Source organism: Papaver somniferum, chromosome 1 (genome assembly GCF_003573695.1).
Source record: "Papaver somniferum cultivar HN1 chromosome 1, ASM357369v1, whole genome shotgun sequence".
Taxonomy (NCBI): domain Eukaryota; kingdom Viridiplantae; phylum Streptophyta; class Magnoliopsida; order Ranunculales; family Papaveraceae; genus Papaver; species Papaver somniferum.
In genome coordinates this window covers 102,623,672-102,695,760 of record NC_039358.1, presented here as the reverse complement: position 1 = coordinate 102,695,760, position 72,089 = coordinate 102,623,672, and the positions used below count along the sequence as shown (strand labels likewise).

At 38.4% G+C, this 72,089-nt stretch overlaps 3 protein-coding genes across 3 annotated transcripts; 1 reads left to right on the top strand and 2 right to left on the bottom strand.

Annotated features, from left to right (window-relative positions):
- Positions 1-36,060: 36,060 nt before the first annotated feature.
- LOC113348262 (3-hydroxyisobutyryl-CoA hydrolase-like protein 5) lies at positions 36,061-42,536 on the bottom strand. Its single transcript, XM_026591976.1, has 16 exons — positions 42,521-42,536; positions 42,169-42,173; positions 42,004-42,090; positions 41,831-41,899; positions 41,645-41,708; positions 41,474-41,543; positions 41,282-41,369; positions 40,990-41,074; positions 40,813-40,898; positions 40,294-40,415; positions 40,086-40,146; positions 38,990-39,088; positions 38,571-38,672; positions 38,401-38,442; positions 38,208-38,314; positions 36,061-37,762 (listed from the first exon to the last, which is right to left on the bottom strand). The coding sequence occupies exons 1-16, from the start codon at positions 42,534-42,536 to the stop codon at positions 37,696-37,698; spliced, it is 1,170 nt and encodes a 389-aa protein (XP_026447761.1). The 3' UTR covers positions 36,061-37,695.
- A 3,560-nt stretch (positions 42,537-46,096) lies between these two features.
- On the top strand, positions 46,097-46,741 carry LOC113348254. The gene has a single exon (XM_026591964.1). It carries the CDS (start codon positions 46,097-46,099, stop codon positions 46,739-46,741), a length of 645 nt encoding a protein of 214 aa, XP_026447749.1.
- A 2,222-nt stretch (positions 46,742-48,963) lies between these two features.
- On the bottom strand, positions 48,964-49,761 carry LOC113348244 (uncharacterized mitochondrial protein AtMg00810-like). Its single transcript, XM_026591953.1, has 3 exons — positions 49,698-49,761; positions 49,297-49,580; positions 48,964-49,122 (listed from the first exon to the last, which is right to left on the bottom strand). The coding sequence occupies exons 1-3, from the start codon at positions 49,759-49,761 to the stop codon at positions 48,964-48,966; spliced, it is 507 nt and encodes a 168-aa protein (XP_026447738.1).
- Between the last annotated feature and the right edge of the window lie 22,328 nt (positions 49,762-72,089).

Sequence of the window (72,089 nt, the reverse complement as noted above, 5' to 3'; positions counted from 1 at the left end):
CGTTTGTTGATGGCATTCCGAAGGTTGGCGGGTGCGCGGGTTGATGTGTTCCGGATTCATCCACCCTTTCTTTTGGTTGGTGAAATTGATTCGTAGCAAGAGTTTTGCTGGCTTCCGCAGCCTTTGGGGCTGCCGCTGCCGTACTATACTTTGTTGTCGCTGCTCTGAGGGCCGCGGCTGCAACGGAGTTTGCGTTCATAGGCGAAGTGATCTCCGCAGTATCCTGCCTCTGACTAGTCATTTTGGCTTTGTCTCCTTTCTGCTTGCTCCGAGTGATGACCGGGGTTGTCCTTGGTGCTTCCTTTGACGAGGCTTTGGATTTTCCTGCTTCCTGCATCTTTTCCATCGTGGGTCCGTTTGTCGTTTTCTTTCTGCACAAGGGAATTTCAAACAGCGAGAAACAGAAATGTCCGTGCGGATCGGGTTAGTTTGCTAAATACCTTACTCCAAGACAGGGAAAAACTGGCCGAGGGCCACGTGAAAGGATCCCTTTGAAAATGCACGTAGATCTTTTTGAAAATTTTCGAAAACCCACCGGAAAGACAGGTCCGTATGAGATCTAAAAAAAATGTAAATCCATGGATCCAAGCACTAAATCTTTTAACCAGCTTAAATTGCTTTGAATATGGTAAAGTTTAACAAAAGGTAAATACTGCTAGAGCTAATAAAGCAGAGCAATCATGTGCTAGTTTAAGATGAAATCACAGGATAAGATAAATCTTTTACCGGGACGAAATACCTGTTTCTAGCGACAAATTGGTAGAGTTTCCGCAGCCTCACCAGCAGCCAAATGCGTAATAAATGCGGCCTCACCAACAACCAAATGTATAGTTTCCGCAGCCAAATGCGGAATAAATCCTATCAAAGGAGAACTCTTGAGAAATGGTGGGGAGAGTTTCCGCAGCCTCACCAGCAGGAGCAAACATGTCCGCGATGACACTGCCGTCAGCCACCGTGGTATTATTTCTCACTTCAACACCATCACAACCCGCACCAATCTCTTCCTCGACATTAGGAGGGGAAGTATCAGTGCTCTCTTCCCCATCATACATTTCCTCATCCTCGGCAAACTCTTCGTTCACCGAACTAGTAACTTCTTCATGAACCTCAGCCTCACCCGTCACAATGGTAGAAGACTGCTTGGGACAAATCTTCTTCTTTTTCGACACCTTGGCAGTAGTGACACTCTTCGGTGGAAGTATAGCACCAGAACCTTCCTCCTCATCCCCTTCAACGACGTCGAGAGCATAAGGAAAGTTCATGCCTTCGAAGTTTAAACGCCAGGAACAGAAATCTCCATAACGAGCAGGAGGAGATTTACGAGGCCTGCTACTCCCAGAAGGACGCCAACCGCGCGGACCAGGAATCCAACCATACGCCCAAGGACCAACAATTTCAATAACAGTGGCGTGACAATCATAATCATGGTCATGCTTGATCCTTTCGCGCGCGGGAAAAAGTTTCCGCTGACTCGACCCCTCGGTGCCCGGAACGTATTTCAGTTTGGCATCGCTCACCTCACTTAACAGACGAATTTTGCCCCGAGGAGCAGCAAGGTTCCGAAGGCTAACACTCCACGGTTTACGGTTCCTACTATTGACATAATCCCTAAAGGAGTTGTTGAAGTTTTCAGGAGTATACCACTCCCTCTCAGCGGGATTTGGAACGTAACATGTCATCGTCGTCTCCCCCTTACTCCGCAGATAACATTCCCACAGTGCGCGGAGATAATTCCCCGATAGTTGCGACACGGAACGACTGCGAGTATTGGTGAAAGAGCCTTCACGACCAGCCAGCACATCGTAATAAAAGGAATCACCAGACTTGTACAACGGCATCATAAGACCCGCCTCGAAGGCTCCAATCGTAGTCAGCAGGTGAAACTCATCAAACTGATACTTCGAGATGAGCTCGTAAGTAATATCATCCTCAGGGGCATATAAACGAACCTCGAAGGCTTGAAGCTCATGCTTTTCCTTGAAAACTTCAAGGTCAATATGCTTGAACGTAACTTTATTCTTGCTGACCGAAACGCTGCGTATCACCGGGGAAACCTCATCCTCTTCCGCGGGATCGGACGAACCAACAAAAGCTTCGGAAGCTCTTCTTTTCAAAGGAGGATTCTTAGACGATTCAGCTCTCGGCGCACCACCTTTGGAGTTCTTCCCTTTGAAAGAAAGTACTGGAGGCGGCGGCAGAGGGTGCTGCACGGGCACTATGGAACGAAGAGGGGGAATATCGAAGGTGCCACCGCGAGGACGTATCTGCGGACACCCCGAGTCATCACGATGGCAAGAAGCAGCACGACCGGCAGCGTTTCGATACCCGGAAGGACTCTTCGATGGATCCCCTTTCCTAAGAGGAGAGGCCCTCATCCCAGAAGAAGATGAAACTTTATTACCGCGGGGATCCATTTGAGACAATTTAGAGAAATCTCCCCCAGGTGGATATCTATCAGACTCTCTATGTGGAGGGGATCTCGATAGACTAGAAGCCGGAGCTTTATATGGAAGCCGCGGACGGTCAGACATGGTTGCGAAGAGGAACAACAAAAACAAGTTAAAAGCAAACACGAGGGCATCAACAAAGATCAAAAAACAACAAAATTACCAGTTCATTTCAACAAACCACAGAAATCCCAAAACTAGCATACATACATATACACCCTAAAACCCTAAGCTTAAAAGTTCAATCAATACAAGTGCAACAATGGCCTCCTCGACTTGAGAAGAAGAACAGGGGCAAACTAGCATACATACATCAAAAGGTGTTCTTCATCACAAACAAGGTACGACAACAACAGAAAATTTTGTTTCAGCACAATCAACACAACTTAAAACAACAGAGACAAAGAAAAGAAACCTTACCACCACAAATAAAATCCCAAAAGAAGACAACAAACCAGAAACAAAGAAGAAACGAGCGTGATTAATGCTAGGGCAGAGAGAATTTAATGGTTGAAGAACAAAGAATGAAGACTGACAGGGAGAATGAAATTAATTTTCAAGGAGAATGAAATTAATTTTTCTCCTCTCCTTAATATACTCGAAAGAAAGAGAAGGAAGTTAATGGAGGAATGGGAAACGTGCCCATTAAATGAGCAGTTAATGCACGAGTGAGAAACGTGCCCAAGTATCTAGGAGAAGTTATTAGGAGAGAGGAAGAATATGTAACGTCTGTTTTCTTCAATGCTTCCACTAAACACTCAAGCCCAAAGAAAAGGGGCAAATTGTGTGTACATATTTCACCATCAAACATGTGTATGTAGGAAGACACGTGGAGAGCATGCGGACCAAGCCATCAAAACATGATGACACACGCCCACAACCAAGAAGCCCATCACGTGGACGTCGGATCTTTGCTCGAACAAATCCAAGGGCAGAAGATAAGAGATGTATCAAAAACACGATGTACTGCGGAGCACCAAATAACTCCCGAAGAGTTACTTTATCTCATCCCCAAAAGAAGCCAAGATCAACGGTGAAGAAAAGGTCGACTGACATGGACGTGACAGGGGCAGAAGACACTTGTCTGACACGAGCATGCGCCTCAACCACCCGCATTAAATACTCTGATCAGTGTACGTGTCGATCAGCCCGTGGAACGAACGATGATGACTCTGCGTGATCAAGCAATGAACGAAGACCTCCGCGTGATGGACACAAAGCACAAGAAGATAAGGTTCCAACGGCCCTCAGAAATGGGTCCCACACTCTAGCCATATAAATACCCCCTGTCCACCAAGAGTGAGGGGATCGGAAAAACGAGGGAGAGAAGGATAGAGAGAAGGATTGTGAGTGTAAGTTTGTCCTTTACAATACACAGATCTATGTAAACTCCAAAGTCACTCGACTATCTCTGTAATCATCAAGTACATAGTGAAACAACCCCGTGGATGTAGGCCTTAGTGCTGAACCACGTAAATCCCAGTCTTATTTACATTCCAGCACTTTATATTCGCCGAATGTTCCATGAGTTTTACTTTTATACTTCTTTTTCTTTATCTTCCCCTGCGTAAACACCTCTCGCGATATTATTAGATGAGGCTATGATAAACCCGAAGGTTTTGAGCCAAGGAATCAATGCAATCGTATCATCAGTGCGAGTATGTACCTAGAGTGCAAATATTGTTAGTGAACATATAGAGGCCTTCGTGATTTACGTGTTCACACTGGAGAAAGTAAGGGAGGTCGGCCAGAGAGCCGTGAACTGGGACATAGAGGAAAAGAGGAGGCCGACGACAGGACGCAGAAGGGTTTGCGTTTGGGTTTGCATTCTTTCGTTTTCCAATTCCATTTCGATTAGCTAGTGAATCTCTAATATATATGTTTATGGTTTTTGAGAAAGCCATTTTTGGCTAAGCTCTTGTAACGAGGGTTTTTGTTAATTTTTTGATGGGTTATGCTTAGAAAAGCCAAATAAATCTCGTGAACCTATATTTAGTTTTGTGTAATTTTCTCACTAACGCAATTTGATGGTTGGTGGCTCTCTAAAAGAGTCACAAACTGATACCTGCAAGTGCACAGGGTCTGTTGTAGTGAGTGTGCAAGGTAGGGTCGAACCACAAAGACTAGGGTGTATAGTTGAAGTTTTTAAGCTAGTTATCTAAATTAACAAGGCAGTAACTAAAGCAATGAGGTAACAGTGACAGAGAACAAAGAAAGTGAAATTCAGTGGCAGTGAATAAGAAACATTGAAACAAAGATAAACAAACCAAGGCTGTGAGCCAAGGGCAGTGATAAAGAAACAAAGGCAGGTCCTCCAGCTATGTTCTTGTCCCTTGTTAGTTATCAGTCAGCTTCTAGGCTTTCTGAATAACTAGATGACAGTTGCGGTTCAAAGCCGGCTGTTCATCTAAGGGTTGGTCTAGAAAGGAGGCTAAAGGCACTAAGATAATTCTAAACCTTGTAGTAATTGGGGCTCTCATACTGCAACTACTCGCAGAGAAGCTTGCTTAGTGTTTTAACAACCTAAAAGGATGTTCAATCCTAGACAATTCAAGCACAACAAGATCAAAGCATGGATAGGATAAAAACAATTGAAATGTATAACATCATTTAAAGTAAAAACTAACCCTTGAGGCACTGGCTATTCCAGTCCTCTTGGGTGAAGCACTGGCTAGTCCAGGCATACTTTCTACAACACCCAAAGTCCCCTATTTATACATACAGTTGAAACCCCAAAATTTCCCCAATCAGCAAAATTAGGGTTTGTAAAAAATACAAATTAACCTCACCTAATTCTCTGAATTCACTCAGTAGCTCTCACCCATGCTTCCAATTCATACATACAATCATTGAAACATAAAATCCCCAAAAATCCAAAATTAGGGTTTTATCAAAAATTGAATTAGCCCTTACCTAATCTCTGAAAACTCTTGAGTACGTCGACCCATGCTTCCTTATGGTCTCCTGATGCTTCCCACACCTTCAATTGCCTTTCTAGCTCACTAATTTCATCAACCCCTAAAACTAGGGTTTCAGTGGGAAGAATAGGTTGAGGGGTTGATGTAATGAGTGGCTAGGGGATAGGAGAATGATGGGGTGTAGTTGTTGGCTGATATGAGAACTCGTGTTGGTGGTTGTGGTGGTTGATATGGAGTTGGTGGCGGAGGCGATGGTGGAGCAGGTGGTGGTGATGGCGACAGCGTCGTTGTGCAGAGAAGGGAGGAGAAGAAGATGGGTTCGATATTTTTGGAGTAGGGGGTGTTTGGTTGGGTTAATAGATTTGGGTTCTTGGGTGTTGAGCAGACTCATCAAGTCTTGATGTTTGGATGGTGAAAGGCGTAGGATGAAAAGATGAAAGAATGATCCAACGGCTCGATGGAAATGGATATGAAGCGACCTTTGGATCTGGGATACATCAAAACTGACGGTCTGAGATGGAGTTAGGTGCTATAGTGTTAGACAGGAACATCAAAACTCGATGGACTCTGATGGAGCGACCGTTGGATGATGGAATGGATTCAATCTGACGGTGAAGGAGAGAAACGGGTTTGGGTATTGATTTTAGGCTTAGAAAATGGGTTTGGGTTTAGGAAATGGCTTTTAGCTTAAACAATCTTGAGCCCACTTCTTCTTTAAGAACAATTTCTTCCTTTGTGAGCCCATTTTCATCCTTGAGTCTTCCATACCGCATTCTGCACTTCTTTTCCTCTAGAGTTTCCGCCGGCTTTCTCCGTGTCTTTGCACTTTTCGCTCCGCAACTCATCTAGTCTTTATTTATTGCCTAAAAATGCAAAATTAATTAATAAAAATATTTATTCTTGAAAACAAGGAAAATACAGAATATGGGATAAAATGTAGATTTAATGCACAAAAGATGAGTTAAATGCCAAGAAAAATATATAGAATCATGCACTTTTCGCACTCATCAAATACCTCCAAACCTGAATTTTACTTGTCCTCAAGTAAAACAAAACTAAGGAAATCCTACCTATACCATTGTCGCTGGTCTCTCGAATGCATTTAGCGTATGCACTAAGCCTTTTAAACCACTAAGTGTCCCTCGTGGACGAGTGAAGTCTCGTGAAGGTTTGCTTAGGACGTACCTACAAAGTTCTAGGACAAAATATAAGCTCATATTCCATGAAATGTGACATGTGCAAGACAGTAGAAGCTCACAGCAAAATGGAGATGTCAATATAGCTATCAAAGGCACAATCCTAGCACTGATAACAACTAAAGACACGTGATAAGACTGTAAAGTGTATCTACACATGTTTCTAGAATGACCTGAAGTTATGACTACTAATCACCAAGACATAGTTTTTAGGCTAAGAACCGAATTCTAAGCCAAGCTAGCTGTCCGGCTTTACGAGAATTGTGAATGTTCGCCCAATGAGTTGGTGATATTTCAGTATACCCGCGTTATACATCGATGGCTGCACCCTCCTTGCTTATTACAAGACTATTTACAGCAAAAAGATGACTCTTTACATGACTCTTATTTACATTGATTACTCTCTTTTATTTTTGGAACAAGAGAGAACTATTGTCTTTAACATGACAAAACATGGAATAAATAAATACTTGATTTTTTTTTTATTTTTTTATTTTTGATTTTTATTTTTGATTTTTTTGATATTTTTTTGATTTTTCTGAATTTTTCTGATTTTTTTTTTTGAAGAAATAACTTTGATCTTTACAACATAGTGACACTTTTGATACATGAACAAAAAGAAAAACATAATTACATGACTCTTAGCAAGAGGTGGCCCTTATCGAATGCATCCGGTCAAATTCTATGGTTGCTTTTCTTAACATATCCTCCAACTTCTATCCCAGCCAACCAAAGAACAAGCTAGTCAAGTCTCATTCAGTATTCTAAAGTGATTGGCAATCTAACTTCCTATCAAACACCTTGAAGATCGAGGCTATACATGTATTGGTAGATCGTGCGTGTGCAAGTTTCTTATCACATGTGAATTGTGCTAGAATTAGGGTGCCTAAATATCTAGACTAAGAATCCTTATGTTTACATACATGCACAAGAGTCAACATTTCAAGGTAAATGAGCTCCATTTTTATGTTTTTTTTTTAATTTTTTAATTTTTTTTTTCAATTTTTCAATTTTTTCAAAAAGAATTCAAAAAGAAGGAGTTCTTGTTTTCAATTATGGCATATTATCATGGTATCTACTCTATACCCCCAAACCTAAACTAAACATTGCCCTCAATGTTTCAAAAGATGTAAAGAATTATAATACAACATATGAAAAGGATTATGCTGAGTAGAGGAAAAGGAAAGAGAATACCCGATTTCGGCGAAAGCAATATTAGAACTCCGTTATTCAAGGCAAGAATCCAACATTTTTTTAGCCGAGATCATATTGGATTAGCACTATATATACAAAAGAAACAGAAGATTTAACTAAGAAACTATCTACTAGATTTTATACAAGAAAATTTGGTTTTTAATGGGATTGGACTTTTTGGGAAAAATTTGGTTTTGTCGGGAGACATTTGGTTTTGATGGGAAAAAGAAAAATTTTGGTTTTTAGGGAAACATTTGGAAAACTTTGGTTTTTATGGGAGAAAAACATTTGGTTTTTAATGGGATAAGGAGACCAAGCCCACTGTTGGGTTTTGCGAAGCCCAGCTACGTTTTTGAAAAACAGGCCCACTGCTGGTGAGTAAAGCTCACTGTTGGTTTTTGGAATTTTGAAATTTTGGCCCACTCAAACTTTGGTTCAGGCCCACAGTTCAGAAACAAGCCCAGGTAACAATTTGAAATTTGGGCTCTTAAATAGCCAAAGGTCGAGGCCCAACTGGGCTTTGAAAACGTTTTCTGTTTTTGGGTCAAGCCCACAGTGTAAATGTTTAGTTTTCAAATGGATGTTAAGCCCACAGTCCCAGAAATTTAGTTGGGCTTTGGCTAGCTACTAACTAAAATATGAGGCCCAACTGGGCTTTCAAAAGTTCAGTTTTCTTTAATTAAAACAACAGGCCCAAATCAATCTAAAACCACAAGCCCACAAGTAATTAATTACAAACCCAACAGAAAATATAAGCCCAAATGTTGGGTTTAATATTACAAGCCCACAAGAAAAATGGAAGCCCACAGTTTGGGTTCTCTTAATGGGTTTAGGCTTACCTGTGAAGCACAGCCCAGCTGTTCAGTTTGGTTGCAAAAGCCCAGTTGGGCTTTGGATCATCCTAAGCTTTGGCTTCAACACTCAAGGCCCAGTTGGGCTTGGTTCAATTTCCTCTCCTTCTGCAGCTTCATCCCAGTTGGGCTTGGTTCAAATCAGTTTACTTGACAAGCCCAGTTGGGATTTATCTTACACCAGCTGCAGCAGCTTCAGTAGCAGCAGGAGCACCAGTTCAGGTTCAAAATGGTGAATCCCAAATATGACAAAACAAGTAAGCAAGGGCTTTGCAACAGCAGGTAGCAGCTTCACCAGCAATCATGTCTCAGCAGCTTCACCAGTTCAGGGCTTTGCACCAGCAGCAGGGGCTTTAAGGAAGCACCAGGGGCAGATTCAGCTAGCTAGCTAGCAAGCAAGGGTTAGCCAGCAGCTACAATTCAGTGCAAGAGCCTGGTTCAAAGCAACAATTGCACAGCAGCAGCAAGCGCAGCAGAGCAGCAGGGACTCAGCAGCAGCAGCAGTACAGTTCAACAACAGCAACAGGCAGCAACAGGGGTAGTTCTGCAGCAACAGGCTGCAACAGCAGCCACAGCAGCAGTCTTGGCCTGGCACAAGCAGGAGCACCACAGCAGCACAAGCACAGCAGCTCAGCAGAGGCAGTGAACAGGGAAGAAAGCAAAGAATGCAGGATGATGCAAGAAATGAAAAAATGCTTAAACTAAGATGCTTATGATTACACTAATATGCAGATGCAGATGCTCTAAGTTACAGTTAGACTAAGTTACAGCTAAAGATACAAAATTACAGCTACACTAAAACAGCAACATTAAAGCTATACTAAGGTACACTACAGGTGGAAAACAGAAAGGCAAGAGCAATTTTTTTTTCTTTCAACTACACAGCACCAGTCCCCGGCAGCGGCGCCAAAAACTTGGTATCTCTCTAAAAGAGTCACAGAAATGATACCTGCAAGTGCACAGGGTCTGTTGTAGTGAGTGTGCAAGGCAGGGTCGAACCACAGAGACTAGGGTGTATAGTTGAAGTTTTTAAGCTAGTTATCTAAATTAACAAGGCAGTAACTAAAGCAATGAGGTAACAGTGACAGAAAGAAAGTGAAATTCAGTGGCAGTGAATAAGAAACATTGAAACAAAGATAAACAAACCAAGACTGTGAGCCAAGGGCAGTGATAAAGAAACAAAGGCAGGTCCTCCAGCTATGTCCTTGTCCCTTGTTAGTTATCAGTCAGCTTCTAGGCTTTCTGAATAACTAGATGACAGTTGCGGTTCAAAGCCGGCTGTTCATCTAAGGGTTGGTCTAGAAAGGAGGCTAAAGGCACTAAGATAATTCTAAACCTTGTAGTAATTGGGGCTCTCACACTGCAACTACTCGCAGAGAAGCTTGCTTAGTGTTTTAACAACCTAAAAGGATGTTCAATCCTAGACAATTCAAGCACAACAAGATCAAAGCATGGATAGGATAAAAACAATTGAAATGTATAACATCATTTAAAGTAAAAACTAACCCTTGAGGCACTGGCTATTCCAGTCCTCTTGGGTGAAGCACTGGCTAGTCCAGGCATACTTTCTACAACACCCAAAGTCCCCTATTTATACATACAGTTGAAACCCCAAAATTCCCCCAAATCAGCAAAATTAGGGTTTGTAAAAAATACAAATTAACCTCACCTAATTCTCTGAATTCACTCAGTAGCTCTCACCCATGCTTCCAATTCATACATACAATCATTGAAACATAAAATCCCCAAAAATCCAAAATTAGGGTTTTATCAAAAATTGATTTAGCCCTTACCTAATCTCTGAAAACTCTTGAGTACGTCGACCCATGCTTCCTTATGGTCTCCTGATGCTTCCCACACCTTCAATTGCCTTTCTAGCTCACTAATTTCATCAACCCCTAAAACTAGGGTTTCAGTGGGAAGAATAGGTTGAGGGGTTGATGTAATGAGTGGCTAGGGGATAGGAGAATGATGGGGTGTAGTTGTTGGCTGATATGAGAACTCTTGTTGGTGGTTGTGGTGGTTGATATGGAGTTGGTGGCGGAGGCGATGGTGGAGCAGGTGGTGGTGATGGCGACAGCGTCGCTGTGCAGAGAAGGGAGGAGAAGAAGATGGGTTCGATATTTTTGGAGTAGGGGGTGTTTGGTTGGGTTAATAGATTTGGGTTCTTGGGTGTTGAGCAGACTCATCAAGTCTTGATGTTTGGATGGTGAAAGGCGTAGGATGAAAAGATGAAAGAATGATCCAACGGCTCGATGGAAATGGATATGAAGCGACCTTTGGATCTGGGATACATCAAAACTGACGGTCTGAGATGGAGTTAGGTGCTATAGTGTTAGACAGGAACATCAAAATTCGATGGACTCTGATGGAGCGACCGTTGGATGATGGAATGGATTCAATCTGACGGTGAAGGAGAGAAACAGGTTTGGGTATTGATTTTAGGCTTAGAAAATGGGTTTGGGTTTAGGAAATGGGTTTGAGCTTAAACAATCTTGAGCCCACTTCTTCTTTAAGAACAATTTCTTCCTTTGTGAGCCCATTTTCATCCTTGAGTCTTCCATACCGCATTCTGCACTTCTTTTCCTCTAGAATTTCCGCCGGCTTTCTCTGTGTCTTTGCACTTTTCGCTCCACAACTCATCTAGTCTTTATTTATTACCTAAAAATGCAAAATTAATTAATAAAAATATTTATTCTTGAAAACAAGGAAAATACAGAATATGGGATAAAATGTAGATTTAATGCACAAAAGATGAGTTAAATGCCAAGAAAAATATATAGAATCATGCACTTTTTCGCACTCATCAATGGTGCATGCTTAGGTTTAATCTTTTGATGTGTCATGCTTAGGGTGTCCCAGTGATGTTTGCGACTCTAATATATATAATAGGTGATGTCAATAGAACGAACAATGAACACGTATTCATAATTATGTTTCATTTCAGTAGTTCAACATAAATAGTGGTGGATACAGATAAAATCCTGGTTACCGATTTTTCCATTGGATTCGTTTTATTAGTTTAATTTTATTATTTCATCCTTAATTCCAAAAATCCAAAAATATCATTTCTTATTTCTGATTAGAGATATTGATTATCAGTATTTCAACTGCTCCCCGTGGGTTCGACCCGTACTTGCCTCTGTCTACTAGCTAGACACCGTGCGGTTGCGGGTATTACATATAGGCATCTCCGGATCCTATCAATTTTTGGCGAGTCTGATACTGAGATTTTTGAATTCTTGGATAAAAATGAAGAAATTCACCAAGAAAATCTTCAACTAAAAATGAGGTTGGAGAAACTTGAATCATCACTTCAGGCGAAAAATCTTGAGATTGATTGTCTTAATGATGAATTCACCAGAACCCTGTCTCTAAAGGAAAAATAGATTAATACTCTTAAGCGTGACCTGCAAAGGTTGTCTGGAAGCTCTGACAAGATTTCAGCAATGTTATTTGGTTAGTAATCTTTTGGAAACACAAATGGTGTAGGATTCAAAAGAAAGACTATGAGCACAAACAACTCTTTTGTTCCGGCCGGTTCTGGAATAATGGACGTGAAAAGTTGTGATAAACAGGAGTCAATTCAGCAAAACAAAAATTCATCTTTGAATTGTTCGTTTTGTGGAAATGCGAATCATGTTCAAAGTAAGTGTTGGAAATTCAAGAAGAACAACACACGAATGACCAAACTTCATAATGACATGCAAAGGATGAATATGGCTTTGGGTAACTAACATGGAACTCCTGAAGACAAGAAGAAGTCTAAGAGAACCAGAGTTAGACAAGGTAAGAAGTTTGTTTATACAACAAACCTTGATATGTCACCATGTGACACAAGATGTGAGCATTCTGATCACTCCATCACTATCTAATTATAGTGATGTATACATCCTCATCATTAACTTGAGAATATGAGGATTGCATCAAGGTTTCTCAAGTCTTGTATAGCTGTTTTTAATTGAGTTTATATAAGTTAAGATTTGCAATTGGATATTTTCTTATCAAAAATATATAAAAGATCGTGAACAATGAAGACTTTTTCAAAGTTTTAGGGTTTACTTATCTGGTGCTTTATTTATATTAATTTGTGATCAAAATTCCCTTCACTATTTTTCTTTGAAAGATACAGTATCATAGCTCCCGTAACTAGGAGTATCACAAAAAGGGATGCAGTAGAAGCAATTAATGTGTATCTTTGTGAAGGAATCCATTCCCCAAAGAAGAAAATGGAGAAGTCTACAAATGATGAAAAAGGTTCCTCCTCTAACTGTTTTTTGTCTATTTGTCAAAATGATAATAACTTTAGGGCTATGGTGAAGGATTTCATCAGCAAAAGAAATGATTTAAAATCTCAAATCATGTTCTCTTTGGAAAAGATAGCTTGCTATGAACAAATGTTATCTCTGACAAAGAACACCTTGTGTGAACTGAAAAGAGAACTTAGTGAGTTAACTGATATTTCTGAAGATCTGGAGGAATTAAATGATCCCATAATCAATGGATTTTTCAATAATGAGAAGGAATTCTCAATAGATGCTCTAGAAATCTCTACAATGTCTAGGAAACTTCTTATGAGAATTTATTCTTGTATTTTAAGAAGGATAACTATGGTTTGGAATAACAAATATTGTGATTACACATAGCTATTGCCAATGATTTTCATCTTGCAATGTTTTAGATTTATTTATTTAAATATTCTAAGTTATTTGGAAGATAATTTTGTAGTATTAATCTTTATTGGTTTTATATATTGAAAAAAAAAATGGGATATGTGTGTTTACGTTCGTGAACTATGATTTTCCCATATATGTCAAAAGATAAGTATATTATGTCATTATGCAAATATTGATAAAAGATAGAATGAACTTTTGTATATTCCGCAGTATTGATCTTTCCTTGATCCACTTCTATGTGAAAGTACTGTATTGGTCCGTAAGTTTTCTTATGTTGAGTGTTTATGATTAAATTAATCATTAAGGTTCTCTTTTGGTTAATTTATTTGAGTTTAGAGGATACAAATTTATGTTTCATGTAATTTGTTAATGTCCAAAGAAATCCTTTTTTTCTCGTAAATTAAGGCCGCTCTTGTTGTTCTTTCGGGAATGGCCTTTTATAGGGGATGATAGGCACATTTTTGTGTCTTATATAATCTCAATTGTATATATTATTAGTGCTCGATTTTATATTTATTATGGCTTTTTATGTCCCTGTAGGTATTTTTGGAGAAATAAGCTTTTGCGGCGAAATTGGCTAAAAAAATGGTTTTTGCGCTCGTGGGAGAAAATTACAATACAGACTCTCACTTTGGATAAGGGGTAACCTAATTACTAAGGGGTGACCCATTTCCAGGCATCTACTAAAGGGAGACCAGCACAGGATAGGAGGAGGTCACTTTCTTCTCAAATTCGAATGAAATTTTGGCGGGAAAAATATCCAGCAAAGAACCAAACTTTGGGTTGGATTTCGAAGGTGTTTTAGAGAGATTCAATCGCGGAAATTTGTTGGGCTGGACGTGGTTGAGCATAACAGGCTTGGTATGTGCGCTCGAATCGATCAAATTGGGCTGGATAATCCAGAAAAAGGAAACATAGTTTGAGTTTTGCACGGAAACTTTGTGGAATTATTTTTAGGAATTTCAGGGAGACTAAAGGCGTGATATTGTTTCCTAAGGTGAGATTCTATCTAAGAAAGAGTTTCGGATGATTTGGAAGTCTTAGAAACGCGTAAGGAAGTTGGCAGCGAAGATTATTGTCGTGGCTTGCACGAAAAGAAAAAGAGAGAATTAATCGCTATTTTTAGATTTCTGAGCAGTATAAAAGGTGTGTTCGAGTCCCAGGGAAGGTTACGAAGTTATTGGACAGTTTGGGGAAGTTTAGAACACCACAGAGTCGAGAAATCGAAGTTGCAGGAAGTCGAGTTTTGCTGCTGCTGCTGAAGAACACGAAGAACATTAGACCCTTCAGAGCAGTCTTTTATTCAACAACATATATTTTATATCGTTCCTGTAACAGTCTGCAACAATTATTACTGTTAGTATTTCTCTGTAACAGTGCTTTCTGTGACAGTGCGTTTTGTAACAATTACAACTGTTACAAACACGCTGTTTTATTAGTTTTCTCTTATTTTTCACACTTTTGAGCTATGAACACCTATTTAGAGCACGTGAATAATATGAGGAGCTAAACCCCATTGTTGAGGCGACAGAGGAACCCATTTTTCTAATTATTATGTGGTAAATTCTATTTAATTTAATTTTTGTAATTCTTTTATGATTTTTTGCACTGAACTGAAATCGAATATATGATTCTGATTAAGTGGTTGTGTTCTCAATTGATGGGTCATTCTTAGGTTAAGTCTTTTGATGGTCCATGCTTTCGATTTACAACTATTTTTTTGAGAATCTACTTGTCTAGGCAAAAATATTAGAATCACTTTAAATGTAAAGAGTTGCATAAATATTGACTAGATTAAATCACATAAAAATTGGAGATTGGTGGAATCCTGGGTCTCAGTGCTTTTTATAATCTTGAATACAATTTCTTTTTAAATTTTCTATTTTAATTTGGGTCTAAAATCGAGTCTACACAATCCGAGTTGAACGAACTTTACTACCACTTAAAAACTACATCAGGGGAGAGTTATTAATTAAACTTGTGCTTAATTGCCAAATCTTTGTGGGGAGTACGGCTGTGGAATATTGTATGAGTTATCTTGTATCTTTATAAACTCCTTGATGAATACATTAAGTTTCGACTATGTGAAATCATGGAAACAAAGTTGATATGTTCACTTTTAGTCATGAATAATCTCTTTTAAGAATTTCATTATGCTCCCGCCAGTTTTCGTACCTTTGCCAATTTATATTGAAAAAAAGGTGGAGAATTATTTTGCAGTTCACACTACATACATATGGTTTATGGATCATTATGTAAGGGGGAGTGGTTTTCATTGTGAGATAAAGTATTGACTAAGGGGGAGAGATACATATCACCGTAGTATTATTGTCAAAGTTGTGATACAATTGAATTTTGATGTTGTGTAATAATACTATGACACTGTATAACTATAATTGAGAACATTTGTTTTCTTATTGTAATGGATACGAATGTTCAACAATTATGATGCTGAGTTGAACACATTCAGAATCACTGAAGTACTTGGAGAGACGAAGAATTCAAGGAATGTTGAGAACCAAGGAAATCAAGCATTTGGTTGACAAGCTTTAAAGTTTATTTATTTTGTAATCCATATGTATTGATAGTTTTGTCACTAAAATTGACAAAGGGGGAGATTGATAGAGCACTGCTCGGTCGAACTCGCAAGCGTTGATATCTCAAGCTTGTTTGTCAAGTTTAGGTGTCAAAACTATAAGTCTTGATTTCTAATATACTTATAGATATGTCTCGGATTACGATAGAATGTGTAATTGAGCTTTAGACTTCACGGCGTTCATTATATACATTTGATATTTCGAGCTGAGTTTAACTCGCTATATCTTTCTCGAAATATGTGTTGGAATTTTTGTTGCTTTAACTACGTTCATAATTATACTTGACGAGTTTAGTTGGAAACAATTTATTTGTTGGAAACTAGATGAAGAGTCAAAATATGATCATGTGAAAATCGCCTTGTAATATCTTATATGATTTGTATGAGACAATAATTTGATGTAGACTCGGAATGTTTCGTATTGATCAATCGCTCACTTGAAAATTACTTATAAGTTAATAGTTTGTGTGATACATCTATTGTCTTCTTCTAAGGATGTTTCAATGATTGAATGGGAGTTTATAACAATTAACCATTGTCTGGATATAGCACAGTATGTATACCCGTATGCAAAATGTTGTAAGAATGATTCAGGTCCGGGAACCAAGTATGCATACCCGTATGCGAACGGTTTTAACTGTTAAAATCTGGGAACCAAGTTTGTGTACCCGTTTGTAAATTATTTCACCTGAGTTCGGTCTGGAACGACAGTATGCGTACCCGTTTGCGAACTTTCTGAAAAGATCAAAGTTCGGAACTCTAGTTTGCGTACCCGTTGGCAAACTAAGTTGGTTTAAGTTCTAAAATTGGTTAAGTATGATTTCATGGTTAAGTATGATTTCATACTCATGAACAAATACATTTATAAATTAAGGAATGCAATCTTTGCAAACCATGGCTAAAGTGTTCATGAACTGATTCTTTTGAATCAATCCGATTTTGCTTCAATTGTGTCTTGTATACTTCTATGAGAATATAAACAATTGAAAAAATCTATGAGTAACACAATTAGATTCATTTTATTATCATTTGATCTAGATGTGCTAAGATGAATGTGGTTAATACAAAAATGTTCGTATGGCTAACTTCGATTAACTGTTCTTGAGCCAACTCAATATACACGTTTAGGTACGGTTACCTATATCTAAATCAAGGTATATTTCATTTGTGTGTAACAAGCTAAGACCATCTAATTGTGGAGAGATATTTCTTTGGTTTTAAGTAAACTTAGCTTGAATCTTAAATCAGGATTTCATCTAACGGTGAATATTTAGTGTTTTGTTTCAAAGTTATCAAACCCTGATTTAAGACTATATAAGGGAGAACTCTAGCAACAGGAAAACCTAATCCACACACCTCCTGTGTGATACTAGTTGCGACTAGAGTCGGTTATCCTTTAACCTAGGTTTTTCCTAAAACCATTATAGGTTAACGACTTGAAGAATTCATTGGGATTCTGAAGCCAGACCCAACTATTTTCTCTGTAGTTGTGTGTTCTGATATTACTTGTTCTATCGTATTGAGTACTATCTTCTCTAAGATTTGCTCGAGATTTATCTCCGATAGGCAAGATATACAAAGTAATCACAGAGATATTAGTCTCATTCTTTGTGATTCCACAATAACTTGTTCTACTACCATATAATTAAGTTATTGTGAGGTGATTGATATTTCTAGGTTGTTCTTCGGGAATATAAGACCGGATTATCATTTGGTTCATGTTCACCTTGATTTATCAAAAGACGGAACAAAAACTTTGTAGGTATTTCTCTGGGAGACAGATTTATCTATCATAATATACTTTTCTGTGGGAGACAGATTTGTTTATCAAGTCTTCGACTTTGGGTCGTAGCAACTCTTAGTTATGGGTGAGATCAGCTAAGGGAATCAAGTGCTTAGAGTCCTGGATTCAGAGGCGTAAGGAATGTGACTGTACCTTAATCAATGTGACATTGGTTAGGGATCAACTACATTCCAGTCCAAAGTTAACTTGTAGTAGGCTAGAGTCTGTGGCGGCTTAATATAATGTGGTGTTCAAATCTGGACTAGGTCCCGGGGTTTTTCTGCATTTGCGATTTCCTCGTTAACAACGCTTCTGGTGTATGTGTTATTTCTTTTCCGTATTATATTTGTTTATATAACTGAAATATCACAGGTTGTGCGTAGTTCAATCAATTGGTAAATCTGACCTTTAGTTGTTGATTGAAATTGATTGACACTTGGACATTGATTTTTGATACCGTTAAGTGATTTCTCATATCAATCGGGCTCACAGATTTCTATCTGTTCGATTGCAGATTTTATTGAGAAATTGAGATATAACTCTTGGATATATTTCCTTGATTGAGTCTGACTGTCTAGTTGATTCTCCTGGAATTATATTGGAGTTAGTCCATACAGATTGTCGAGGAAAATATTGGGTGTGGTTGTTAGAACCCCGCTTTTTCACCAATCAGTAAGTTTCAACATTTGTCGATTAACATACCTTTTTGGTGCTACGTATCTTCAACTTATCTTCCTCAGTTGTTAGCATAATAATGAAGAACCCTTGCTCATTGGCTGAAATTTACACTTGTTGATTCCGAGTTTCCATTGATCTTCAAATTTTTTTAACTTCAGGAAACTTAAGCCCCGTAAAATCCAATCTAGCAATAAAACTATGTTGGAATGGTTTACAAGCCTCCCAGAAAAAAATCATTAGGTATCAAAAGACCCGGATCACCTTCCTTGAGAGTTTGATTTGGTAATGTAGCGATATCAATGGAAGTAGGGTTTAGGGATATTCTTCCCTTAACCTTACCCTTAACCATGTTTGCAAAGGATGCAGATAAAACAAATGAGTTACTTGAACCCGGATCATGATTTTCTCCCCTTGTCGATCATCCAAAGATGATCAAAACAATAGAGAAAACGTGAAAAACTAAGAAACCCTAGAAAGCCCAAACAAAAATCGACATAGAAAATAGGAGAGGAAAGAAAGGTTGATGGTTGATTTGTTTTTATAGGAGTAGGCCCTGGATTGGCACATCTAGCAAATCTCCCAAATCAATTAAGATTGAAGTGGGACCTCAAGGTGAAGTCCAAATCGGGAAGAAAATACGCAATAAGAACCCTGATTGTACCAATATCTATATTCAAAGGTATTTTCCCATACACCCATTACTTTTAATTTGCGTTTGATTGAAAAACGTTGAGTAGAAATCATCGAATCAGGTTTCAAATGGAAGTTACAGTTGAATGTATTCTTATAAAAAATCGGTGGTTTCTTGGTCACGACTAGCTAAAGCTAAAGTTCCATTAAAGAGCATTTCTACGGGGTAGAACCTCCTCAGGGAATATAAGGTTTTCATGAGGCTGATCCTGAGCCGCCATCCAAGCACGAATACCCTCGTTTAAAAGAATATTTTTAGTGTAGAAAGTCTCAAATCCATGATCTTCCGCTATGCGTATTTCCTGGGAAACGAAGTCATATGCACGCAGGTTCAGAGCCAGACTACTCCAAGAGCACTCATCCATAACCAGTTAAGAGTAGTTTTAAGAAAACCTTAGGTTTCTAACCGAACTTTCTGAAACCTAGAACACGAAGAACACTGTGGTTATAACAAATTTTTTATCTTGTAACCGAACTTTGAGTTCGGTTGGTTCGCAAATTTTTTTGAAAATTGTTGCTAACCGAACATAACCCTAAAAAAATATATGTTGTGTTCGGTTGGTTCGCAATTTTTTTTTCTAACCAAACTCTTCTCTGAAAAACAAATGTTGAGTTCGGTTGTTTCACAATATAAATTTGCTAACCGAACTTCACTCTGGAAACACAAAAGGAGAATTTAGTTTAGTCGAGAGTTTTTTTATCCTAACCAAACTTTACTCTCAAAACTCTTATCTTGAGTTAGGTTTAGTCGAAAATTTATTTTGCAAACCGAAGCAGTTAAGCTAATATTTTGTTTTTTCTTAATTAGGGGCAAAGGGAAAAAAGCTAAGAAACCATTACCCGAGATTTGAGAACTCCCACGCTTGCGGAAAAGTACATTATGGTGCTGGTAAACGTGGTACCAGAAGTGCTAGTTTGGAGGTTTAAGGGGGGGGGGGTCGTTACTGGGAGTCGTCATCCACGATAACGTTAAAAGAGATAATGTTGATAATATAATCCAACAAGTCAATGAACAGGTGATGGAGAATATGAGTAGTCGTGTCAACGAAGAAGATAATCAAGGTGAAGAAGAGGAAGGACATAATAATATATAGTGAAGATAAAGATGAAGAAGCGGATGAAGAATATGAAGAACAAGATGAGTAAAAAGAAGATAAGGATGAATAAAATAAATAGGAAGAAGAGGAAGAAGAATCGAAGGAAAAAAGAGAGGAAGTAGTTCAAGTGAAAGTGAGAAAGACTCCTAAGAAGCCTTGTGCTATATATTCATACATTCCTCATAAAGAATATTTGTGTTAAATGATAGATGCATTTATGTGTCTAGTATATATTAATTGTATACATTGTTAGTGCTCGAATTTGTACTTATTTGGTTATTTTATTTATTTGTAGGTGGTTTTGGAAAAATAAGGCTTTGCGGCGAAATTGGCTAAAAATGTGGCATTTGGACCTCCGTTGATAGTGTACCGGAAGCGCCCCAGAAGTGTACCGGAAATACCCCGGAGGAACTCCAAAGAAGTGCGGAAAACATCCCGGAAGAATTGCTAAAGGCACCACTAAGTTGGATAAGGGGCACCCCATTTCAGGGCATGTGCTAAAGGGACTCTCGAACTGGATAAGGGGAGGTCTTCCTCATAGTTTCAAACTGAAAAAATGGGTGGAAAATGCATGCAAGAACTGGCAGATTTTGTGTTCGATCTTGGAGCTGTTTTAGAGCGATTCAATGGGTGTATTTGGTATGTATGGACTCTACAAGACATAAGGGGCCTGTTTAAATCGTCTAGACCCAGCCAATTGGGCTGGATAAGTCGGAAAAATCACACGAAGTCCAAACAGGGACATGTACTTTCTGTTGAAGTTTCAAAGATTTTTTGAGAGAGTTTTGGGAGAGTCTCACGCTGGATAGACTCTCTATAGTATTATTCAAGTCCTGGGAGAGTCTTGGGGAAATTTTATAGCTAACAAACGCGTACAGGGAGATGACAGGAGAGATATTCTCTCAACAACGCAGAGAAGAGAGAAAAAAGAAGAAGTCGGATTCACTCGAGATTTTTGGGGGTTTGATAGCTATATAAGTGTTGGTTCGAGTCATAAGAAGGGTTAGAAAGTTTTAGGAGAGAGTTAGGAGGAGTTTAGAGACGAGAAGAAGAAGTTACAGGAGGTATTGTTGCTGCTGCTGCTGCTCGAGGAGGAAGAAGAAGACGAAGAACAGACTCGCAGAGTCCGTCGTTCTTTGGCAGTCTTAAAAGCAGAACAAGTATCGTTCTTATACAGCAGTAAGGGCTTATCGTTTACATCAGTCTCAAAAACACTTACCCCTTTGTAACAGTGACGCTGTAACACTTATACAGCGTTGCTAATTCCTGTTTCATCTTATATACATCAATAAAAACACCTATTTTAGCCATGAATACATCTTGTGAGTGTGTTTTTGGGATGAGGAGCTAAACCCAATCCCAGGGGTGACAGAGGAAGCCATTCTCATAATAATTATGTGGTAATCTCTATTTTATTAATTTATGCAATATTTTTATATGATTAATTGCATTGGTAAAAATGATTTAAATGGTATTTATTAATCAATTGTGTTCTCCCTTGATAATGCATGCTTAGTTTTAGACTCTTGATGCATTATACTTGTGATTAACATTTGATTTTTTTTGGAAAATCTGCTTTTTGCAATATTTAGAATCAACCCAATTATTTAAATTGCATAGTAAAAAAGAATATTAGATCACATAAGTATTGTTGAATGGTGGAATCTTAACCCCTATTTCTCCATCAAATTTTACGTCAGTTTGCTATTTCCCTAAATTTTATTTAAATCTAGAAATTTTGTTACCTTCACAAGTCTGAAAAGAACCTTTTTACCACTATCTCTACAACCATTTGAAAATACATCAAATTTTTGGCGCCGCCGACGCGGACCTGTGTTTAGTTAGCATTTTTTTTAGATTTTTTTATTTATTTATTTGTTCTTCTTTACGTTTCTGTTTTTTTATCTTTTTCTTTCAGATTCTTGAAGTTGGAGCGAAAGAAATTTTTTCCAAAGTTTTTGGTGGACATTTAAAGACTTGGAGTAAAAGGAAAAGCAAAAGGAGCAAAAGAAGAAGAATTTTATTTATTTTTTTGATAAAAAGAGAAAAAAAAAAAGAGAGACATTTTTATTTTTGTAATTTTTATTTTTTCTAGACTTTCTTTTCTTTTGTATTTTTTTTATGGACTTTGGACATTAATTTTGGGACATTTTTATTTTTATTTTTAAACCCTACGGAAGGGTATCCTTAAATACAAACTGTTTGCAGGGAAGGACGGTGATTACAATATCACCTCGGCCCCTCGGGTTCGCACACGACATAGGAGTCGTGGCCCGAGTCGACAACAACGGTTCATCGCCCGTCTGGTACGGGAGGTAAGTCTAATCGAAACACTCGCGAATCCCCTGCAAGCGAGTTACTGTATTCCTTAAGGTGATAATTGTTTGAGGACGAACCGGACTGTTTTTATATTCCTAGTAAAGGGCAAGGCCTGGCCTAAACAAGATAAGGGTTCGGATTTCATCACCGCTCCCTTCTTGCCCGCCTTAGGAAAAAAAACCTAACGCGAACCCAAGCTTTAAAATCTGATTAGAAAGAGACCTATAGGGTATCGAGCTTAACAGGACAATCATTCGAAAAATATTGGTTACTCTTTTAAGCACACCTCGAAGTTCTTGACGGTTTCTGCGAGTTGAATGCGTGACTGCGCCGCATTGGATCGGTGAGGTTTTGGGTATCAAAGCTCCACTGAGCTTCCCTCGCCTCGATTCAACTTGCTTTAACTCGGATTGATTCCAGAGGGGTTTGCTTAAATTGTAACGAATTCCCTTTCGAAGGATTAGAAGCTAGTCTAGAAACAATCTAAGTGAGCCATCATGCTTGTTGTTTGCTAGAAATCTTTAGGTTTGCTGTGGTAAAGTCGAGTCAGCCTGCTGTGTGATTGCTAGAACCTTCTTGTTAGGATTTTTATTTCTTTTTGAATTTTTTTTAGTGTATGCCCGATTTTGTTAATAGGGCTTGGAAAAGAGATACTCTAGGTCGATTGATTAGCGAAAAACCTAGTAGTTCTTCTGATTTAAGCAGGGAGCTCGAAGACTCTTCTTTGGAGAGCCCTGTTTTTGGAAACTTCAGTTTTGAGAATTTATCTCTGAGTGACAAAAGTACCCCTAGTACTCCAGTTGTGCCAACGATGGCAACTTTGAAAGATTACATGTTCCCAACTAGGACCAACCGAGCTTCATGCATTAAATTGCCAGCCACTACGGCTAATTTCGAGATAAAACCTAGTATTCTTCAAATGATCCCTATATTCTTAGGAAAAGATGATGAGAACCCTTATTTTCATATTAGGGACTTTGAGGAAATCTGTGGGACAATTAGGATAAAGGACCTTACCGATGAAGTCTTGAAACTTAAGATGTTTCCCTTTTCTTTGAGAGACAAAGCCAAGACCTGGCTGAACAACCTACCGTCTGAATCCATAGAAACATGGCAGGAACTTATCGCTGCCTTCTATATGAAATTCTACCCTAAGCATAAAACTGCAGCTGTTAGGCAGAAAATTAGTGCTAGTGTGCAACAAGAGGGAGAGTCTCTTTATAGGTTTTTAGAGCGATTCAATGATCTCCTATCTCAGTGTCCTCACCATGGATTTGATAATATGAAACTCGTACAGATTATTTATGATGGTTTAGACTATTCGACCAAAGCCATGGTTGAGTCTATGTGCGCTGGTGAGTTCACTAGTAAAAATGTTGATGATGCTTTTACCTTCTTAGGAGCTATCGCTGAAAAATCCCAACAGTGGGAATCTTGTGTTGAACCCCCTAAAAGACTCTTGGTCAATAGAAGTAGCACCAATATGGTAGATACGAGTTTTGCGTCAGATGCTAAGTTTGCTGCTTTGTCCAGAAGGTTAGAAGCTTTGGAAATGGGTCAGTCTAAAAATAGGTCCCTTGTTGAACCTAATAGAGCCTCTCAAGTCTCTAGTTGTGGAATAGAGCCCGATAATTCATTATGGGAAGGTCAGGTTAGTGAAGAACAAGCCCATGCTGTCTATAACAATGCTAGGTATGAGAACCGTCAGAAGTTTGACCCATACTCAGAAACCTACAACCCTGGTTGGAGAAACCATCCTAATTTCTCTTGGTCTAAGGGCCAGAGTCAAGGCCAGTCTAGCAATTCTCAGCCTCCCCCAGGTTTTGGTTTTAAGAACTCTTCAGGTCAAACCCAGTTTCAGAACACTTCCGAGAAAAAGATCTCTACCTTAGAGGAAGCTATCACTATGTTAGTAAGTAACCATGACATGCTATCAAGGAACCACATGAGCTTTCAACAAGAAACTAGGCAGGAATTGAAGAATACTTCCCAGAGTCTTGCCAAGTTAGAACTTCAAGTAGGACAAATAGCTAAGTTTATAAGTGAGAGAAGATGGAAGGTTCCCTAGTCATACTGATCCTAACCCTAGAGGAGAGAAATCGTACAATCATGTGAATGCTGTCACGACCCTTAGGAGTGGAAAGAAAGTTGATAATAAGGTCGACATACCTGAAAGTGAACATGCTGTAGTTCACCCTTATGAGCCAGAAAATGAGGAGACTGATAGAGTCTCTAAAGAGACCAATGAGGGTCCTGTTGAGCCTGGTTTTGTCCCCAGAGCCCCATTTCCCCGGTTATTGGCACCAACAAAAAATGAATCAAACTTTAATGACATAATGGAGGTTTTTAAGAAAGTTACCATAAACCTTCCGTTACTAGAAGCAATTAGGCAACTACCATCTTATTCCAAGTTCCTTAAGGATCTTTGTACACGAAAACGTAAGCTTAATGTCCATAAGAAAGCCTTTTTAGCTGGTCAAGTAAGTTCAATTCTTCTGAACCAAACACTCCCTAAGTACAAGGACCCTGGATGCCCTACCATATCTTGTGCAATTGGTAATCACATGGTCGATAAGGCATTACTTGACTTAGGAGCTAGTGTTAACTTACTCCCGTATCATGTATACACCCAGCTAGGTCTTGGTAAGCTGAAACCGACCAACATGACACTACAATTAGCTGATAGGTCTGTCAAAGTCCCTCGTGGTGTCATAGAGGATGTTCTAATTGAGGTTGATAAGTTTGTTTATCCAGTTGATTTTGTTGTTCTAGACACCCAGCCAGTTCAGGACCCAAGTGCTCACGTCCCGGTGATTTTAGGTCGCCCATTCTTAGCCACATCTAATGCTATCATCAATTGTAGGACTGGACTCATGAACATATCCTTTGGTAATATGACCACTGAACTGAATGTTTTTAATGTTACTAGACAACCTTCCAATGATTTAGAAGAAGTGAATATGATTAGCACTTTAGTTCAAATTCAGGATAATTGGGATGACACTTTATTTAATGATTGTTTGGATGCATTTGATGAGACAATCTTACTAAGACAGATAGGTGAACCGACTGTAGAACTACAAGAAGCTCTTGAGCATTTCAAGGACTCCGAAGATTCAGAAATCCAAGCAATAATTAAAGGTTTGACTGAGAGTAGTGAAAACCCTATGTTTGGGGATAATAATGATTCTTGTGATAGTCAAGTATCCCCATTGGAAGTCCCTAACTTGGGACTCGAGCCTAGTGAGGTATTCCCTGAGTCTATTCAGACTCCACAACCCGATCTTCCTGATACTGTCCAGGAGAAAATCCATATGTTAGAGGCCCGTTTTTCGGATGAATCTTTTTGTCGAGACACTCATATGAAGCCCAATTGGGCACTCCAGATAAATCCATTTGTCTTGCGAGAAACTTTAGATCAGGTTGTGCTCTTTCTGCTCATTTTTCTGATCTTGACCATTTGTCTCCTATTATTGGCAGTTCTATTTGGTCTTATGGACCCACAATTGTTTCGAATATTGGTATACGACTTTGGAAGGTGACAATTCTTTTAGAGGTATTTGATGTCTAGCTAATGACTATAAATTTAGCATTTACTGGGAGGCTCCCGCGTTCATGTGATACGGTAATATCCTTCCTTATTTCTTTTCCCTCCAGTGGTAATAGTTTCTCCTTGTTCATGCTTTTAATTTAATCTTTAGAACATTGAGGACAATGTAAGATTTAAGTTTGGGGGTGGGTAAGAAACACTTTTTGTCACCTTTTTGCAATAAATAAACTCCAGAGCCTAGAAATTTATGCGTATTTAGGATCGCACTAACTAATCTAAGTGGATGGAAGCATTTTGGTTGTAGGAGTTGAGGAACCAATCTGATTAGATGGAAACATCTAGAAGAGTCTATTCATAAAAGCACAGAGCTCAGGTGTTAGAAATAACATGATAGTTTCACCATATCTCGTTGAGTCCTTTTCACTTCTATTTTTATTCTATTTTGTTTTTAAACAATGTTACTCTAAGTGATTAGGTGGGGCTCACGATTCAAGTTGTTACCAATGCTAGGGTGAATTAGAGTGATTGAGATACCAAAAAAAAAATGTTGAAAAAAAAATGTTGAAAAAAAAAAGTTGAAAAAAAGTTGAAAAAAAAAAGAAAAAAAGAAGAAATTGAGACCAGACTATTTGACCAAAAGGAATAAATTCAATAAAGTCGACCACTGGTACCCTTGTATATGCCAGTTGTGTTGACCTAGAGTTAGGTTATCAACCACTGGTACCCTTGTATATGCCAGTGTGTTGATATTAGTCAGACTAGTATCTCAATCCATTAGGATAGGTTCATTTTGGCGGAGGCCTTCAGACAGATATGGGAAACGCCGTTCACTTAGTAAACATCAAAACCATCTATGTTTTTCTATATCCATCTCTTAATCTTTCCATGTGATTAGTTTGACTCCGAATATGATGTCCATAGTGCAACTATCTGAGTAGAGCTCTGTCACTTTATATGAATTTTAGTATGCTTGAGTGCAAACTCGTGTACATCAATTGGAATTTCGCATCAGGGTACTTCTTCCTGTAGTCAATAAGTATGCCAACCAAGGAGATTCTTTAGTGCCTTCCAAGGTTCTGCGTAGATAGCTAAGCTCTGGAGTATTAAGGTTTTGTGGGTACACCTCTGGTAAACCCCCCGGAGACAACACTCCGCCACTAGGGCCACCTAGTGGTTTAACGGCTTACTGCACGTGCTAAGTGTAGTCATTTTATTTTAGATTAGATTTGCTCGAGGACTAGCAAATTATAAGTTTGGGGGTATTTGATAGACGCATTTATGTGTCTAATATATATTAATTGTATACATTGTTAGTGCTCAAATTTGTACTTATTTGGTTATTTTATTTATTTGTAGGTGGTTTTGGAAAAATAAGGCTTTGCGGCGAAATTGGCTAAAAATGTGGCATTTGGACCTCCGTTGATAGTGTACCGGAAGCGCCCCAGAAGTGTACCGGAAATACCCCGGAGGAACCCCAAAGAAGTGCGGAAAACATCCCTGAAGAATTGCTAAAGGCACCACTAAGTTGGATAAGGGGCACCCCATTTCAGGGCATGTGCTAAAGGGACTCTCGAACTGGATAAGGGGAGGTCATCTTCATAGTTTCAAACTGAAAAAATGGGGGGAAAATGCATGCAAGAACTGGAAGATTTTGTGTTCGATCTTGGAGCTGTTTTAGAGCGATTCAATGGGTGTATTTGGTATGTATGGACTCTACAAGACATAAGGGGCCTGTTTAAATCGTCTAGACCCAGCCAATTGGGCTGGATAAGTCGGAAAAATCACACGAAGTCCAAACAGGGACACGTACTTTCTGTTGAAGTTTCAAAGATTTTTTGAGAGAGTTTTGGGAGAGTCTCACGCTGGATAGACTCTCTATAGTATTATTCAAGTCCTGGGAGAGTCTTGGGGAAATTTTATAGCTAACAAACGCGTACAGGGAGATGACAGGAGAGATATTCTCTCAACAGCGCAGAGAAGAGAGAAAAAAGAAGAAGTCGGATTCACTCGAGATTTTTGGGGGTTTGATAGCTATATAAGTGTTGGTTCGAGTCATAAGAAGGGTTAGAAAGTTTTAGGAGAGAGTTAGGAGGAGTTTAGAGACGAGAAGAAGAAGTTACAGGAGGTATTGTTGCTGCTGCTGCTCGAGGAGGAAGAAGAAGACGAAGAACAGACTCGCAGAGTCCGTCGTTCTTTGACAGTCTTGAAAGCAGAAAAGTATCGTTCTTATACAGCAGTAAGGGCTTATCGTTTACATCAGTCTCAAAAACACTTACCCCTTTGTAACAGTGACGCTGTAACACTTATACAACGTTGCTAATTCCTGTTTCATCTTATATACATCAATAAAAACACCTATTTTAGCCATGAATACATCTTGTGAGTGTGTTTTTGGGATGAGGAGCTAAACCCAATCCCAGGGGTGACAGAGGAAGCCATTCTCACAATAATTATGTGCTAATCTCTATTTTATTAATTTATGAAATATTTTTATATGATTAATTGCATCGGTAAAAATGATTTAAATGGTATTTATTAATCAATTGTGTTTTCCCTTGATAATGCATGCTTAGTTTTTGACTCTTGATGCATTATACTTGTGATTAAAATTTGATTTTTTTTGGAAAATCTGCTTTTGGAAATATTTAGAATCAACCCAATTATTTAAATTGCATAGTAAAAAAAATATTAGATTACATAAGTATTGTTGAATGGTGGAATCTTAACCCCTATTTCTCCATCAAATTTTACGTCAGTTTGCTATTTCCCTAAATTTTATTTAAATCTAGAAATTTTGTTACCTTCACAAGTCTGAAAAGAACCTTTTTACCACTATCTCTACAACCATTTGAAAATACATCATTAAACCGCCAACGAACCCAATTTATGGTACTCCAAAGGATAAAGGGGTGGTATTGTTTGGCTACAAGAACTCATGGGCTGCCAAGATTGCTGCGAAAAAGGTAATGAATCTTAACTACCAAGTTTTTATTGGTGATTTTTTTTTGACATATATTTTCCTAAGTATTAATATATCAGATACGATGTTGTTTTTGTAGGATCATAATAATGCAGTTCGTTGTTTAAGACGTCAAAAGAACAAGATATGGGATTTAGCAAATGAGTGTGATGAGGTGCAGCTTAAAGTGTATGAATGTTTATTATGGAATGCGATAAAGTTTACACACTAGGAATTTGATAGTGCATTGTATGTGCATTTGACGAGAGATTTTATCAAGAGACGGATACCATGCATCTACCATATAGGGAGATGGCAATCATTCCTGATGATACGAAGAAAATCACGGGGCTACCAATTATGAGAAAATGTGTTCGAGAAGGATACAATCCCTCGATGAGTTATGCATCTCTTGAAGTATTTGTAAAGTGTCTAGGATGGGGACGGAAAACTGTGAGTTTAGACGCGTTGTTAAAGATTCTGAGAAAGTTCAAGAGTATAATGTGCGTGAGGCAGATAACTCATTTAAGAAGAAGTTGAAAACGTTCTGGTTGTTTTGCAGCAAGAATTTGAGGGACAAGAGACAAAGTTAGAACTAGAGAGTTGGTGATGACAGAGGAGAAGATTAAGCAGCATGTGATTGCTTATATGTTATATCAACTAGGAACCATTATCCTCCCGGACACTTCTGGGAACTTGGTAAATGCTCATTACCTGCAACTTTTGGAGGACTTGATGAGGTTAAGAATTACTCTTGGGGAACGACTGTTCTTGCATTCGTTCAGGAGGATCTTAGAAAAGCTTAGAGGCTTAAGGATTCTCAAATTCAAGGCTACCACATTCTCATTCAAGTAACCCGACACATTATCCTCCTAGTTGTTCAGAAATAATTTGAGGAAACAAAGTAAAGTTTGGCTGGCACTTAGTTTGGTTGGCACTTAGCTTGTTCGGCTATCCGAACTAAATGACTCTGACCCAAAAATATAGACACATAGAAATGTTTAGTTTAGGCATGAAATAATACAGGTAACCGAACTTTGTAGTTCGGTCTGGAAGTCCAGTTTGCGAGCAAACCGAGGGTTTTGTTTCATAGTCGAACTATAGTGTTTGGCTACTAATCATACTAATAACCTAACATTTTTTCATCCTTCTCACAGGTTTGGGTATCCGGCCACTTCCCTGGATTTAAATTGGATTATGCTAAGGATCCTTTGATTTATGGGCAGCTTACAGCAGGGAAATACCAATTTTTTGACTACATAAGAAGGAAAAAGAAATCAAGTTGTTGAAGTTGAGGGAGAGACTGGATAATGCGATAGTTAAAGATATGGTTTTTCATCCATACACTATTCCCGATGATGAAGATGAATAAGTCTAGGTTGAGTATTTCTCACTTGTCTCGGGTTAATATGCACCGTTGTTTCATCCTGGCGATTACTCAATGTATAATCCTCGAAGAGTATTAAGAGAACTTTTGTGTCTAATGGGTACCAGATGTGGAGGAATAAAAGTTCAAATTGGTAGTTTGGGGAACCAATAACACCGCAAAATATTTTGTCCCAAAGCATGAACCAACTCCATTAATAGCTCACTGGAACAACTATTCTGATTATCATATTTTGCCTACGAGTGTGTACAAGCGGATGACAATCCAAATGCCACTGACAAGAGATACATGGAATGGTATCAACATATTTCTCATCCTCTGGTAATAAATAGAGTACAACAAGCTCGTGCTGAGAAGGCGAAGGCAAGGGAGATAAAGGCTAAGAGAGTTCAGGAGTAGATGCCTACTTGTGGCGAAGTCGCCATGAAGTTATGGAATAACATGGTAAGATATTGTCTCCTATTTATGCTTTAAGTTGTTATAGAGTATTGAAAAAAATACTTATTTGTGGTTTCAATTGAAAATATGTGAAGGGAAATAAGAAATTGTTGAAGAAAATGATGGCCAAAATCCGCAGTGGAGATTCGATGTCCACTGAATAACAAACCGACCTCTACTACCAGTGGACTAAGGTTTTATTACGCAATGTTGTGAAATCAAGTCATCCCATGCCGGTGAAGAGGAGTCAACAACAAGGGGAAGGTTCAAGTCGGGTTGTTGAAGAACAAAGCGGTGGAGATGACAACCAAAGTGACGACGAAGAACCATAACAAGCTCTTCCTAAACACAAGAATAAAAGAGTTTATCGTAGTGGTCGACGTGAGTGAATGATTGAAACAATTACATTTTTTTTAGTAAACTTTTTAATTGCGGATTTTGTCAGTTTTGGTTTATGTTAGTATGCTTGAAAAAATTAGTTAAGGGGACTCCTAGTTTGATTTAATGTGTGTTTTAACAAATAAGTTAAGGAATTTGGTAATGTGGTTTGTTCTCACTATTTCATGTTTGTTTTGTGTTCAGAATAAGTCAAAAGTTCGACTACAGGGCCAAGTTATCGATCTAACCGAACTTAATCACACACCAAAATTTTGAGTTACAGAGAGTTGTCCGACTACCTGGTGAAAAACCATAGGTAACCGAATTCTATACTTGGAAATAATTTTTTATTTTCAATCAGTTCGGCTACTTGTCATTTATGACCATGGAACCGAACTTATTGCTTCAAAAATCCTGGTAAATTTACCAGGAGTTCGGCAACCTGTCATTATTCTCTAGGTAAACGAACTTGTTAGAGCACTGCTCGGTCGAACTCACAAGCGTTTCTATCTCAAGCTTGTTTGTCAAATTTAGTTGATCAAAACTATAGTCTTGATTTCTAGTCTACTTATATCTATGTCTCGTATTATGATAGAATGTGTAGTTGAGCTTTAGACTTCACGGCGTTCATCGATTGAAGACGAAGATCTACTGAGGAGAGCTTGGAGGAAATTCATCAACAAAAGGTATGTGGAGACTAAAACTTATCTATCACTCAGAAGTCTATTTTATTCTATCTTCTAATGAGACTAAGTCGTATAGCTATATAGACTTTCATATTATACACATTTGATATTTCGAGATGAGTTTATCTCGCTTATCTATTTCTCGAAATATGTGTTGGAAGCTTTTTGCTTTATCTACGTTCATCATATTCTTGACTAGTTTAGTTGGAAACAATTTATTTATTGGAAAATAAATATAAGTTAAAAGATGATCATGTGGAAATTGCCTTGAAACATCTTACATGATTTGTGTGAGACAATCATTTGATGTCAACTCGGAAATTTTCGTATTGATCATTTGATCACTTGAAAATTACTTGAAGCTAATAGTTTGTGTGAGACATCTATTGTCGTCTTCTAAGGATGTTTCAATGATTGAAATGGAAGTTTAGAACAAAAACCTTTGTCTGGATACAACACAGTATGCGTATCTAGTTAGCAAACTGTTTTGGTATGATTCAGGTCCGGGAACCTTGTTTGCATACTTAGTATGCAAAACGGTTTTAGCTGTTAAAGTCCGGGAACCTTGTTTGGATACTAGTATGCGAACTCTCACCTTTTCCACCTGCTAACCCATATATTCCATCAACTTTACCACTATTTTCTACCTGAGTTAGGTTTGGGACGACTTTTTGCATACCCGTGTGAAAACGGCTGGACAAGACCAAAGTCCGGAAGCTATAGTTTACGTACCTGTTTGCAAACTTAGTGGTTTAAGTTCTAAAATAGGTTAAGTATGTTTTTCATACTCATGAAAAAATACATTTTTGAATTAAGAAATGCAATCTTTGCAAACCGTGGCTTAATGTTCATAAATTGATTCTGACGAATCAATCCGATTTTGATTCAGTTGGTTCATATATATTTCTATCAAATAGTGAATAATAGAACAACTCTATTTGAAACACAATTAGATTCATTTGATTACGTTTCATGATTGATTGATCATCATAGTTGATCTAGAAGTGTTAGATGAATGTGGTTAAGACAAAAGTGCTCATATGGCTAGCTTCGGTTAACTGTTATTGAGCCAACTCAATATACACATTTAGGTATGGTTACCTATATCTAAATGAAGGTATATTTCATTTGTGTGTAACAAGCTAAGACCATCTAACGGTGGATAGATATTGCTTTGGTTTTAAGCAGACTTAGCTTGAATCATAAATCGGGTTTTCATCTAACAGTGAATATTGCTTTGTTACTAAGCTATCTTAGATTTGATCGAAAGCAAACCCTGATTTGAAAGAATATATAAGGGAGAACTCTAGCAACTGGAAAACCTAATCCCAGCACTTTCCTGTGTCCTAGTTGCGACTAGAGTCGATTCTCCTTTAACCTAGGTTTTTCCAAAACCATTATAGGTTAACGACTTGAATACTTCACTTGGGATTCGTGAAGCCAGACCCAACTATTTTCTTTGCAGTTGTGTGTTCTGATCTTACTTGTTCTATCATGTTGAGTATTACTCGATATTTATCTCTGATAGGTAAGATATAAAAAGTAATCATAAAGCTCTTCATCTCATTCTTTGTGATTCCACAATAACTTCTTCTACTACCATATAATTAAGTTGTTGTGAGGTGATTGATATTTCTAGGATGCTTTTCGGGAGTATAAGATCGGATCATTAATTGGTTTCTGTTCACCATGTTTTATCTAAAGACAGAACAAAAACTTTATAGGTACTTCGGTGGGAGACAAATTTATCTATCAGAATAGACTTATCTGTGGGAGACAGATTTGTTTATAAGTCTTCGACTTTGGGTCGTAACAACTCTTAGTTGTGGGTGTGATCAACTAAGGGAATCAAGGGTGCATAATCCTTCGTGGTCCTATAAGCGTATGGAACGCGACTGTATCTTAATCGATGTGAGACTTGGTTAGGGCTCAACTACATTCAAGTCCGAAGTTAACTTGTAGTAGGCTAGTGTCTGTAGCGGCTTAATACAATGTGGTGTTTAAATCTGGACTAGGTCTCGCGGTTTTTCTGCATTTGCGGTTTCCTCGTTAATAAAATTTCTAGTGTCAGTGTTATTTCTTTTCCGCATTATATTTGTTTATATAATTGAAATATCACAGGTTGTGCGTAGTTCAATCAATTGGTAAATCCGACCTTGATTGTTGGATAGGAATTGATTGGCACTTGGACATTAGTCTTTGGTACCGTCCAAGTTATTTCTTATATCAATCGGGCTCACATACTTCTATCTGTTCGACTGCAGATTGTATCGAGAAATTGAGATATAGATCTTTGATATCTTTCTTGGTTGAGCTCGCTTTATAAGATGGTGCTCCCGGAATTATATTGGAGTTAGTCCATATAGATTGCCGAACGAATTATTGAGCGTGGTTGTTATACCCCCACTTTTCAGAATTTATTGCTTCTAAAATATGGTAAAGGATACCAGGAGTTGAGTTCAACTACCTATCATTATTAACTAGGTAACCGAACATACCTGGGTCAAACTTAGGTAATTTTTGAATTTCATGTTATTCGGATACCTGGTTAAAAGGCATAGGTAACCGAACCATATATTAAAAACCAAATGAAAGTTCGGTTGGTACGCAAATAATAAATTCACAATCGAACCTTATGTATAAAACAATTCAGTTGACTAGCTAACTTTTAATCCGAGTCGAAATTCTTATGAGTTACACATTTTAATTCTTATAATCATTTTATTAAATTGAAAAGGCATACATCTACCATATAATAACTTTAAAGGAATAAATTTTACATAAATCATTACTACACTGGGCTTAAACACTTATTCATATTGTTTCAATGGATATGTACTTTCTTACAAGATGCAATAGCAATTCTCGTACCAAAATGTTTGGCATACTAGTTTCAAATTTTGGATATCCGCACACCATTGGGACGATAATAAATCAATTATAGTTCGCAATATTCAAAGAAAGAACTAAAAAATACTATTTTTGATGAACTATGTATGCTATCACCACCGTTTGCAGTGGTATATATAACGATCAAGTACGGCTTTCTTTTCATCTTTTAAAGCCTTGGATTCTCTAATACCTCGAATCTACACTTCATCATTTTTGCTTCCTTCTATGCATATTTCCGTCTAATGCCTCAAGAATCGTATATATACGGTTCCACCAAGCATTGGATGTTTGATCCATGTTAAGGTACATGTCTTTCCTATTGCGTGGTTAATATGGGTATACTACTCTCTATCGTAGTCGTTCATCGTTACCGTAATTCACGCCCTAACAATGGCGATAACTTCATCGTTAGTGAATGAAGGAGCAGATATTTAATAAGTATGAAGGGATGGGCGAAAGATTTTGAATGTTTGAAAGGGATGAGTCTCCATTTATAGTTTTTTTTAGAAAAATAGTCGTTAGGGACATTACTATTTGGTCAAAATTTGCAATAACTGCTCCAACGGTGGTAATAAATTTGAAAAAAATAGTCCTTTTGAGCCAAAAAATAATAATTATTGCATCACTTATCTATCTCTCAATTCATTTATTTTAATTATCTCAATGAATCGTAAATGGTGACAAAGATGATAAGTCATCCTTGTATCTCTAGTATGCGAAGCATATTAAGTGGTGAAATACCCATTTTTCTAAATTTAGCTATTTTCTCCATTTCTGAGGAGTGAGTTTGGGCGCCATGTGAGGTCCTTCAAGATGTTCTGGACGAGGATGGTTATGACGACCTTCCTCAAACTTGGATAGAACCCATCCCTTCAATTTTTTTGCTCTTGTTAAATACTAGTTGAACTGACAATTAGTTTTATTTGAGCAAGTTGTGCTCTTGTTAAATATTTTGCTCTGTTAATTATACACATGACCATTCTTCTTATGAAACATCGGAATTACCACTTTTCTCACAAACTATTTCAAAGCGAGTATTGTTTTATTTTCCATTTGAAACTAATACGCACATGTCTTTCTTTGCATGTTCTCTAGCCCAATTTTTTGCCTCCATAGGACCTACGAATGTCTACATTTCGAAGAAAATAAAAAGTTCAATTATAAATAAATTCACAAAAATATAAACATATATACTCAAAAAATATTCAACTACATAAATTGTTTTCAACCTACCAAGTCATTCGAGTATTAATGGGATGTATCTTCGTACAACATATCAACGGGAGAAGGTTGATCATCCACTGGTATGGGTTCACATCAAATCCACGAGAAATAGCACAAAATCAATTGCAGTCACAAACAAATAATACAAATAGGTTCGTCTATTACATAAATTTGTCGACCAAATCGAACACAGAGTTGGGCTGCAAAAGAAAAATTGTTAAAGCCACCGAACATTTAATGGCTATTGTTCGGCAAGAAATTGCTAGCTGAAGTTAACACTTTGGATTTTAACTAGCTTTAAACGTGAAGTTCGGCAGTATAGGTAACTTTGCGAACAAACCGAACTTTGATCACACTTGGGTTTTTACCAAATTTCAAATCTTAAAGTTCGGCTACAAACTTTGTGACTCGACTGAACCGAACATGACACCGTAAACTCTATTTTAAAAGTTCAGCTACATGTTCTGGAATCTATTTGTCGAACTAAGAAAACCTCCATTAAAGTTTAGTTCGGCTACCTGCGTCTTCGAAGAAATTAGACTTCCAAATATGTTCGGCTACCCGCTTTTCAGATAATGTAGCTTAATTCATTTGACCTAGCCGATATCTACTTAAATTTTTACATTTTTAGAAAAATTTTGACCAATTCAAACAACATTAACTAAGTTTGAAGCATACCTGAGTATCCAAATACTCTTCCTCCGATTGTGGCTCATAAAAACCATCATGAGTTTGGGGTAGAGTGCAATCACCATCTAATAAATAACTCATATCTGGATCGTTGTGAAGATTAACGAATATTCTAGGAGAGAAAGGAGAGGAAAATTCGGAGGAGCTATGATCATCACTTGAATCACTCAATTTATATTCATGAAACTCAAAATAATGTTTTTTCTCCGCCTTCTTCTTCAACCAGTTAACTTAACTTAATCGTTACACTAACTAATCATCGCACAAAATTAATCAAGAAGGGTATTTTTGGTATTAATATAAATAAATAAGAGGTGGCTTAGATTTACTTCAAAATATTTTACCCAAAATAAAACAATGGTCCCAAAAAATAACCACGGTCCCCAAAATTCGTTCTAAGAAAGAGTGAGGAGAGGGCCAAACACTTAATTTCCATTACTTCCAAATTCGTTTTCCTGTTTTTCTATGGCAAGATGATCATTTTCTTCTGCAATCATGTTGTTTACATGGGAGAGCGAAAATTCACAGCTGTTATAACTTGTTCCTTTTTCTATAACAAAGAGCCGGAGATGTTTATACACATCTTCAGTTGAGTCTTGAACAAATGAAAACAGAACAAAAAACGATTGAAACTCAAAGCTCGTCAGTTGAGTCTTAAACAAATGAAAACAGAATAAAAAACGATTGAAACTCAAAGCTCGTTAGTTGAGTCTTAAACAAATAAAAACAGAATAAAAAACGATTGAAACTCAAAGCTCGACGTATTTTGTATAAATCTACTTCATGATACCAACTGACTAGGAAACAACAAAAGAACTAGATACATACAGAGTACGGAAGCCATGTATAAAGCTTACAAGTAGATATTCAGTCACAGGAAAGACGTGGGAGGATAACAAACAACTGAAACAAAGGCGAGTCAAGATGAGCAATTCAGACATACCATTTTACTTTATTTCTCTCTTTTTCATAATATTTAGTAGGTAATTTTACACGTTTTAACCAAAACACGGAAATTTCATGGCCAAAGAAAACCTCACTACTGACTAAGGATTTCGAGCCAGTGTTGTGTTTGAGCTAGCATAGACTGAATTCTCATACTTGCCATCCCTTCTGTAAATCATTACCAACATAAGCTTCATTACAAAACCAAAAGAAAACAATATGGAATTTAACTAGACCAAAAAGAAAGCATCTCAGAATGCCGGGGAATAGAAGTCATTATAAACTTCAGACTCGCCTGGGTAATCGGGTTTACGGTTCAAAGTTCTTCAGAGCTATGAAAGAATCTGAAAATCTAGGTTATTCTCTAGAATCTATTAAATATCTGAAACATGTTTCTAGTCCTAAAACATTTCTAATGTAAGAAATTAACTGTGTAAAGGGATATATAGTAGACAGCAAATTCTTAGTTCTGATACATTATGTATCAGGAAATGACAGGACTGAAGGCGTCTCTTTGGGGTTCTTTTGTATGTCTTTTTTTCAGAACAAGAAATTCTATCAAGGGACAAACGAGATGCGGAGCTGAAAGACTGAAAACAAGAAATGGACTGACCTGCTTTCTGCTGCGGTGGGAATGAAAAGCTCCAAGTCTTCCTTGAAAGGCTGGAAAACCAGGTCTAACTTCTCACTGGTTACCTCCTCCAAAGAAGCTGGGTTCCACTGCCATAAAAAACTTGCGAAGTAAAAAATACAGGGGGGAGTGAAAAGTAAAAACATACGTGATGAAGAGAGAGAGAAAGGGGTACCATCGGGGAATTGTCTTTGTCAATTGTCAAGGCTCGAATACCCTTTTTCAAGACCAAAAACAGGAACAATGTGTTGAGTAACTCAGGCAAAAAGGAACACTTTATGCCAAAAACTCAAGTATTAATGCATACACTTATAGTCGAAAATAATATACTAGCTTATATTCTACCTCATAGAGGTCGCCAGATATTAATTTTCTTAGTATGTTAATTGTGAGCCTGAATTCCTTCTTCAGACACTCGGGTAGAGTTTGCTCCCTTCCTTCTCGAACCTGAAAGGAATAATATTGTTTCGAAGGGATGATCTACAAAAGAACTTATAATGAAAATAGAAATTTGACAATGATAGACAGGGACATAAGTGAAGGGAAAAAGAGAATTAACAAATTAATTGTGGTGAGACAAGGAAATTTAATGATTAAAAATGAACTGTAGACCAAAATCTGGATAATATATGGAAATTCTCCGTGATGAATAAGGTCATCCACTGTAACTAACTCTAGGCGACACTGTTCCAGTTTTTGCCATGCATAATCAGCCACAAATTGTGAGACAAAATGAAGTTTTGAAGTATAAGCTGCGAGTATACCGATCTTAATGTTATTTTTAATCCTGTTGGGGCCGATCTCTTCAAGCCCTTAAGCACTGCAGGAATCCATTCATTTTCTTCATTCTTTGCCTCAGATTCCTTAAAAAAAAAAAAAAAAAAAAAGTTTAAGAACACCACATGATTGAGGGGAACCCTGTTGCCCATCAATTAAATTATGGCACAAGTTCTTCCCCTTCTCATTGGCCAAGAGAATTATGCCCCAAATACACTTACTTCTGTGTTCACTACATCCACCACTTAGCTAATGAAAGTGTTAGTACATGTACAGTGTGTGTGCAAAGAATTGGTATCCCTTAAGATATATGTCTATACTTAGGGTCCAAAATAGATCATGTAAATGAGATAAACGTGTGAATCTTGAGAACTGATATTTGTAGGTTATTCTGCAAAACAATTTTTCCTGCATTGGGTTATTTCAAGTTTCTATACAAGTCTGATGAAAATACCATAAATCACAATAAACCAAAACTCATTTTCAGACTCACTTCTGATGATCTCGATGCAGTTTTATGCATCTATTAGACTGAACTAGTTAATGATGTGCAATCAAAAAAAGAAACAAAATTATTCATATCAAATTTTTTCTTCGAAGGAAACTTGTCAACAGGGCTATACTAACATTTGTTAGCAGCTCATTGTAGTGCATATGCATCATTTGATGAAAATCAGTAAATTACGGTTGCATTAATGCACAGAAACTATGTAACTAGTGTACTGTATAAACAACTAGTCTCATCGGTACTCGTGTCCAACAGGTGGACACTGCAGTGGGTGCTGCTTATCCATTATCCTCTAGGGTTTCACAAAAAGCCCAGAGAACATGGAACAGAATTAGATCATTCTAACATTTGAAGAGTGTCTTTCACCAATTATTTCTAACGCCCAGCTATGTCTACTCAGGCCATGACTGTTTTTTCCTCTCCTTTCTCAACCTATTTATCCTCAGCAGTGTCCCAACATCTGGTATCGGACACCAACAATCACACCCGTATAGTTACCACATTAGACAGAAGGTGGAGAGGTTGAGAGTCAAGATTAAGGTAAGCCATGATGAGATGGAGTTTACTGAACTTGCGAATGATTCAAATATCTCCTCTAGTGACCCCTTTGAGAAACACTTGTCAATCGTTGCCTGCCTGCAAATATTTTACAGCATTATGGTGCTATCCCAAAAATCTTGATATTCAATGACAACAACAATATTTGTGCTCAAGGGGGAAAAAAAGAAAGGAAACGCCAAAAAAATATAAACAAACACAAGTTCCGTCGACTCATTTCTGTACTTGTTTAAGATGCTGCCTGCATCAGGTTTAACATCTAAGGAGAATTCTTCAATCACTGATTTGACTGTGTGTTCTTCTCCTAAATTTAAATCTATCAGGCGCTTCTCAAGCTCAGGCAATTTCTGCAATAAATGCAACTGATGTCAACCCCTAACAACCTTAAAGCAGCCATAAACTAAGTATTTGACAATGAAAATACAACAACTCGAAAGAGGGGGTTAAGATTCAGAATATAGTCTCAAACATGCATTCACCTTGGTAGGTGCTACAATTTGTTATATGTTTAAATACACTGTTTTTCTCATACACAAGTAGCACAACTACAGAATGACATACACGAAAGACTAACAAGTTTTATGGAAATGCAGTTATATAACTTATATAACTGCTCCGTAGAAGTGTTTACTCACAAGCCTGCATGTATATAAGAGCTTGCTCAGGCAGAAAATTCAGAAATCAGGGAATCAAAGTTAGAGAGACGGATAACTAGAAGAAGGAAAAACAATGTTTAACCCTCACCTCGGAAAGGACATAATGAGTGGCAAGACCCACTGAAACTAACTCTATCCCGTTAAGTCGAGCGCCTGTTAAGGCCAAGTATTCACCTGCAGATTTCACTCCTAAACATCAGACAGGCACTATAAATTCAATAATAAAACTGATCCATCATTCAAGTTTCAACAATCAAATTCTCACCCAAAGACCCAGGGAGACGAGAAAGAATGTAGGAGAAACTGCAATCAGTGTGAAATCCTATACTTGCTTCTGGCATTGAAAAAATCTGCAGAGCAATAATAAGGAAATGGTATTATGTCATAAATAGCAACTTCAAAAGAAACTCCACAAATATATTGGTGGCAGAGGAAAACATGAGGCACCCATACAAGATATACAAATGAAAATAAAATCAAGAAAGTTGGAAAAGTTGATTAAGAAGAAGGCAATTTGACTCATGATTGTGATATTTGAAGAAGCATGACATACACACCGTTTTTTCTGTGACTACTGAGAACTTCATTGGGACCATCAGTGATGCACCTCCACCCATTGAGAATCCATGAACAAGAGCCACCTGGAGGACCGTAAGTTGCTCAATTAGTGAACTTACAAAACCAAACCAACTCTAGCTAATTGCGTGAATGTATTGCACTTGAAAATCGAAATCAAAAGAGTACCTGGGTTTTTTTTGTAGGTGTGATTGTGATAACACAGCCAATACATCCTGTACACAACCTCAAGGCATGCATCATCTGCAATAACCCCGTGTTGTTTTAAATGTTCTCAAAGTTTGCTCTCATAACGAACACAGAAAAACTAGTTCAGATGGAAGCAACAAATTCTGATTTCTTACACGAATCCCTTCCATCATAAAACACTTTTAAATCCCCACCAGCAGAATAAGCACGTCCATTTCCCTGAAAAAGATTGATGATGGCAACAAAGAAAAGATACACATAATTTTATTTAAAGCACGTTTTCCCAAAGAAGAAGATCAAGACCAAAATCGAAGAAATGTAAACCTGAATCCAAAACCAACCTTGAATAAAACAAGCTCAACGTTATCATCTTTCTCCCATTGCTCTAGAGATTCAGCTAGCAGGGAAACCTAGAGGTGAACAAATCAACGAATCAATCAAATACAAAATAATGAATGTGTAGGGGATTATTAGTGAGGATTGTGGATTTGATAAAGCTAATTAATTAACATACCACTTTGGGTGAGATGACATTCAATTGACGAGGTCTATTCAAAGTGATCAATCTCACATGCGTGTTCGCATCTTCTCTAAGAACAACCTAAAGACGGCAAATGAAGTAAAAATAAGAACATTTTAAGGGGTTGGTTAGTGATGAATTACAGAGAGAAAGCAGTACCTCTCCTGTGCCATTGGAACAACAACAATCTGTTTCTTTTCAGTAAACAAAACCACAACTATATTTCTGATACCAAACCAATGATAAAGGGAATTGATCAAGACAAGGAAAACATTTTCCAGTTTGTTTTATGTGGTTTTTTGTACCCCAGCACTAAACTGGTACTCCCATTAGCAGTGTCGAACAAGTGGGATCTCTTCTTTAAAACTAATACTATTTTTTAGTTCAGAGTCTTGAGACTTGAGAGTAGAGGTGATTGAGACTTATCGGGGAAATTAGGTGGTTGGTATTAAAAGTTAAGTTTTGAAAAGAAGTCGAGTATTAAGTGAACATACGTACAGGCTACAGCTACTCGGAGAAGATTCCATCAAAACAAAAAAAAAAACCTCGGAGAAGATATCCACTAATTTTTCAGATTCTGCAATTTAGATTTAAGGTTTCAATTTCTGAAAATTTTTGATCTTTGTTGCATAGATTTATCAGACGGAGATGCAGTATTCATGGATCGATACAAATAGATTGTGTATTGATGATTTTTACATTACAAATGTCAGATTCAAATCATGAGGCGGAGTTTCAAGACAGAAATCAAGTGGAGAATGGGTTCTCAGGTAGCACATTCAAATAAGGTTAAATGGATTTATGTGATGGTTGTATAGGGCTCGATTATGAGATGAGAAGTTGCTGGTTGTGTTTGGTGGTCGAATGGGTGTTGATTGATTTGGTTTTGAGTTCGAATTGGTGGTGTTTTGGGTGATTTTTGGGGTTACAAAACAGATGTAGGGATAAGATGTTGCTGCTATGGTTGCGAGATTGAGACTCACAGAGAATTAGATATGGTTCGAATGAGGGAAGATGGTGTTTATGCCTGCATCAATTTCTTAATCTCACATTTTTCTCTACATGCAACAACACATGAAGAAGGAGATACAGAGATGAGGAAAAAAATTCTTCTCGAGTTGAATTGATTTTTCAAGTTCATTTCTGTGTTTTAATTATTTTGAGTTGTTGATTCATCTATTGAATAGGTATGGTTCTGTTTTTGTTATCAGGGTGAACAATCTAGTGTAACAAAGAAGAGGGTGTAAGAGCAAGGGTTATGTGGGAGCATGAACGGTCAAACACGTTAAAACTGAGAATGGGGAAGTGAAGCTGCAACTGTTGTTGATGTACAGTCCTTGTGATATTGAAGTTGAGCTATGTTATGTCCTGTGGTGATGTATGGAGCTGGTGATTGATGTTGTAGTGGCCAGGTAAAGAAGTTGTTTGTAAGATGCAGATTGTGTTTGAACTCAGGGAATGACTGAATGAGATGGAATTCAGTGAATGGTAGTAAATTCACATGGTGTTGATGCAGGTTGTTTGGTATTGTTTGTGGAACTGTTGCATTTTAGTAGTTATTATCTGTATTTTTAGTGATGGTGTTGATGCAGGTTGTTTGGTATTGTTTGTAGAACTATTGCATTTGTAGTTATTATCTGTATTTTTAGTGATGGTGTTGATGCAGGTTGTTTTATCTTCATAAATTCACATGGTGTTGATGCAAGTTGTATCCTGTGCTGCAGTATGGAGCTGGTGGTGCTGTGGTTGCTGGTAGTAACTGAAATGCAGTGGTCAATTGGTTAGGGAGATGCAAATGCTATATGTATGATTAGGAATGAATTGCAGGCAAGGATGAAATTGCAGAGAATGGGAGATGATATTGCATGTGATTACTGCTAAGATGGTGGTTCTGGTAGAGCTGAAGTTGAGTTTGCAAGCTGAACTGACAAGGGCTGCAGTTGTAATGGTGACCAGTGACTGAGATTATGTACTGAATGGTGTTGGTGTTGTTATCAAAGAAGGTACAAATTGGGTTTGGTGGGTTGATTGCAATCAGAAATGTTTGTTTTGAAGCTACAATAAGGAGATAATGAAGATGTATGTGTTTTTCCAACCATGAGTCTGAGATGGAATTGGAGGAATAGGAAAAGCTGCAGGATTGCAGTGATGGTGGTTGCAGAGAAGGATTGAAGCTGTTGCAGTTTTTTATATTGTGTTATGCATGAATATGTGGTGCAATGATAGCACAACTGACTATATGTCAGTAGATGTGTGTTCGAATCACACTAGGTTCACTCATTTGTGAATAATTTTCTTTTTTTTGGAGACAACTTGGGCTAGTTGCCTCCATATTTGGAGACAACTTGGGCTAGTTGCTTTCGTTTTTGAAGACAATTTTGGGTAGTTGCCTCCATATTTGGAGACAACTTGGGCTAGTTGCTTTCACTTTTGACAACAACTTGAGCTAATTTCCTTATAATCGGAGACAACTTGAGTTAGTTGTCTCCGATTTATTGGAGACAACTTTTGTTAGTTGCCTTCAGTTTCGAAACAACTTGAGCTAGTTGCCTCATATTTGAAGACAACTTCAGCAAGTTGACTCCACATGGTGGTGGTTGCGATGGCGGCAGTGGTGGTGGACATGAGGAAAGTGGTGGTGGTGGTGGTGATGGTCGGCAGTGGAGGTGGTTTTTGGCGGTGGTGGACAACGGAGATGGTGAGGGAAAGTGGTGGATGGCGGCGGTAGACAGGGGTGGTGGATGGCGGCGGTGGTGATGGTGGACAGTGGTGGTCGTCGGTGGTTGGTTGGTGGTGGTGGTCGGCGGGGTGGTGGTGGTGGTGGTCGCGGGTGGTGGTGGTGGTGGTCGGCGGACAGTGGTGGTGGTGGTGGACAATGGAGTATAGGTTTTTCTTTTTTTTTTACTAGTAGTTAGTGGTTTTGTATATACATTACACAAAAGAGGGTATTTTAGTAATGTATTAAGCTTAGGGATATTTGTAAAGGTTCATAAGGGTATTTTTGCAAGGACCTCATAGTAAGGGTATATAGATAATGTTTCCTTTGAGAAATTAGTTTAGTCATATTTTAGGTCTCCTGTGAAATAAAGACTTAGCCTCTATATTTAATCAGCTCTTTTCTATTTCTGCAATTTGATTTCATTTTTGTTTAACATAGACATAATTCGGTTTCCCTCGACAGTTTAAGTAATAAGCTCAAGATGAGGATTAATAGTCTCACGTTAATCATAAAATTGCCTAGTCTGGTAAAATCTAATTACATTCTTTTCAATTTTGCTTATAAGCTGAGGATTAATGAACTCTGAGTTTTTGTGTACTTTTTATAATCGTTTCAATCATGAAAATCCTGGCTTGGAATGCCCAAGGCTGTGGGTCTAAGAAAACTAACCAACATTTTAAATTTCTAGTGAATTCTGAGAACCCAGATGTAGTCTTCTTCTCTGAAACAAAAAAAAGGTGAAATGAAGTTTCCCAAACTTTCAAAACATAAAGAGTTACATAGCAGGCAAGCGAGCAACAAGTTGCGCCGCAAGCCCTTTTTGAATTGCAAAACTTATTCTATTAAAAATAAAATCTCGTGAACCGGGGGTCATGACATTGTTGTGCATGACTTTCTGGACCCTCTTGAGAAGTCCAACCGCTTATGGAGCCAAATAACCAAAAGTATCAAAAGCAAAGGGGATGAAAGCATGCTCATTGGCAACACACGCTTTCTCATGCTTCGATATCTTACCTGAGGCAGCCCTTAGCGCTGCTTGCCCAACTGTAAAGGTACCATGTCCAATGCCTACCAACGGAGATACCCCAGTGAAATGTGGTTAGGAGTTTTCTATCTCAATTTCTCAATGTTTTTATTGTTGACCCAGTGGGCATAGCAGGAGGACTTGCTATGGCATGGGTAGATGGTTTTAATTTTGAAATAATGTATTCTTTTTTTTTTAATATGATAAATGTCCTAGTTAAAACCAATTTCTGTGAAAAAGAATGGTTGTTAACAGGTTTTTATGGATCTCCCTGTAAACCATCCAAATTAGACTCATGGAAATTCCTGGAAAAAAATAGAGTAAACTAGAATAGAATAGCATGAATGGCTACAGGTGATTGGAACCAAATTCTGAGTGAGGAAGATAAGCAAGGAGGTGCACCATTTATTGAAAGTGAAGTTGAACCTTTCAAGAGGCTCCTTGTGAGATCAGAAGTAAGGGATTTTGTCTATCAACGAGAAAAATTTACTTGGAATAACCATAGAGGTGGTTCTGAAAATATCCAAGAAAGATTGGATAAGGCTTTTATCAATGTTGAATGGAAAAATCAATTCATAGATTCCTCTCTTAATGTCTTGATCCCAGTAGGATCAAACCATTGTCCACTATTGTTGAACATGGAAGGAAAAATTATAAACAACTCTACTTCCTATTTCAAGTTTTTTGATACCTGGTTGAAAGAGCAATCTTGTTTAGATTTAATTAACTCTTGCCGGAATCGGGATCTTTCAGATCCAACGGGTTCAATGATTTTTAATCTGCAAAATCTAAGAGACCAACTAATCTTTTGGAGAAAAAATGTTTGTGGCTTACCTACTAAGAAAATTAAAAAGTTGTTGTCTGAACTTGAAAAACTTAATAAGCAAAAGCTGAACAGGAACATTCAACAGAAAATAAATTCAAAAATGTTAAGGAGGAGCGTTCCATTGACAGGCTCCAGGATCAACACGGTATCACCTCCATCATAGGCAGCTGAATTCAAGGAACACAGATAGTGGTCGAAGCAACTTTGCCAACCAGTATGAAAATGACCAAAATCACCAACCAGTATTTTCTATTATGTATTTTTCTTTCATGTTTTTAGGTAACTTTGTTAGTAGTACTACAGATAGTTTAGATTTTGCGGATCATCAACAACAGGACGCCGCTATGCAAGTTTTACATCCACAACGACAGAATGTCCTCACAAAAGGAGGACACATGAGCCGTACACCATATCACAGCAGCAACAGCTACCCATCCGCCAAACCGTCGGCTACACAACCATCATCAGCACCAAGGGATTACTTCAAGGTTCTGACTAAGAAGTATCCATCAAAACTTAGGCTATTCTTGTGGATAGTCATTGAAGAAGGTGTCAAAACCTTCACACTCCGGATCTACAACCACCACATCAACAACTATTGGGCTAGCTATAACTGTTGTGTTCTACCAGGATCAAGAAATGACCAAGATTGTGATGAAACTATACAGGTAAACAGAATCAAAACTCACAAGAACATCAACACCATCAAGGGGATAAGATATTTTCGAACAACTCCGTCAGAAGTGAATGCTTATAATTGAGAATTAATTATGATTATGTTTATCTATCCGATTGTAAAGACTAGGAATGCTACATTCCTAAACTATATAACACTGGACATTTCAAACCTATAAATAAACCTCTCCTTTTCAAAAAAAAAAAAAAAAAGAAAAGAAAAAGGCTCATATTTTACAAGTTTTGATAGGCTAGTGATAATCGTTGGATGCTGACATAAACACGACTAAGATCTGTTTATCTAAATTCGGGTTTTTCAAATACCTTCAATGAAATAGATGGTCTGTTTTTCATTTCTCCTCTTTTCTCTTTTATGAACTCGGGGTTCTTTTTAATATGTTCTCTATAGGATCAGAGGACTTGAGATGTAGATTGATTATTTCAAATCCATTATGGATGTAGGGTGACGTTTGATCGATCATCAAGATTCGGTTTAGAAAAATCCTTGAAAATGATTATTTAATCAGTAACTATTGTTGAATAAGATTAGAGATTGATTTGATGGATTGTTCTTTCAAAACAAATTGAGTAACTATCGATGAAAATTGGTTTTGTTATACTAAAATGTAAGAACGCCCGGTTGGGATAGTTAAACTAATTGGATATAAATTACTATCCCCATCCAATAGTGTCCGCTAAGGGGTATTTTTTTGGGGTGAAAATACGAAACTATTCTTTAAAAATCCTTTAAAAACAGGGGTTGGCGCCCAGCTTATTGCTCGGATGCCAAATAAGAACGTTGTTAAAATGTAATTTTTGACGTATTGATTTATTTAGATTAAAAAAATAAAAACTAAATCAAACCTAAATATTCCCCACTCTCCTGCTCTTTCTCTGCCAGCTCCTCACTTTGAAAATGATTTTTCTTTTCACATTCGGAAATGATGAAGACCATGCCGGAAATAAAGAACACCATACTGGAAATGATAAAGATCATGCCGGAAATCATGAAAACCATGTCGGAATCGATGAAGACTCTGCAGACGATAATAACCAACATTGAATTTATGTTAAAAACCCTGCCGGCAATAAGAAACGGCATTGAATTTTATATGAATTTCATGCCGACATTAAATTTCATTCGAATGCCATGTACGGGCAGTTAGTTATTAGCAAAATGAAATTTTCTGGATGAAATTTCATAACAATCGGCACTGTTTATCGGGAAATATAAATGCCGGAAGCGTTGCCGGCATGCTAAACCGTATTTTTAAAATAGTAAAATTAGCATCATGTTGTGTGTCACTGTGTCTAACATGTATGGATGCCCACTGCCCACATATATTAATGGGTCCCACTCTCTATAACACATGCACCACACAGATGCTGCATAGGCGTGTCACATTTTATTAATAACAAGTGATCACTGATCACTATCTTGCATCAATATATAAAGTTTATAAACACGTAACGGTTAGTTGTAAAGTGTGTGAAAAAGAGTTAATAATAGTATCATTGATTAACAAGATAAAAAAATGAATACAATTGTTAATTCAAGAAGTAGACAAACTCCGTATATATAACAGAGTAAACAACAAAGAGAAGAGTGACGTGTCCATACAGGACAGGCTGTAAACAACTGACTAAACTAACTAATGAAAGCCATGACTCACACAGATGAAATACCCGTGCAGAGTTTGTTAGAGTTTGTTAAGCAGTGAGCAACAAAGTGTTATTATCCCCCTCCTCAAGATGGAGGGTGTTGCCAGATATAACCTTCAGCTTGTCTATGTGATGAGAAAATCTTGGTCCTGCCATCCCCTTTGTAAAGACGTCTGCAATTTGATCCCAAGTGGATAGATAAGTAACCTGAACATTTTTGTTTTGAACCAGTTATCTGACAAAATGATAGTCTATAGCTAAGTGCTTCATTTTACTATGCAACAGTGGGTTTGATGAAAGAGACACAACACTCTGGTTATCACAAGAGATCAGAGATGGTGAAGGAAGTAAAAGATGTAAATCCCTAAGTAATTGACACACCCAATAAATTTCAACAGTCGTATTGGCCAGAGATCTGTATTCTGCCTCAGTTGAGCTTCTGGAAACACTGCCTTGTCTTTTGCTGGACCATGATATAGGATTTGGACCAAAGAAAAGACATAAACCCCTTGTAGATCTTCTAGTATCAATGAAGTTAACCCAGTCAGCATCACTAAAACCATGTAGAGTAAGAAGCCCTTTAGAAAATAACACACCATAATCCAAGGTACCTTTGATGTATCTCAGAACTCTCTTAGCTGCAATGAGATGTTGATCTGTAGGAGCTTGCATATAGAGACAGACTTGGTTAACAGCAAAACCAATTTCAAGTCTAGTCCAAGTTAGATATTATAGAGCACCCACTAAGGGCCTGTATTCACTTGGATCTGATAAAGGAATACCATCTAAGGCAGTAAGTGGAGTAGAAAGTGAAACTGGTGTATTACATGGCTTAACACCAGTCATATTAAACTTCTCCAGTAAGTCCAAAGCATACTTGTTTGGCTAAGAAAAAGATGCTCAGAATTTCTTTTGACCTGGAGACCAAGAAAGTAATGAAGAGAGCCCAAGTCTTTAATAAGAAAGTATGACTGAAGTTGAGTGATGAACTAAGAGATATACTAATTTGAATTCCCAATAATGATAATATCATCTACATAAACCAATATAACTGTAATTCTGGACCCAAACTTTTGAACAAATAATGAAGGATCTGCTAATGATGGCTTGAATTCATGTGAGATTATAACTTGCAGAAGCTTATCATACCAAGTTCCGGGAGCTTGCTTAATCCCATAGATGGATTTATGGAGCTTGCAGACATGATGAGGCTTAAATGGATCAACAAAACCTGGAGGTTGTTGCATATAGACATCTTCTGTTAGATCTCCATGTAAGAATGCATTACTTACATCCAATTGCTTCATTTCCCAGTTAAAATATACTGCCAAAGAAATTATCAATCTAATAGTAGTTGGTTTTGCTACAGGACTGAAAGTTTCAGTGTAGTCTATTCCTTCTTGCTGATGAAACCCTTTTGCTACTAGTGTAGATTTGAATTTATCAGTAGAACCATCTGCGTTGTATTTGATTCTAAAAACCCACTTGCAACCTACAACATTATAAGATGGGTCTGGATCTACAAGTGACCAAGTACCTACATCTTAAAGGGCAGTATGCTCATCTACCATGGAGTATTTCCATTGTGAAATTTTGATAGCCTTAGAATAGCAAGTAGGAGTGGGAGGAAGTATATCAGATATAAGGTTAGCAGATAGAACATGTTTAGTAATATAGACTTTAGGTTTAAAAATACCTCTTTTGCCTCTTGTCATCATTGAATGAGAGTTTTTAGATGTATCAGAAATAACTGGAGTGGAGGTAGAAGAATTATCAGTTGTTGTTGCAGAAGATGTATCAGATAACTGAACAGTGTCTAACTGAGCAGTTGAAGTTGGCTGTACTGTAGCAGGTGTATCAGTTGGAGCAGGGGAAGTATCAGTTGATGCAGAAGATTGCATTAATGTAGCAGGAGAAATGTCAGTTGATGTTGAAGGAGCTGCAAGACCAGGAAGTAAAGGAGCCACTGGTTTCAAAGGAAAGTTATTTTCATTGAAAACCATATTCCTAGAGATATACACTTTCCCTGTTTTAATATCTAGACATCTGTACCCTTTGTGCATAGAACTGTAACCAACAAACACACAGTGCACACTTCTAGGTTGTAGCTTATGAGCAGTATAAGGCCTAATCCATGGAAAACATGAGGAACCAAAAGATATGAATAAAGAATAATCAGGTTTCTGAGCAAACAACTATTCAAAAGGAGATATGAAACCTAAGATTCTAGCAGGCAATCTATTAATAACATAATTTGTTGTATGAAAGGACTCAACCCAAATTTTTTCTGATAAGCCTGACTGAATTAAAAATGATCTCCTTGTATCCACAAGATGTCTGTGTTTAGATTCAGCCAGCCCATTTTGTTCTTGAGTATGTGGACAAGATACCTCATGTATGATTCCATTAACACTTAAGAATCCTTTGAATTCATTGTTTAAGAATTCTCCTCCTCCATCAGTTCTTATTTTAACAATAGAAGTATGCAGTAATTTTTCAGTCATAGCTTTGAAGTGTAGAAAAATTTCTTTGAATTAAGATTTTTGATATAATGGAAAGATCCAACAAAACCTTGAATAGTCATCTACAATGTTAACATAATATCTGAAACCACTTGAAGAAATTACAGGACTGAGACCCCACAAGTCCATATGCAGTAGGTCTAGTGGAGACTGAGTTCTATGTGATGACAAAATAAAACGCAATTTATGACTTTTCCCTAAATGACATTCATTACAAAAGAGTGGTTTCTTGACTATACTAAATAAGTTCGTATCCCGATAAACTTTTTGAAGCACTTGAAAAGATGGATGAGCCAACCTTTGATGTCAAACTGATGTTGAAGTAATGTTGCTAAAGTAAGCTTTATTCTTAGTAGACTTTATAAAGTTGATTGGATATAGTCCTCCTTTATGTGGCCCTTGTAAAATGATCCTCCCAGTTGAGTAATCTTAACAGCAAAACCAACAGAATCAAAAGTGATAGAGCAGTTGTTATCACTAGTGAATTTATGTACTGACAATAAATTTTGTGATGACTTTGGAACAAGAAGCACATTGTTTAGGTTAAAAGAGTAAGAAGAAGCAGTCTTAGACACATTACCAATATGAGTAATTGGCATACCTTCCCCGTTATATGCTTGAATCTCATCTGCTCCTTCAAAAGGTGTTGCTTCTGGCAATTCTGTTTCATCATTAGGTATATGACTATTTGCTCCTGAGTCAGCATACCAAGGATTCTCCCCCATGATATTAGCAGTAGCAAGCATTACACTGAGATTGTGCGGAGTATAAGTGTTTTGATAGGAAAAATTCAATCTGTGTCTGCATTCGAAAGCAAGATGGCAAGTTCTGTTACAGATCTGACAAATTTTGTCAGTTATAGGTGGTGCAACTGAAGAAGAAGAATCACCAGAATGAGGTCTTGCATTGTAAGGAGGAGGTGGTGGTGAAACATGATGCATTTGAAACTGAGAATAGCCTCTTGGATAATAGAATGAAGATGGTCTGGTATATCTTGAGTAAGGTACTGCCGATCTTGGAGCTGGATGATAACCTCTACCACTACCTTTAAACATTGGAGCATAAGGTCTTGTTACAGCAAAGGCCTTTGAATTTTCCTCAATAAGCAAGTTCTTTTGCTTATTAGTGACCACTATTTCTTCACTGAGAAATAGATTATGAAGTTCCTTGGACGAAATTGGTGGATTATGAATACGAATGGATGTACATAAAGAACTATAATATGGTCCTAATCCATTGAGTATAGTGACAACTGATTCATCATCATTAATTCTTGATCCAGCAGCAAAAAGTTCATCAGCTATCTTCTTAATTTCACTCAGAAAAGTAGAGACAGTACCTGATCCGAGTTTGTAGATTGAAGTTTTAGACGAAGTTGAATTGAATGTGTAGAAGAACTTCTTGCATACCCGGATTCAACATTTTCCCATAGATCTTTTGAAGAATCCACTCCAACAACATAAGGAATCACAGTTTCAAAGATCGACATCTGAATCCAAAGTATAAGAGTAGTATCATCATCATGCCAAGCTGTATAACCAGGATTGATACCATTATCAAGCTGATAAGGAGGACATTGTAAAGATCCATCAAGAAAACCATCCACTTTGTATCTTCGGAGAAGTGGCAGAAGAAGTGATTTCCAAGTAAGGAAGTTATCATCCTTCAGTTTATAAGAGAGAATTTGTGAGATTTGATTTAGAGGAACCTGAGAGATTCTTGATTCATAAGCTGCCATAGTGTAGAAATTGATAACAGAATAGTAAATCAAACAGTAAAGATATGATGAAAAGAGAAAGAACAAGAATGTTGATTAAAGATTCGAATGAATTGAAAAACTAGATCTGAAAAATTTTAGAAGCCATTAATGGCGAGCATATTTCTTCTGATACCATAGTATCATTGATTAAGAAGATAAAGAAATGAATACAATTGTTAATTCAAGAAGTAGACAAACTCTGTATATATAACAGAGTAAACAACAAAGAGAAGAGTGACGCGTCCATACAGGACAGGTTGTAAACAACTCACTAAACTAACCAATGAAAGCCATGACTCACACAGGTGAAATACACGTGCAGAGTTAGTTAGAGTTTTTTCAGCAGTGAGCAATACAATGCTATTAAATAATATCCAAATGAACATCTGTATATCATATATGTGTATAAACGAGAAACCTACAGATGTCGTGTATAAAAAATGGATGCCAAAATGAACCCAAATTGTAGACGATTCAATTAACGAATTTGATTTCAATTAAAATTGATTTAACCATCAAGATGAAGAACCCCAAAGAGCAACCATTTCAGGAATTACGCAACTAATACCACACACCATTCTAAAGAGAAAGAAAGTAGTTAAGTTACCGAACCATCTGATGAAAATGGCCAAATTCTCGTTGAAGTTTTTTTTTAGGTAAGATTTTCTCGTTGAAGTTGCTGAGAATGTGGTACACATTATTCATAGAGGTAGATGCTCCGTCTAATTCATGTAATTAGAGTTCTCATTTGTCGTTAAGTTTATTGTCTTGTAAACTTGGGAAATTGAAATGTTTTTTCTATTTAAGAGAGTTTTCCTATGTCCCCTAGATGCTAAGTTTCTGTTCACCGAAAGTTAGTGGATCAACACATATTTCATATCTAGATCCCCATTCATATCCTACGTTGTGTCCATCAATACTGCTAACAAAATCAGATCAGCTTACTTACCTTATTTTCCATATGCAAGTTAGTCATTTTTAAGTTTTTTTGGAAATCAAATATTCTTTTATTTTTGTTTTTCTTGGCGGTCTGCTAGACTGGATCAACAAATAATACAAATCAGCATTGCTAGTATATTGTACTTGTAACGGAGTTACTGACGTTTGGGTAGCATGCTTTTGTTTCTCAGTGAAAATCTGTAAGTGTTGGACAATCGATCGGGTCAAAGTATCATTTAGGATTGCTTGCTTACAACAGAATCTGGTGGCAAGAGTTTTTAATTGTTAAGAGCCTCTCCAATGGAATGTGTGTGAAGAAAAAAGTCATAATCCACATAGGATACACAACCATATTTATAAAAAATCATCTCCAACCCATAGATGTGAAGATGATGTGGCAAAAAAAAAGTTAGACATCCTCTAGGTGAACCTCTAGTTTTAGGCATTCACTTGAGGATGTCTTCCATCCTAGTCACACTTTTGTTAATAAAAATCATTGAAAAATAGAAATGGAAAGGATTTTAACCAATTGTATGCCTACAAATAAGTAAAAAAATAACAGAAAACTTTATGGGTTGGAGATGAAACTTTATTTTTCCTAATATTTAGGATTTTACACTCAAAAGATGTCTTAAAAGTGATGCCACATATGAAATATCCACATTCACCATTGGAGAAGCTCTAAGAGACCTCAAGATACTGGCTTTCAACGTCAAAGCATCTCCCATGGGTTTAAAGTTTTCCTCCTTGCAATTTAAACTCTTCCAAGCATAAAAATTTATTGGGATTATTTGATTACCCTATTTCACTATGCCAGCATTGATTTGAAAATAAAAAACAATATCGGTATACAATTCCGGCATACTCGACTACTTGACTACAATGCTGGAAATAATAAAAATCTAGCCATGAAAAAAGAATTTAGTTACGAAAATTACCGGCAAAGACTAAAAAGGAACGACAAAACCGGCAATGAATACCGACATAACCTCAAATAGAACGACAAAACCGGCATAGCCTTCAAATATTGCCGACACAGTCTTCAAGCACATTCTATGTCGGCATACAAAAATTTTGAACAGACAAAATTAGTTTCCATCGTACAAAAATTTCGAACAGACAAAAAATTTATTCTGCTCCGCTCCCACCCAAGTAAATTGATTATAATTAACTTAAATAATTATAATTAGTTGACTAAACATGATTAGTGAGGGGTAGATTAAATTATAAAAATTACCTGCATATGGGGTGACTCTGATTTACTATTTAAATCCTGTTTTTGTGTTTTTCCTATATCCCCAATTACTTTTAGTATCTCCCAATTGCGCGTTCAACTGTAACCTTGGCCCTAATTTTTCTCCTTGAGCAAAATTCTTATTTGATTAAAAATTATCAAACTACAAGATGGAGAGGACAACCACAAATTAAAATTTTGTGTTTTGAATTCAGCAGTGGGTGAATAATTTGTGTTTCTTTCATTTATCAGGAGATAACATGTAAAACCTGGGTTCTTACATTCAGCAAGTGACTTTTGAAATTAGTAAAACGTGAAAAAGAAAATTGCAAAAATAACGATTCATCTCTTAATTTTTATATCTGATCGAATCATTAACAAAAGTACGTGAATATCAATTTTCCATGGATAGCGAGGAAGAAGCATTGCAGATGTTTCGTGGGTGAGAAGATATAGAAAGTCAGATAAAAGACTTTTGATTTCATCATGGATATCTGGTAACCCATATTACCCGGATTTTTTTGGAAAAATCTATGTTGTCTTTGTTTCTTCATCGAACGATTGATATGACCCTGTTAAAACTTGTAAAATAGGAGGTTGTCAATGGATCGCTCCTCAATGTTAAGTCTTAAAAAGTTATACGACACAGAAGAGGAAATTTCTTAAAAAAAAACTCTCTAAAGACAATATAGTCAATCTAGGAGAAATAACTACGAGGTATTTCCACTTAAAAACGATAACAAGAAGGAAAATAAATAAGATAGACTGCTTGTTAAATGTTGATTCGAAAGAAATAAAACACAAAAAGGAAATAGCTCAGGAATTGAAAAACTACTTTCAAACCTTTTTACTGCAATGCCTATAGCGAATGATGAAACCATTTATTCTCATCTTTCAGTAGGACTGACTGAATTGGATAACACTTCTTTAATGGATTTTCCCTCGCATGAGGAGATTTGGGAGGTAGTAAGGAATATGAAACCTAACAAATCCCCGAGACCAGATGGATTTCCAGTGTGCTTCTTCAAGCATAACTGGTCTCTGGTACGAAACCAACTGGTATGGCTAATTCAAGATTTTTGTCTAACAAAAAAGCTTAATCCCGAACTCAACAAAACTTTTTTTTTCTCAATTCCAAAATGTAAAGAACCAAACACCTTCTGATTTCAGACCAAATGGGTTGTGATCCCTCATAAGGTAATCTCAAAATTGTTAGCTAACAGAATGAAAGTTTTGCTAGATAAACTGATTTCTCATTTTCAGACGGTTTTTTTTATCTAGCGGACAGGTTTCTGATAATGTCATAGTAGCCCATGAACTTATTTCTACAGTGAATCGTAAAAAATCAAAAGTTGGGGGTTTGGGTGTAAAAATTGACATGTCGAAAGTTTTCGACAGGGTCAGTTGGGAATTCCTAATAAAAGCTATGGAAAGTCTGGGTTTTTGTAAGGAGTGGTGTCAATTAATCGAAAAAGGCATTTCAACTGTATCAATTGCAGTATTGTTAAATGGAAATGCATGGGAGTTCTTCAAGCCAACAAGAGGATTAAGACATGGGGATCCATTATCCCCCTACCTGTTCCTTATTTGTATGGAAGTTTTTTCCAGATTTTTAATTGCAGAAAAAAAAAACACAAAAGAGATTTAGGGTCTAAAAATAAACAGTAATAACTCGCTGATTTCACATTTGTTTTTTCCGGACGATTTTCTGAATTTTACAAGGGAGAATCTGCAGAATTGTAAAAATTTGTTGAACGTTTTACAAGAATTTAGTTTAGTCTCGGGACCAATGATAAACTTCGAAAAGTCAGGGTTATTTTTCTCTAAGAAAATTCATCACAAACTCAAAAGAATGATGTCTAAACTTATAAAAATAAAGAAGAATGGCATTAAAGACTCCTACTTAGGAGTTTCCCATTTCATTGATAAATCAATTTAAAACCTTTGATTTCATTGTAAGCAGAATGGAAGAGAGGGTGAAAGGTTTGAAAAGTAGGATATTAAATCAACCGAGCAAGCTGATTCTTAATAAATCAGTTCTCTCTATCTTACATGTTTATCAAATCGATGTTTTAAGCTTCCCAAAAAAATCACAACTAAAATTGATGTTGTCTAGAGAGATTTCTAGTGGGGAAAGGAAACAAATATCAATGGTCACTATATAAAGTCTTGGAAATTCATGTGCAAACCCTTAATCATGAGAGGTTTGGGCTTTAAAGATGCTGATAAAATGAATCATCCAATGTTGGCTAGAATTTCCTGGAGAATCATCTCTGAACCAGATTCCTAGGATTAATATGTTCAAAAAATCTTTTTTTAACATGAAAAAAAATACTAACTCCTCTTGGATGTGGAAGTGTGTTTTGCCGGCAATAAATTTGATCCATAAATACATATGTTGGGAAGTAGGAGATGGAAATTCTATCAATATATGGACTGATCAATGGATACCTGATCTAGATATTACTTTGGATCATTTGTGTTCTAAAAAGAACAATATGTTAACACTTTGTTTATGGGTGAAAATCGTTTCTGCCGATTTTGGTAATTCCGGTAAGTGAGTGAGAAAAAGATCTAAACCCTAAACAAATGTACTGCACGGGAGTACTTTAGATTCGAGAGATCAATCTGTACAACTCCGGCCTAAACCAAGAAATGGCCGTTCCGGATTTGCTTCTTTCATAAAGAGGAGGAGAAGGGCTAGTCTAGGGAGGGAAGCGAAGAGAGTGTTGAGACCAGAACAGTTCTGGAAGAGTATTACTTGACTTGTATCAGAAGGTGAAAGCTTTTGGGAAATCTAGCAAAGTTGCCTTTCTGAGTATTGTATTTCTCCTGACCAAAAACTTCGTTTCTTGGTGGAAATAGGTAAGACCTATTTATACAAGTCTAAGTGAAACGTACTCTGGCCTCGTAAGAAAAAGAAACATATGAGTTAAATGGGAATAGGTGGTAACGCCTGGTATTGATGGAATTTGATGGAATTGATGTTCCATAGTGAAAGAGCGTTTCACCATTACTTCCTGCATTTACTAACCGTTTTATTCTTAATACACTGTCTTGAAACGGGCATCCGTGTATGCCGCACGCTGTAAACCGTCAAACCAAAACCCTAAAGAGCATCCCCCAGTTTGTGACATGTATTGATGTCTCGAGTGTCTTCATGGAAAACGTGTAGCATGTTGCTGGTGTTTGATAAGTTGAGCTTGAGAGACGTGCCGGCTCAGTGGCGACCTTCGACGGTCGAGATTTTGCATCTTAAGAGGAATCGTGGCTTTTGATGTAGGCGTGGCATGCCAAAGTGCAAGGGTTGCACGACATGTTCCAATGGCTTGTGTGGAATTCCTTGGCTGTAGGTTGCACATCGGGTGCAAGTGGTAATCCCAAAATGCAAGTGTTGCATGGCATGTGCCGATGGCGCTCGTAGCGGCTTTTGGCCCTAGGTTTGCACGGATTGGCATGCTAGGTTGCAAGGGTCGCTTGGCATGTGCCAATGACGCGTGTGGCGGCTTGGTCCTAGGTTTGCACGGCTTGGCATGCTAGGTTGCAAGTGTCGCTTGGCATGTGCCAATGGCGCGTATGGAGGCTTGGCCCTAGGTTTGCACGGCTTGGCATGATAGGTTGCAAGCGTTGATTGGCATGTGCCAATCGCGCGTGTGGCGGCTTGTCCCTAGGTGTGCACGGCTTGGCATGATAGGTTGCAAGCGTTTTTTGGCATGTGCCAACGGTGTGTGTGGCGGCTTGGCCCCTAGGTTTGCACGACTTGGCATGCTAGGTTGCAAGCGTTGCTTGGCATGTGCCAATGGCGCGTGTGGCGGCTTGGAAGGGAAGCGCTTTGGAAGGGAAACACTTGCAAGGGAAGCGCTTGCGGTTTAGGGTTTGACACGCCGAAACCCTAATTAGCGCCCTTTACTAGAATTGTTGTAGAATCCGCGTACGGACTCGGATTTTGACGGTCCGACCTTTTATCGGACACAAACAGAATTCTCCATCTCCTCTCGCGGTAATATTTAGGTTTTGATCTTGTTTAGGGGGCTAAAACGTCCCGACAGTAAAACCAGGAAGAATTTGGAAGGGGTGGCAGTATGACCAAGGTTAGATTTTGGTTGTACGGTGATAGACGCATTTATGTGTCTATTTGTTCTCATTTACATGTATTGTTAGTGCTCGTTTTTGTACTTATTTGGTTATTTTGCGCTTTTGTAGGTGTTTTTGGAGAAATAAGCTTTTGCGGCGAAATGGGCTTGAAAAGTGGTATTTACACCCCGAGAGGAACTACCAGAAGCACCCCAGAAGTATGTTGGAGACACCCCAGAAATACCCCGGAGGAACCCCGAAAAAGTGCGGAAAACATCCTAGAAGAATTGTTAAAGGCACCCCTAAGTTGGATAAGGGGCATCCCATTTCAGAGCATGTACTAAAGGGACTCTCGAAATGGATAAGGGGAGGTCATCTACATAATTCAAATATAATTTTTGGCGGGAAACTGGCAGCAGCGAGGAGCAATTTTTGTGTGAGAATCTTTGGGCAGTTTTAAAGAGATTCAATTGTGGAATTCGATTGGGCTGGACTTACTAGAGCAAAACAGGGTTTGTGTGTGCGTTTGGGTCGAACATATTGGGCTAGAATGTCCGGTAGAAGTGAATCAAAGTTCAACAGGGATACGTATTCTTTCTGTTTATTTTCAAAGATTTTGTGAAGAATTTTGGGAGAGTTTTACGCTGGATAAAGATGTACCTAGTCTTGTTCAAGTCAGAGAATAGTTTGGATACGAGAGAATAGCCAACAGAACCACGTGAATCAACAGGAAAGTGATTTTTCTCCAAACTGCCCGAGAAGAATAATGAGATTATTCTCGGATTTGATCGAGTTTCTAGGGAGTTGGATAGTTATAAATAGCTGTGTTTTCATCATAGAAGGATTAGAAACCATTAGGAGAGAGTTTAGAGGTCTGCAGAGAAGGGAGAATCGAGTTACAGATAGTTACAGTGTTGATGCTGCTGCTCGAGGAGGAAGAAGAAGACGAAGAACAGACTAGCTAAGACAGTCGTTCTTCAACAGTCTTAAAAGTGGAACCCAATGTCGTTGTTTTACAGCACTTGAGTTGTATCGTTGATTTTCAGCACTTTCCCCTTTGTAACAGTGGCGCTGTAACACCATTACAGCGTTGCAAATTCCTGTTTCATCTTATATTCATTAATAAAAACACCTATTTTAGCCATGAATTTATCTTGTGAGTGTGTTTTTGGGATGAGGAGCTAAACCCAATCCCAGGGGTGATGGAGGAAGCCATTCTTCCAAAAGTTATGTGGTAAAATTCATTTAAATTTATTTATGCAATCCTTTTATGATTAATTGCACCGAATGAAAATTGAATAAATGATTTTTATTAATTAATTGTGTTTTCTCTTGATGAAATATGTTTGGTTTATTGCTTTTGATATTTCATGCTTGCGATTAACAATGGATGTTTTGAAAATCTGATTTAGGCAATGATTAGAATCACAATTACTTTTGATTGGAATTATAATATCTAGAATTGCATGATAAGAATTATCATTGAATCACATGAATTTTGGTGTATGGTGAAATCCTGAACCCTGGTATTTCCATAATATTTACTTCACCTTTGAATTTAATTTGTTTTATCTTTATTTTTATTAAGTCTAAAAATTATTTCCTTCACAAGTCTGAAAAGAACCCAGTTTTTACCACAACTACAACAACTTTTCTAAAAATTATTTCCTTCACAAGTCTAAAAATTATATTCCCGTTCATGGAGCAAGAAGGAATCTTCATTCTGTTCAAGCTCTAAAAACTCTGTTCGCATGGAAAGAGGTATCGACCCTCTTCTGTTTTCTGTTGCTCGTCCGGGTCCGTGCTTTCATTCGCAGTATCTCTCCAGTGGATTCCAAAATTTACCAAACTCCGTTGCATTCTTGGGATGGATGGATGAAACATACGCTCGACAGCGATCATGTCAGAGCTAACCTTGGAGGTTGTGGTTGCGTTGTCGGTCCATCCTTGACATTAGGTTGTTTAGTGTCTGGACCTTCCGATCAGGACGATGATATGTCGTGGATGATTGTATGGTAGAAATCTCCCGAAGCCATAGGATGAAATAGATGAGTTGGGAGACATTCTGTTGCAGATGTGCTGCTATCAAAATGTAACGAATTCCCTTTCGAAGGATTAGAAGCTGGTCTAGAAACAATCTAAGTGGAGCCATCATGCTTTTTGTTTGCTAGAAATCTTTAGGTTTGCTTTGGTGAAGTCGAGTCAGCCTGCTGTGTGTTTGTTAGAACAACCTTCCTTGTTAGGTTTTTATTCTTTTTGAATTTTTAGTGTATGCCCGATTTTGTTAATAGGGCTTGGAAAAGAGATACTCTAGGTCGATTGATTAGCGAAAAACCTAGTAGTTCTTCTGATTTAAGCAGGGAGCTCGAAGATTCTTCTTTTGAGAGACCTGTTTTTGGAAACTTCAGTTTTGAGAATTTATCTCTGAGTGATAAAAGTACCCCTAGTTCTCCAGTTGTGCCAACGATGGCAACTTTGAAAGATTACATGTTCCCAACTAGGACCAACCGAGCTTCGTGCATTAAATTGCCAGCCACTACGGCTAATTTTGAGATAAAACCTAGTATTCTTCAGATGATCCCTATATTCTTAGGAAAATATGATGAGAACCCTTATTTCCATATTAGGGACTTTGAGGAAATCTGTGGGACAATTAGAATAAAAGACCTTACTGATGAAGTCTTGAAACTTAAGATGTTTCCCTTTTCCTTGAGAGATAAAGCCAAGACCTGGATGAACAACCTACCATCTGAATCCATTGAAACATGGCAGGAACTTATTGCTGCTTTCTATATGAAATTCTACCCTAAGCATAAAACTGCAGCTGTTAGGCAGAAAATTAGTGCTAGTGTGCAACAAGAGGGAGAGTCTCTTTATAGGTTTTTAGAGCGATTCAATGATCTCCTATCTCAGTGTCCTCACCATGGATTTGATAATATCAAACTCGTACAGATTATTTATGATGGTTTATACTATTCGACCAAAGCCATGGTTGAGTCTATGTGCGCTGGTGAATTCACTAGTAAAAATGTTGATGATGCTTTTATCTTCTTAGGAGCTATCGCTGAAAAATACCAACAGTGGGAATCTTGTGTTGAACACCCTAAAAGACTCTTGGTCAATAGAAGTAGCACCAATATGGTAGATACGAGTTTTGCGTCAGATGCTAAGTTTGCTTCTTTGTCCAGAAGGTTAGAAGCTTTGGAAATGGGTCAGACTAAAAATAGGTCCCTTGTTGAACCTAATAGAGCCTCTCAAGTCTCTAGTTGTGGAATAGAGCCTGATAATTTATTTTGGGAAGGTCAGGTTAGTGAAGAACAAGCCCATGCTGTCTATAACAACGCTAGGTTTGAGAACCGTCAGAAGTTTGACCCATACTCAGAAACGTACAACCCTGGTTGGAGAAACCATCCTAATTTCTCTTGGTCTAAGGGTCAGAGTCAAGGCCAGTCTAGCAATTCTCAGCCTCCCCCAGGTTTTGCTTTTAAGAACTCTTCAGGTCAAACCCAGTTTCAGAACACTTCTGAGAAAAAGATCTCTACCTTAGAGGAAGCTATCACTATGTTAGTAAGTAACCATGACATGCTATCAAAGAACCACATGAGCTTTCAACAAGAAACTAGGCAGGAATTGAAGAATACTTCCCAGAGTCTTGCCAAGTTAGAACTTCAAGTAGGACAAATAGCTAAGTTTATAAGTGAGAGGAAGATGGAAGGTTCCCTAGTCATACCGATCCTAACCCCAAAGGAGAGAAATCGTACAATCATGTGAATGTCACAACCCTGAGGAGTGGAAAGAAGGTTGACAACAAGGTTGCCATGCCTGATAGTGAACATGTGTAGTTCACCCTGCTGAGCCAGAGAATGAAGAGACTGATAGAGTCTCTAAAGAGACCAATGAGGGTCCTGTTAAGCCCGGCTTTGTTCCCAGAGCCCCGTTTCCCCAGCTGCTAGTTCCGACTAAGAGGGAGTCCAACTTTAATGATATATTGGAGGTTTTTAAGCAGGTTAATATCAACCTTCCATTATTAGATGCAATTAGGCAGATTCCCTCTTATGCCAAGTTCCTTAAGGACTTGTGTACGCGAAAGCGTAAGCTCAGTGTCCAGAGGAAAGCCTTCATAGCTAGTCATGTGAGTTCTATTATTCAGAATACCACTACTCCTAAGTATAAAGACCCAGGGTCCCCGACCATTTCTTGCACAATAGGTAAATACCGTGTTGAGAAAGCGTTGCTTGACTTAGGAGCCAGTGTGAACTTAATGCCATACCATGTGTACCTTAAGCTAGGACTTGGTGAGATGAAACCTACCCAGATGACACTTCAGTTAGCTGATAGGTCCGTTAAAATTCCTCGTGGTGTGATCGAGGATGTTCTCATAGAGGTCGACAAGTTTATATATCCGGTGGATTTTGTTATCCTAGATACCCAACCTGTCCCTGACCCAGAGAACCAAATACCAGTGATTTTAGGTCGCCCGTTTTTAGCTACATCCAATGCGATCATTAATTGTCGAAATGGTATAATGAATTTGTCTTTTGGTAATATGACTATTGAGCTGAACATTTTTAATATTAGTACCCTCCGAGCTAGCTACCCTCCGAGCTAGATGAATCGAGCGTAGAAGAGGTAAACATGATAGGAACCTTAGTTCAGGAGTCATTACCAAACATCGTATCGAAAGATCCGTTAGAGAGTTGTCTATCCCATTTTAGCCTGGATTTCGACGATGGTAGTAACATTGAACAAGTAAATGCTCTGTTAGATTCCATTCCTGTGTTAGATATTGATATATGGAAATATAGGTTTGAACCATTACTAGCTTCCGAGTCTACCTTAATACCTTGTTTAAAAGAGCCTCCTGAGTTGGAGCCTAATTATACATTTTTAGGCCCCCAAGTCTTTTCCTGTGATTGTAGCATCCGATTTGGATAGTGATCAGGAGAATAGGCCAGAGACCGTGCTTCAAGAAAATAAGGAAGTTTTAGAGTGGACCATAGTAGCTATGAAGCAAGTAGAGGATGAACAACCTGATTATAACTTAGAGAAAGCAATTGACCTTTTTCAAGAACCCGATGGTCTAGAAATTAGGAACATTGTGACTAGTCTATGTAGAGGCACCCAAAATTCTAAGTTTGGGGGTAGAGAACTAGAAGAATCTCTTGAGCATTTTAAGGACTGGGAAGATCCGGAAATCCAAACAATAATTAAAGGTTCGTCTGAGAGTAGTGAAAACCCTAAGTTTGGGGGTAGTAATGATTCTTGTGATCGTCAAGTATCCCCATTGGAAGTCCCTAACTTGGGACTCAAGCCTAGTGAGGTATTCCCTGAGTCTATTCAGACTCCACAACCCGATCCTCCTGATACTGTCCAGGAGAAAATCCATATGTTAGAGACCCGTTTTTCGGATGAATCTGTTTGCCGAGACACTCATATGAAGCCCAAGTGGGCACCTCAGATAAATCCAGTTGTTTTGCGAGAAACTTTAGATCAGGTTGTGCTCTATCTGCTCATTTTTCTGATCTTGAGCATTTGTCTCCTATTCGTGGCAGTTCTATTTGGTCTTATGGACCCACAATTGTTTCGACTATTGGTATACGACTTTGGAAGGTGACAATTCTTTTAGAGGTATTTGATGTCTAGCTAATGACTATAAATTTAGCATTTACTGGGAGGCTCCCGCGTTCATGTGATACGGTAATATCCTTCCTTATTTCTTTTCCCTCCAGTGGTAATAGTTTCTCCTTGTTCATGCTTTTAATTTCATCTTTAGAACATTGAGGACAATGTTAGATTTAAGTTTGGGGGTGGGGAAGAAACACTTTTTGTCACCTTTTTGCAATAAATAAACTCCAGAGCTTAGAAATTTATGCCTATTGAGGATTGCACTAACTAATCTAAGTGGATGGAAGCATGTTGGTTGTAGGAGTTGAGGAACCAATCTGATTAGGTGGAAACATCTAGAAGAGTCTATTCATAAAAGCACAGAGCTCAGGTGTTAGAAATAACATGATAGTTTCACCATATCTCGTTGAGTCCTTTTCACTTCTATTTTTATTTTTATTTTTAAATATGTTTCTAAGTGATTTGGTGGGGCTCACGATTCAAGTTGTTACCAATGCTAGGGTGAATTAGAGTGATTGCGATACCATAAAAAAAAGTTGAAAAAAAAAGACATTGAGACCAGACCATTTGACCAAAAGGAATAAATTCAATAAAGTCGACCACTGGTACCCTTGTATATGCCAGTTGTGTTGACCTAGAGTTAGGTTATCGACCACTTGTACCCTTGTATATGCCAGTGTGTTGATATTAGTCAGACTAGTATCTCAATCCATTAGGATAGGTTCATTTTGGCGGAGGCCTTCAGACAGATATGGGAAACGCCGTTCACTTAGTAAACATCAAAACCATATATGTTTTTCTATATCCATCTTCTTGATCTATCCATGTGATTAGTTTTGACTCCGAATATGATGTCCATAGTGCAACTATTTGAGTAGAGCTCTGTCACTTTATATGAATTTTAGTATGCTTGAGTGCAAACTCGTGTACAACAATTGGAATTTCGCATCAGGGTACTTCTTCCGTAGTCAATAAGTATGCCAACCAAGGAGATTCTTAGTGCCTTCCAAGGTTCTGCGTAGATAGCTAAGGTCTGGAGTACAGGTTTTGTGGGTATATCTCTTGTAATCCCTCCCGAGACTATAACTCGGCCACTAGGGACACCTAGGGGTTTAAAGGCTTATTGCATACGCTAAATGCAATCGACGATGCCTGCGACAGTGAGTTAGGATTTTATTTTGTAGTTTTGATTTGCTCGGGACTAGCAAATTAAGTTTGGGGGTATTTGATAGACGCATTTATGTGTCTATTTGTTCTCATTTACATGTATTGTTAGTGCTCGTTTTTGTACTTATTTGGTTATTTTGCGCTTTTGTAGGTGTTTTTGGAGAAATAAGCTTTTGCGGCGAAATGGGCTCGAAAAGTGGTATTTACACCCCGAGAGGAACTACCAGAAGCACCCCAGAAGTATGTTGGAGACACCCCAGAAATACCCCGGAGGAACCCCGAAAAAGTGCGGAAAACATCCTAGAAGAATTGCTAAAGGCACCCCTAAGTTGGATAAGGGGCACCCCATTTCAGGCATGTACTAAAGGGACTCTCGAAATGGATAAGGGGAGGTCATCTACATAATTCAAATACAATTTTTGGCGGGAAACTGGCAGCAGCGAGGAGCAATTTTTGTGTGAGAATCTTTGGGCAGTTTTAAAGAGATTCAATTGTGGAATTCGATTGGGCTGGACTTACTAGAGCAAAACAGGGTTTGTGTGTGCGTTTGGGTCGAACATATTGGGCTAGAATGTCCGGGAGAAGTGAATCAAAGTTCAACAGGGATACGTATTCTTTGTTTATTTTCAAAGATTTTGTGAAGAATTTTGGGAGAGTTTTACGCTGGATAAAGATGTACCTAGTCTTGTTCAAGTCAGAGAATAGTTTGGATACGAGAGAATAGCCAACAGAACCACGTGAATCAACAGAAAGTGATTTTTCTCCAAACTGCTCCGAAGAATAATGAGATTATTCTCGGATTTGATCGAGTTTCTAGGGAGTTGGATAGCTATAAATAGCTGTGTTTTCATCATAGAAGGGTTAGAAACCATTAGGAGAGAGTTTAGAGGTCTGCAGAGAAGGGAGAATCGAGTTACAGAGAGTTACAGTGTTGCTGCTGCTCGAGGAGGAGAAGAAGACGAAGAACGACTAGCTAAGACAGTCGTTCTTCAACGTCTTAAAAGTGGAACACAGTGTCGTTGTTTTACAGCACTTGAGTTGTATCGTTGATTTTCAGCCCTTCCCCTTTGTAACAGTGGCGCTGTAACACCATTACAGCGTTGCAAATTCCTGTTTCATCTTATATTCATAATAAAAACACCTATTTTAGCCATGAATTTATCTTGTGAGTGTGTTTTTGGGATGAGGAGCTAAACCCAATCCCAGGGGTGATGGAGGAAGCCATTCTTCCAAAAGTTATGTGGTAAAATTCATTTAAATTTATTTATGCAATCCTTTTATGATTAATTGCACCGAATGAAATTGAATAAATGATTTTTATTAATTAATTGTGTTTTCTCTTGATGAAATATGCTTGGTTTATTGCTTTTGATATTTCATGCTTGCGATTAACAATGGATGTTTTGAAAATCTGATTTAGGCAATGATTAGAATCACAATTACTTTTGATTGGAATTATAATATCTAGAATTGCATGATAAGAATTATCATTGAATCACATGAATTTTGGTGTATGGGAAATCCTGAACCCTGGTGTTTCCATAATATTTACTTCACCTTTGAATTTAATTTGTTTTATCTTTATTTTTATTAAGTCTAAAAATTATTTCCTTCACAAGTCTGAAAAGAACCCAGTTTTTACCACAACTACAACAACTTTTGGAAAACCATCATACGACTGGCATGGTATGCCTTTGGTTTGCAAAGAGTGCGTGGTATGTGCGTTTGGCACATGTGGCATGGTTGGCATGCCTTGGCGCACGAAGATTGCGCGGTATGTGCGTTTGGCACATGTGGCATGGTTGGAATGCCTTGGTGTGGAGACGTGGCTGGCATGTCTGGCATGCTGCTGGCACGGTGGTGCGGCTGGCATGTCTGGCATGCTGCTGGCACGGTGGTGCGGGAATTAGGGTTTGGTGTATCGCAACCCTAATTTATCGTTAAAAAAGGTACCCCGGTAATTTTTGTGTAAGCGCGTTAAATTCTCTAATAAATGTGTTAGTGTCACCGGTGACGTCATGCTATACGTGAGGTTTTACGCTTTTACCCCTGGTCCTAAAACCACCATCAACATTAAGTCCTCTGCTTAGCTTGTAACATGGGCCTTGTTGCGAGGTAAGCATAAGATGGTGACAGACGAAGATAGAACTGAGACAGTAAGTCATGAAAGAGGGCCGAGGATATTTGTCTGACCTTTTTCGAGATGTAAGTAGAATCTGCAATCCTCGCATCTGGTAGCTTTGCACGAATACCAGTATGACTAGGTGTCTTGGGGCCAGGCTTTGGGACGCGAGGCGGAGCTGCTAGCATAGACTTGGCATGAAAGGGATTTGTCAGCACCAATGGGATAAGAATGGGCGTGGTCCTCTTGGAAAAGCATGGCGTCGGCGAGGGCAGCGCTGCAGGGGAAACGCAGGTTGCCGGCAAGCCTCTGACATGGTCCACTGGTAAGGCGTTGGCATGGAAAGCACGGATTGTCCTGGCTGGCGCGGAGCGTTGGCATTGGATGGGATTAGCATGAAAGGCGTGGGGTGTTGCAAAAGCTGACGTGGATGTCTTGAGAGTGGAAAGGCTTGCTCTTGTGGGCCTGATCGCCTTTCTTCATGCGCGACTTTAACAGGGAATTCTTTCCTTATTCAAAAATCTTTTTCGAGAGGTAGGTAGCATCCGCAATCCTTTCATATGGTAGCTTTGCGCAAATCCCGGTATGATTGGGTGTATTCAGGGCTAGGCTTTGGAACGCGAGGCGGAGCTGCTAGCATGGACTTGGCATGAAGGGGACCCATTAGCACTGACAGGCATGGAACGGGTGTAGGCCGCTCTGTAAAGCGCTTGGCAAGGAATGGCGCTGGTAAGGGAAGCGCTTTGGAAGGAAACGGTTGCAAGGGAAGCGCTTGCGGTTTAGGGTTTGACACACCGCAACCCTGATTAGCGCCCTTTGATAGAATCGTTGTAGAATCCGCGTACAGACTCGGATTTTGACAGTCCTCCCTTTATCGGACATGAAACATAATTATTTATCTTCCTACTCGGGAATATTTGGGTTTCGAGCTCGTTTAGGAGGTGAAAACGGCCCGACGGTGAAAATCAGGAAGAAGTCAGGAGGGATGTTGCGGGCCGGGGTGGCATAGTCGCGCGCCAGTTACCTATTCCCGTTCATGGAGCAAGAAGGAATCTTCATTCTGTTCAAGCTCTAAAAACTCTGTTCGCATGGAAAGAGGTATCGACCCTCTTCTGTTTTCTGTTGCTCGTCCGGGTCCGTGCTTTCATTCCAGTATCTCTCCAGTGGATTCCAAAATTTACCAAACTCCGTTGCATTCTTGGGATGGATGGATGAAACATACGCTCGACAGCGATCATGTCAGGGCTAACCTTGGAGGTTGTGGTTGCATTGTCGGTCCATCCTTGACTTTAGGTTGTTTAGTGTCTGGACCTTCCGATCAGGACGATGATATGTCGTGGATGATTGTATGGTAGAAATCTCCCGAAGCCACAGGATGAAATAGATGAGTTGGGAGACATTCTGTTGCAGATGTGCTTCTATCAAGTCTTCAAGTACTTTGTACCAAGATACATCCTTTGAACCAGCTTCTGAATCTTGGACTTTCATATGGAATAGGATGCGGTGAGCAGTCCTCAGTTATCTTCTTGTTAAATCCGATGACATGGCCGAATATGTGAATGTATCCTTGTGGTGTGCTTTTGGAGTCTTCTATGCACATGTACGGCTTCGTGTTGAGAAATTCTTGCAGATCATAAAACTTCGGCATCGATGATGTTGAAAGCATACATAACCAGGTTGAGGGGAGTGCAAACGTCCCATGCTGGTAGTCCCCATGTGTAGCTTACTTTCATTGCATCGCCTTGAATCCACGTCCACGGGATTTGATGCAAGCTTATTGTACTCTTCTAGATGTGATGCCGGGATGCTATGAATATTACATGGATGAAATATTCTTTGATGGTCGTCGGGATGGACTGCGATGATAAGTGCTCAGTCGCACTCTTCTTTAGTTTCTGAAGTTGTTTCCTCTGGGAAGGCTTGGGATCCGTCGCGGCCTCGTAGAGTGTCGAAGGCGTCTTCTATACAGAGAGGTGATGATATTCTTGTGCTTGACCCTTGAATAGTAGATGACCTTGTTGTGGCTATGGCCTTTTTGGTTGACTGTGTCTTCCGATCTTTGAAAATGAAGGGATGCTGTATATATCCTCAGTCCCCTAGTATGGTTTACATGTTTCCATCTTTGTAGTGATTGCTGCTGTGGTGAAGCTTTGGCTGATATCAACAAATGAGCGGCAACAATTCTTGGTAGCAGATGTAATCAGAGGAGACTGCATTGTCGTGGTAACAAGGTAGGTTGGCTAGAATTGTACGGGCATCCATGGAAGTAAAAGGATTGGCTGGATGTGTTAGCGAGCAAACTGTCCATGATCATGAGTTTTGGCGGGATGGATTAAAAGGCGGCCATGACTACGAATAATGGTTGGTTGTGATCATGATCCTTGACATGGCGAGCACGGTGGCACGATCCTTTGCAGGAAGAAGCGGCGTTGAAGCATCTTTGGTTCTTGGAGAGGATGTTGAAACTTAGGAAGCCAAACGCTGAAGTTTCGGCTTCGGATCCTGGAGCAGTTTATGGAAAGAACGTTGAAGCGGAGCGGCTGTTGGAGCGAATGTTAAAGCGGAGCGGCTGCTGAAGCGAACATTGAAGGGGAGCCGCTGGAGAGGCTTCGTCAATCAGTGTGTTGTAAGGTTGGACGTACTTCAAGCGGACAGTGGTTAGGAGTCCCCAGTTCCATCTATCAATCGTGCTCTCCAAGGGAGGTTGGGATTTGGGGACGATTTCTCTGGTTGGAAAAGGATGCTTCCCTGATGCAGTACGGTCGAGGGCTACAAATATGTCTTGACGTTGTTCCTTGGGGAAACATAGAATCTCATATAAATGTTTCATCACAGACTGTACAGTTTTGTGGTCGAAGTCCCCAGAAATCATGCATCTCTTGACAAGAAGAGAGTCTTCGTGAACTCAGGGGGTTTGATGATTTTCTTTGCTTCGATTTTGGAGATGTCGTTCCTGATCTTTACGTGTGATGAAATCGGATTGCTGATTCCCTACGGGGCATTCAAGTGCAACGCTATAAGGATGTAAGCTGCTAGCGCTGGGAAGATGTAAGATGCTGTAAAGGTCCAAGCTGTTGTAAAGATGCAAGCTGGAAGTTCAAGTGTGACGCTGGAAGGACGCAATCTGTCAGCGCGCTGGAAAAGATGCAAGTTGTCGGCGCTGGAAAGATGTAAATTGCCGGTGTCGTAAGGACGCAAGCTGTCAGCGCTGGAAGACACAAGTTGTCGGTGCCGGAAGGACGCAAGTTGTCAGCGCTGGAAGACGCAAGTTGCCAGTGCTGGAAGGACGCAAGCTGTCAGCGCGTTGGAAAAGATGCAAGTTGCTGGCCCTGGAAAGATGCAAGTTGTTAGCGCTGCATCTTGTTGGAAAGAGCGCTGGCTTGACATGGACGCTGGCTTGGCATGGCGCTAGCTTGGCGTGGGCGCTGGTTCCGGCGTGGGCGCTGTCTTGGCGTGGCGCGGTAGCAATAAAGCGGGCCAGCATATTCCAGGTATGTACTCCAGCATTTCTTGTGTTGGTGAAAACCCTAGCCATAGGTACGCCTCCCATAAACTTGTAGAAATATTGTTCTTCTCTTCGAATATTACAGTGGCAGCGTCAGCTACCTCATGAATAGTGACTGGTAATCGTTATGATGCAAAGTAGGTACACATGGGCATGCAACTGATTCCATGAAAACTGGGCGTTAAGGTTTCTCTGAGATCCAAGGTTGCAGGCCAAGGCGACTGAAG

Excerpts from the sequence above, each read along its gene's own strand:
- LOC113348254 (XM_026591964.1), top strand. The coding sequence starts at position 46,097 with ATGGCTACAGGTGATTGGAACCAAATTCTGAGTGAGGAAGATAAGCAA.
- LOC113348262 (XM_026591976.1), bottom strand. Across the intron at positions 41,075-41,281 it reads CAGTAGTCACAGAAAAAACG|ATTTTTTCAATGCCAGAAGC; the intron begins GTGTGTATGTCA and ends ATTGCTCTGCAG. Across the intron at positions 38,315-38,400 it reads ACAAAGACAATTCCCCGATG|TGGAACCCAGCTTCTTTGGA; the intron begins GTACCCCTTTCT and ends TTTTTATGGCAG.
- LOC113348244 (XM_026591953.1), bottom strand. The coding sequence starts at position 49,761 with ATGACTGGTGTTAAGCCATGTAATACACCAGTTTCACTTTCTACTCCA. Across the intron at positions 49,581-49,697 it reads TCCACTTACTGCCTTAGATG|CTCCTACAGATCAACATCTC; the intron begins GTATTCCTTTAT and ends TCTATATGCAAG. Across the intron at positions 49,123-49,296 it reads CGACTGTTGAAATTTATTGG|GTTACTTATCTATCCACTTG; the intron begins GTGTGTCAATTA and ends AAAAATGTTCAG.